The sequence below is a fragment of the Sphaerodactylus townsendi genome, linkage group LG17 (assembly GCF_021028975.2).
Source record: "Sphaerodactylus townsendi isolate TG3544 linkage group LG17, MPM_Stown_v2.3, whole genome shotgun sequence".
In the NCBI taxonomy this organism is placed as follows: Eukaryota; Metazoa; Chordata; class Lepidosauria; order Squamata; family Sphaerodactylidae; genus Sphaerodactylus; species Sphaerodactylus townsendi.
In genome coordinates, this window is record NC_059441.1 from 10,769,731 (window position 1) to 10,833,140 (window position 63,410).

At 51.8% G+C, this 63,410-nt stretch overlaps 1 protein-coding gene and 1 long non-coding RNA gene across 2 annotated transcripts; both read right to left on the reverse strand.

Annotated features, from left to right (window-relative positions):
- Positions 1-3,388: 3,388 nt before the first annotated feature.
- Positions 3,389-48,803, reverse strand: SIN3A (SIN3 transcription regulator family member A). Its single transcript, XM_048519697.1, is given in 23 exon segments — positions 3,389-6,468; positions 8,148-8,355; positions 9,837-9,931; positions 11,644-11,736; positions 12,528-12,725; positions 13,243-13,412; positions 14,905-15,241; positions 15,243-15,485; positions 17,658-17,841; positions 18,464-18,702; positions 21,014-21,130; positions 23,447-23,657; positions 24,764-24,882; positions 25,093-25,179; positions 27,234-27,392; positions 27,704-27,785; positions 27,787-27,848; positions 28,947-29,183; positions 30,208-30,490; positions 31,899-32,005; positions 37,146-37,322; positions 38,986-39,207; positions 48,527-48,803. Coding segments are annotated over 22 exon segments (3,825 nt in total). The 5' UTR covers positions 39,172-39,207; positions 48,527-48,803; the 3' UTR covers positions 3,389-6,237.
- On the reverse strand, positions 33,420-34,269 carry LOC125446148. Its single transcript, XR_007246374.1, has 2 exons — positions 34,176-34,269; positions 33,420-33,950 (listed from the first exon to the last, which is right to left on the reverse strand). It is a non-coding gene; the product is annotated as an uncharacterized LOC125446148 (long non-coding RNA).
- Positions 48,804-63,410: the final 14,607 nt, after the last annotated feature.

The following is a 63,410-nucleotide window of genomic DNA, read 5'->3' on the forward strand; positions in this document are numbered from 1 at the left end:
CTTTGAGAGCCCTCATTGCAGAGAGGCAGAAACCCAAACTCTACGGCGCTTCCTTCTCTAGTTTTCAGACGCCCTCTGCTGACAATCTGAAAGCTAGCAATATTTGCGTCGCTCAACTTTCCACTGTAGTTCTCTCTGTGCTAGTCTAGGCTCGTGGTGGCGAACCTTTGGCACTCCAGATGTTATGGACTACAAATCCCATCAGCCCCTGCCAGCATGGCAAATTGGCCATGCTGACAGGGGCTGATGGGAATTGTAGTCCATAACATCTGGAGTGCCAAAGGTTCGCCATTACTGGTCTAGGCCAGTGGTGGCGAACCTATGGCACTCCAGATGTTCATGGACTAGTTCATGGACTACATGTTCATGGACTACAGGTTGGGGTATCCAGCCCTCATTGCAGAGAGGCAGAAACCCAAACTCTACGGCGCTTCCTTCTCTAGTTTTCAGACGCCCTCTGCTGACAATCTGAAAGCTAGCAATATTTGCGTCGCTCAACTTTCCACTGTAGTTCTCTCTGTGCTAGTCTAGGCTCGTGGTGGCGAACCTTTGGCACTCCAGATGTTATGGACTACAAATCCCATCAGCCCTCAAGTTAAAGATATAATTATTGAGTAGTTGATAGGCTGATGGGAATTAGAAACCATAATAGCCGGAGTGCCAAAGGTTCGCCATTACTGGTCTAGGCCAGTGGTGGCGAACCTATGGCACTCCAGATGTTCATGGACTACAATCCCCATCAGCCCCTGCCAGCTTGGCCAATTGGACCCACCAAACCACACCCATCTTAGGGCAACCATGTAGGGGTCTCAAGGCAAGCGATGACTGGGGGTGGGTTTTCATTACCTGACACGGTGCAGCATCCCAGGACTTCATCCAAGAACTAACAAGGGCCTGCTTAGCTTCTGAGATTGGGCAGGTTGGGGTATCCAGGTCAGGGATACCCCAACCTGCATTGGTTCGACCTCACCTGGAATATTGTGTACAGTTCTGGGCACCGCAATTCAAGAAGGATATTGACAAGCTGGAACGGGTCCAGAGGAGGGCACCCAAAATGGTCCAAGGTCTGGAATCCATGCCCTACGACAGTGGTTCTCAACCTGGGGGTCGCGACCCCTTTGGGGGGTCGAATGACCCATTCACAGGGGTCACCGAAGACTCTCTGCATCAGTGTTCTCCATCTGTAAAATGGATAGAAGAAGAGGAGTTTGGATTTATATCCCCCCTTTCTCTCCTGCAGGAGACTCAAAGGGGCTGACAATCTCCTTGCCCTTCCCTCCCTCACAACAAACACCCTGTGAGGTAGGTGGGGCTGAGAGAGCTCCGAGAAGCTGTGACCAGCCCAAGGTCACCCAGCTGGCGTGTGTGGGAGTGCACAGGCTAATCTGAATTCCCCAGATAAGCCTCCACAGCTCAGGCGGCAGAGCTGGGAATCAAACCCGGTTCCTCCAGATTAGATACACGAGCTCTTAACTTCCTACGCCACTGCTGCTGATAAATGTTAGGGTTGCGGGTCACCACAACAGGAGGAGCTGTATTAAAGGGTTGCGGCATTAGGAAGGTTGAGAACCACTGCCCTACGAGGAGAGACTGAGGGAGCTGGGGATGATTAATTTGGGGAAGGGAAGGTTAAGAGGTGATCTTTGAAGGGATGCCATGTTGATGAGGGAGCAAGCTTGTTTTCTGCTGCTCCAGAGACTAGGACCAGGAGTGATGGGTTCAAGGTGAAGGAAAAGAGAGTCCACCTAAACATTAGGAGAAACTTCCTGACAGTAAGGGCTGTTGGACAGTGGAATGCACTGCCTCGGAGAGTGGCGGAGTCTCCTTCCTTGGCTGGATGGCCATCTGTCAGGAGTGCTTTGATTGCGTGTTCCTGCATTGGAAGGGTTTGGACTTGATGGCCCTTGGGGGTATCTTCCAACTCTATGATTCTATGGAACACCAGACCAGCCCAAAGTTGCTGGGTTGAAAAGCAGCAACCCTGATCTTCCTTGATAGTCTCCCATGCAAGTACAAGCCTTGGCCAACACTGCTTAGCTTCTGAGGTCAGACAAGATCAGGCTAGCCTGGGTCATCCAGGCCAGGCTTAAACCGGGTTAAAAAAAATCCAGGCAATCAGACCAATTTGAGGAAATAGTTAAGCTACCCCGAAGGAGCTGCTAACCCCAGACACCTTGGAGTGACCAGAAGCAACCATGTCCACAGCGTTCCATATTTACTTAGGCTACCTAGATGTCCTCCCTCCAGTCGGACAAACTGGCCAAGTTGGATGACGCTCTGCGCCACTCAGCACAACCTCTGGCCTCTCCGCTTCAAGACGATCGGGCACTGGGAAAAGCTGGTTCTCTGGAAAGTCATGGCCCGTCAGAGTAGGTGGTATTGCGCTAGAGGGAAAAAAATACGCTGCAAACGGCAACATCGTGCACCTTGGCACCGATGCAGCCCGCTAATTCTACAACAGCAACATCCATCAAAGCTAATTAACATTTCTCAGCCCACTTCAATGGCCGAGCAAAACTCCCTCTTTGATAACGTGTGTTCTGTCTTGGCGAGGCGACCCTGCAGGCTCGGGGAGATCAACCAAGAGAAAGAACGAGAGCAGCGGTTCTCAACCTGTCGGTCGCGACCCCTTTGGGGGTCGAACGACCTTTTCCCAAGGGTCGCCTAAGACCATTGGTACACGGTCTTTTTATATATACCAATTTTATGGTTGGGGGTCACCACAACATGAGGAACTGTATTAAAGGGTCGTGGCATTAGGAAGGTTGAGAACTACTGAACGAGAGGCTAGGAAAGAAGTAAGACCAAAAAGAAACAACGCCACACGTACTCTGCAGCGGGTAATGTTCTGAAAGCTCAACCGGACATAATTTTGTCGACTTTCCCCCCACCCAAACTTGGGACACTTCCAGCGACCTGGTTTCTAGAAACTGGTCCATCTATATACGCCTCTGTATATTTTTAGTTTGAAAAATACATGGGTTTCTTGTCCTAGAAGCTACGGGAGTTTCACACGCGCTCACACGGAGGTAAACCGGTGAAGATTTGAAGCTGGAAGCACAAACTGAAGGTTCAAGTGGCTAACACCCTTGCCGATACTTTTATTCCACTACAGTGCCCAAGTGGGTCATCTTCTCTTCCTCCTCCTGCTTGCTAAAAATACCCCAAATAGCAAAATAAACTACGGTCGTCTCAAGCAAGTGTGCAAATAAAAGCAAACAGAAATTCCGGGCCTAACGACGACAATACCTGATTGTTGGTTGCTGAGTTTAGTCGCGGCTTGCAACGGGCGTCTTAGAGCTCCCGGAAAAGATCCCCCTTTAACAAAACTCACCCCCCCCCTCCCGGAGAGTGTGCCGACCGAGCGTGATCAGGAAGGACAACCAGATGTGGACACGAGTCGCCCTGATATTTTAATGGAAATACTGCACTACAGTCAAGTTTACAACATCTGTATAGAAATCATCACATGAATAAGGTGGCAAACGGATCACAGTACAGAATACAAAAAAAAGAGAGCAGTTTAAAATAATAACGGGGAAGGGGGGGGGATCTTTTGCTATTGTATAGGCCGGGATTTGAGCTTGGAGCTCAGATGTCAGACATCAGGAATAGAGGGAGGAGGAAGGAAAGGAGAAAAATGTTGTTAGGAAACCCTGCTCCAAAGAGAGGAAAGGGTGTCCTCATTGGCTTAACCAGCTGTGCACGATTTCCCTTATTCTTGGATCATTTGGGTGCTGCAAACGCCACCCCAACCTTCCTGCCTGATGCTTCTCAGAAAGTGCTGGTTTTAAAGCGGACAGAGAGCCTGCACCAATATTTTAACGTGGGGCGGGGCGGGGAGAGGCGCATCCCAAAGGACGGGTACGGTGAGGAGTAGAGTCAGTGCATGAGAACCCTGCAAAGTGAAGAGGACAGTGTAACGTTTCCCTTCCCTTCCCAAGACAGATGAGGGAAGGAGGCGTGAAGGGAGAGTTAGGTTATTGCTGGCATAATGTTAAAACTCCCCCCCCCCCCCCGGTTGAGTTCTTTCTCGTTATTTTAACCACCACAGGTGAAACTCTCTCCTGCGTATCCCCGCCTCTGGATACCACCTTTCCCTCTATCGCTCAAGTCTTGGACCACGATAACGCTCTTCTACACTAGAGAGAGGCAAATTTACCTGCCCGGAAACCTTTTGGATAGATTTAAATGAGCAAGTCGGGGGGGGGGGGGAGGGGGTGGATACAGCAAAAAGGAACCCCAGAAAGGCGCCTCGTTTCTCCCGGCCTCTTTGCTTTGCCCGAGTCAACCACGCTTCCTTTCGGATGAGGAAGAGACCATGAGTCGATTGCCACGTTTACAAAAATCACAGAAAAAATTCCTTCGAAAGGATCGTCGTCTCCCCCGGTTATTTTCTTAGCTATTCGGTATCACCAAGCCTTTTTTATTTTTTAAATAAAAAAATAGATATTTGCGCTGGCATATTTCACTACTAATATCACCCCACCCCCCGCAAAAAAATCCAAAACAAAACCCTCCGTTGTCTTTATTCTTTTGCTCTGTGCTTCACCCGCTCCCTGGCACATACACACTCCAAATACATAAAAGCAGCTCTGTCAAAATACTGGTTTGGTACTTATTTTCTCTGATACCGAGAAGTCACACATGCCTGCGGGAGAGAAGCACAGCCAAACCCATCTACGAACCTCATCCACGCTTCTCAAAAGTGCAGATTTTTATTTTTCTGAGTTGGAAGATAAGGTGGGTCAGAAGACCTCCCAGCCCCGCCTACCCCAAAAGAAAACCAGGATGGCATAACATGTATTGAACTGGCTGCTTGAAACAGTCATGTTACACCACGGCACAGAGCGCTCCCTTGCGCACCCACCCGCTCGAGTCTTCTCGCTTTCCACCTGGAAGTCGACAATATGATCGGGCGCCCCTGCTGCCCAACTGTCTGCAAATTTCGACAACGCGCCTCTCCGAACGCAGCAAGGGAACTGGCGAGCCACGCGTTTTTGTCTAGTAAGAACCCAAGATGTATTATTATTATTATTATTTTTTACAAAAGGAGAGAAACCCCCCCACACGCACACAAACTTTCCACGCAAAGCACTACAATGGTATCTCCCTTTGGTAGAAAGTGTAATAAAATGCCCGAAGGTGCTAAAACCGGAAGCCGACTGGTACGAAGGTACACGCGAGAAGCTAGTCAGGGTGATACTAGCGCGTTGAGCAGACTTTCTTTAATTAAAAAAAAAACAAAAAAAATTGACAAATATGTACATTTATTTACAAAAGAAGGAGGGTGGAGGAGAACCATTTTTTTTTAAAATCGGAGGCGGCTGTCGTGAAAGCACGGGTGTGGTGTATATAACTTCGCTTGTTGGGTGGGCGGCCGGACAGGCGGTGCGTGGCACTAAAGAGGGACTAATAAAACTAGCAGGTACAAAAATAAAGAGAGTTAAAAAACAAAAAAACAAACAAACAACCCCAAATAAAAGAATAGCTCCACTGGCACTAGAAAGGACAGACCAATCTTAATTGGCGTATGTTAAGTCAAAGAGTCCAGGTCACGAGGAGGAGGGGGGGGTACAGCGAGAACGACGGAGGAGACATATCGAAAGGGGGGGGGGGCAGTGGTGGTCTATTTCGGAGCTGATGTTTCCAAGGGCTGGACTGTGCAGCCCAGAGACCCGGTGGGAGGGTTCCGGAAAAGTCTGTGGCAGCGCAGACTTGTCCCGTTGGGCAGTTCCTGGGATTTCGAGCGAGGATGTTTCGGCCACAAAAGTCTCAGTTGTTTCTTCTGAGGGGGTGGAAGGGGGGGGGGGGTTGGTTAAATGCACCAATATCCTTTCGAGCTTCTGCATAGCACCTACTGTTCTTGTCGGCCATACCGTTGAGAGGATCGCTGCTGGTGTAGACTGGAAAGGCGGGTCTCTTGTACGGAGATTCGGGAAACCCCCCCTCCCCAAGTTATTGTGTAAATGGAAGTTTCGTCTCCTTGGCAACAGTTCCAGCTTCTCAAGGTGAAGACGTTTGGAAAGCCGCTCCCCCGCTGGGGCGACAGGGTGCACCGGCTACGGACTTGTTGCGAAGTGACCGTTATGAAGATATACAAAAGGTCAGGGGGAGGGTAGAACGGGGGTAGGCATCGTCTTTGCTTTTTCCTTGAGGCACGGCTACGCTAAGTGAAATCTTCCGCCTCACCCTTCCACCGCTGCTAATATTCTTTCTCTTTTCCCTCCCCGGAGTTTAGGGCGTCTTGAATATTGTGCCGTACTTGACACGGTACTTGTTGATGCTGACAAAGTGCAGGTCTTCCACGTTGCAGGTGGTGGTGCATGGGACCAGGCCTTCCAGCCCTTCGCCCATCAGCCACTTGTTGGTTTCGGCGGCCATCTCGCGGGTCACGTGCTCCTTGGTCCACGCGTCCACCCAGGCTTGGAACCTCTGGTGCAGCCGCTTGCTCACTCTTTCGTGGGACTGTGGAGGCAAAGGGGGAGGGGGAGGAGAGAAGAAAGGGCAAAAGAAGGCTACGGTCAGCAGCGCTACGGGAAAAAAAACCAAGACCCAAGCGCGCGCGTGCGTGCACAGAGACACGTGCCACCCGGCTGAACTGCGGAACGTCACACTCGAGGCTGAGCGAAAGCCCAGTCTGCGTTGTGGCATACGGGTCGATCCATTCACATGTGGCACCGGACGGCATGGACCGAGACATGCAGATGGATGCGTTTTATGGACCAGGGCGGGCTGGGAATATATTGTGCATGCTTGGACCAATGGAGCGCCCCTCAAGTAACCCGGAAGTGGTTCCATGCTCTTCTAAGGTAGATGAAAACATGAAGGGAGGGAACAGGTGGATGGGGGGATGGGGAGAATACTATGAAACTGGAGAGGAAATCTTTGTGTGTGTGTTTGTTGTTGCTGGGATGTGTTGGTGTGTCTGCAGTGCTTTCAGTATCCCTGGGGGGGGGGGGGTTCAATTTTTCCAGTGGCGAGGGAAAAGGAATTTCAGGGAGCAGATGGCCGGGGGGACCTCTCACAAACCAAATTTGAGTCTATTAGCACCTTAGGGTCCAAGGTTTTTGCAGAACAAGCCTTCGAGAGTCAACGCTCCCTGCTCTCGAAAGCTTGTATCCTGAAAATCTTGTTGGCTTCTCAGATGCTACTGGACTCTAATCTAGTTCTTCTAGTGCAAATCAACACAGCTGTCTGAAATGATCTAAGAAGAATATCTAACAACAGCAGCTTCAATTCCCACATCCACGTCGGTCTCTAAGGTGCTACTGGACTCCAACCTAGCTCTTCTCCTACAGACTAACGCGGCTACCCTTTGAAACTATCTTACAAGCCAGTTTCTCTCACTCAAATGAATTTTTAAAAATGATAAAGTATTTTAAAATAGTGCTTTGGCCGCCCTTTAATTCCTAACAGCCATGCCAGCTGTGTAATAGCGATTAAGTAAAACGATTGACAAGATGTGACAATCTCTGCAAAACCGTCGACAGATACAGCTCTTGACTTGTCTCTCCCGCTCAGATTTTTCTCCGCCTTCTGCCACCTACGCTATCGACAGCGGGAAGTCTGAACAGCGCGCCCCCTTCCGCTGATGAACACAGGCACTGTTGAATGGGGTGTTCGCAATGACTGGGTGGCAGTCACAGCAACGACTGAACGGGAGTGTTCGCAATGACTGGGCGGCAGTCACAGCAACCAACTGAATGGGGTGTTCACAATGACTGGGCGGCAGTCACAGCAACCCACTGAATGGGGTGTTCGCAATGACTGGGCGGCAGTCACAGCAACCACTGAACGGAGCGTTCTCAATGACTGGGCGGAAGTCACAGCAACCACTGAATGGGACGTTCGCAATAACTGGGCGGCAGTCACAGCAACCACCGAATGGGACGTTCGCAATGACTGGGCGGCAGTCACAGCAACCAACTGAATGGGGTGTTTGCAATGACTGGGCGGCAGTCACAGCAACCACTGAATGGGACGTTCGCAATGACTGGGCGGCAGTCACAGCAAGGACGGAACTCGAGGGGAGCTAAGATTCTGTCCCGGTTCCCAACCCACACTAACACACTGGCTGTGCCCAGCTTATCCTTGGGGAGGAATGAGAGGCCGGCGGCTCTTCCCGTCCCATCGCTCGGTCCTACCTGATGAGCACGCAGCAGAGCTGTCCTCCGGTACATGTAATCCTCCGATTTGATCACATACACCATCTTATAGGAGTTGAGCTTAAATTTACACTCCAGCTTGTCTAAGCTCTCCACATTGTCCAAGGGCTTCTTACTGCTCCCTTCCTTTCCTTCCTTCTCCTGCTGCTCCCGACCGCGCTGGCACTTGCGGATCCGCCTCAGGTTTCTGGAAAGCAGAGAACCCCTGCTAAAATTAGTGCCGTCTCCTCCGCCCCTCTGCCCACACGCCACTCGCTGACTGACGGCCAAACGCAAACGGGTCCATCTGCACGTCAACTTAACCGGCTGCGCCCGCCTGCCTCCATCCTCTCCTCGGCTTGTTCCAGAGGTCCAACCCCAGAGTGGAGGATGGAGCGAAGGTTTGCAGGGACTCGCGACCTTCATGCCTGCCTCTGTGTAGCAACCAGGAGCTTCCTTGATTGTCTCCCATCCAAGTACTAACCAGAGCTGATACTGCTTAGCTTCCGAGATTTGGCTAGCCTGGCCAACAAGACAGACTCAAATGGACTGAAGAAGAAGAGTTGGATTTATATCCCCCCTTTCTCTCCTGCAAGGAGACTCAAAGGGGTTTACGAACTCCTTACCCTTCCCCCCCTCACAACAAACACCCTGTGAGGTGGGTGGGGCTGAGAGAGATCCGAAGAACCGGGACTAGCCCAAGGTGACCAGCCCAATGTGTTGGGAGTGCACAAGCTAATCTGGTTCACCAGATAAGCCTCCACAGCTCAAGCGGCAGAGCGAGGAATCAAACCCGGTTCTCCAGATTAGAGCACACCTGCTTTTAACCACTACACCATGCTGACTGACTAATCAAATGCTGGCCCCGAACAGAGGGTGTGTGTGATGAAGATGGCTGATGTTGACTTGATCCGTCATCCCTTCCTCCCTCCTGTTTCACACCTCAAATCACATGACAGCAGGAGACAGCTAGGAACACTTTAGGCTGCAACCTGGGGCGGAAGGGGTCTCTGTTCCTTCCACAAACAGAGATCCGTGCGGAAACACAGTGGTAGCCTTTAGGTGCAGTTCAGTTCGGGATCAAAGCCCTTCCCCCTTTTGGTTGCCAGTGGTTTAATAACAAGGCTGCGTGTGTTCAAAACGCTGGCAAGTCTCAACTGCCTTGCTGGGTTTTCAAGGCAAAAGACAAACAAGAGATGGTTTGCCCACTGCCTTCTCCTGAGTAGTGACCCCGGACTTCTCTGGTGGTCTTCCCAACCAAGCTGCAACCAAGCCCACCACTGATTGGTTTTCAAGATTTGATAGAAGTCGGGCTAGCCTGGGCCACGTGGGTCACGGCTAGATGGTGGGATTCACTCCACGGGGCGGTGGAAAGGGCTGTCAAGTCATAGCTGACTTCTGGCAACCTCGTAGGCTTCGACAAGGGAACAGATAAACAGAGGTGGTTTGCCAATCCCTGCCTCCGTGTGGCAACCCCCATCTTCCTCAATGGTCTCTCGTCCAAGTACTAACAAGGACCTGCTTAGCTGGATAATGTGGGAGTGCTGCCACGGGCGCCACCAGTTTCCACAACGGTGCTGCCGCAAGAACAAACTACGGTTGTCGCTTCCAGGAGGAAAGCGACGCCTCAATCCGACAAGCAGCGCTTTTGGCCAAGAGGAAAGGTGCCGTCTTAGCTTGCTCACTCACCTGGGCAGAAATACTGGTTTCTGGGCTAGCTGTTCCCGCAGTTCAGGAGAGGTGGAGTCAGAATTGACGTACCGATCGACGTAGTCGGTCCAACGCTGAAACGGTACACGTGATAAAGAGAGGAAGGGAGAGGGGTGTTAACTAGTTCCCTTAAAACAAAGCTCCTTATATTGGCGAAGGTTTGTCTTCTCACAAACCAGAATTTCCCTAAGCAATACAGAATCCTGTCTATGTAGGTGACAACTGCAGCGAGAACTCTATATGCACAGAAATGGAGAGACAATACGACACCAGCAAAACTGAACTGGATTCTACAAGTTACGGAAGATGCAGAAATGGTGAAGCGGATGGCATTATTAAAAGATAACTGCTTGGACAATTTTTCACAAGATTGGAAACCCTTTACAGAAAACCTTTTACGTAAAAACTATTCAAATAGAGAAGTCGTGTCAGGCTTTGGCCCCTTCCGCACACGCAAAATAATGCATTTTCAAACCACTTTCATAACTGTTTGCAAGTGGATTTTGCTATTCCGCACAGCTTCAAAGAGCACTGAAAGCAGTTTGAAAGTGCATTATTCTGCAAGTGTGGAATGAAGCTAAATAAAGTAGATCATAGTTACCAGGAGATATTTAAAGAGGAAGCAGAGTTTGGATTCATATCCCCCCTTTCTCTCCTATAAGGAGACTCAAAGGGGCTTACAATCTCCTTTCCCTTCCCCCCGCCCCCCACAACAAACACCCTGTGAGGTAGGTGGGCCTGAGAGAGCTCCAAAGAACTGTGACTACCCCAATGTCAATGCAATACAAAGCAAAGCCTGAGACGGTATAAATGTCAATCATAAACAGTAAATCCCGTCTGGCTCCAATACAAAATTAAAAACCCCATTTTAATATAAACATTTTAAAATACATCAATGAACATATAAACTATATATACAATAGACAACAACAATAATTCGACACCCCACATACACTCATGCACCTCACAACTGTGTACAATTCAATGAATATGATGTTCTCATGGTAGAGACTTGTTGTGTATACATTGGTTCAGAGAATCTCTCTCCCTTTTTGTGCATGAGTGTAATGTGGGGTCTCGAATTACTAACCCAATGTCACCCAGCTGGCATGTGTCGGAGTGCACAGGCTAATCTAGTTCACCAGATAAGCCTCCATAGCTCAAATGGCAGAGTGGGGAATCCTCCGGTCCTCAAGAAGAAGAAGAAGAAGAAGAGTTTGGATTTATATCCCCCCTTTCTCTCCTGCAGGAGACTCAAAGGGGCTTACAATCTCCTTGCCCTTCCCCCTTCACAACAAACACCCTGTGAGGTAGGTGGGGCTGAGAGAGCTCCGAGAAGCTGTGACTAGCCCAAGGTCACCCAGCTGGCGTGTGTGGGAGTGCACAGGCTAATCTGAATTCCCCAGATAAGCCTCCACAGCTCAGGCGGCAGAGCTGGGAATCAAAGCCGGTTCCTTCAGGTTAGATACACGAGCTCTTAACCTCCAACGCCACTGCTGCTCCTCCACTTAGAGTGCACCTGCTCTTAACCACTACACCGTGCTGGCTCTCAAGAATTACAGCACCAACATGTTAATTACATGCATTGAAGTTAAAGAGTTAACCTGCAGTCAAAAATGAGACAGCTGGAAATCACTATACAATGTGTAATGGGTTGTGTTTTGTTTCTTTTATGTATGCATACATACATGCATGTATGGAGATTGTCTTTTTATGTGAGAAAATTTTAAAAAGTTATTTTTTAAAAAAAACCTCAACCAAGTGGGCCGACAGAAGCGACCCTTACCTCGGCTTCGACGGGGTCGTCTGAGTTCTCTTCTTCTGTGTCCAGCAGCTCAAAGGTTAACTGAACCTGCCCTCTGCTCTGGATGAACATCAGCTGCACAACAGAAATACACAGTTGAAATAACCCCAGATGTTTAACCCCCCCCCCATCCCGGACAGTTATGTAGCCCAAACCTGGCCCAAGAACATAAAGCTTGAAAGCCTTTTGGCTCAAGGCTGGAATCTAGCTGTTCACTAACCCAGGTGTACTTGGGAAGCACAGGTGGTTTCCCCTTGGGCAGGACTTAGGACAGTGGTGGCGAACCTTTGGCACTCCAGATGTTATGGACTGCAATCAATTCCTTCATGCCAGCCCCTTTGCCAGCATTGGCCATGCTGGCACAAGGGTAGGCGGGATGGGAAATTGTAGTCCATAACATCTGAGTGCCAAAGGTTCGGCCACCATGGACTTAGGGACAACAACCCCTTCCCTTTTCTATGGGGATGAGTCCACGCCCGGAGGTGGGGAATTTATGGAACTCAGATGTTCATGGACTACATTTCCAATTGGCCATGCTGGCAGGGGGTGACATGGGAATTGTAGTCCATAACATCTGAGTGCCAAAGGTTCGCCACCACGTGACTTGGGGACAACAACCCTTTCCCTCTCATGGGATGTCCACGCTCCGGTGGTGAACCTCTCAGTGGCACTCCAGATGTTCATGGCGGACTACATTTCCCGCACTGGCCATGCTTGCAGGGGGGCTGATGGGAATTGTAGTCCGTTAACTTTTATCTCGGAGTGCCAATAGGGTTCGCCAACACTGTCCTATGCCTTTCCTTCCTCCCAAGCCCATGGGGAACGCGCTGTTTAGCTCCACCAGAACGCCACCCTGCCCCCGTTACCTTGAAACAGTTCTCATCCTGCATCAGGTGCTTTCAGGCTTTTCATGCGTTGATAGGCCGCTTTTCCACCAGGGGAAGCGGGATGACTGGCAGGGACAAAGGGCTCCTCCCCCCCCCCAGAAGCACCGTCAAGCATGCTTCTAGCAGGTACAGCTCCGTCACCTGCACGCAGATCTCGTCGCTCACTATATGCTGAAGCTGTTGGTAGAGGGGGAAGAGGTACAGAACATTTTTAAAAAAATAATCTTTATTTTGCTGACAAAATTTACAGAAATGGAAGAAAAGCTGAAGGAATTTTTAAAAAATAACCACAGACAAACATCCACATAGAAGTGGAGGAGAAGCAGAAGAAGAAGTAGAAGAGGAGTTTGGATTTATATCCCCCCTTTCTCTCCTGAAGGAGACTCAAAGGGGCTTACAATCTCCTTTCCCTTCCCCCTAACAAACACCCTGTCAGGTGGGTGGGGCTGAGTGAGCTCCAAAGAACTGTGACTAGCCCAAGGTCACCCAACTGGCATGTGTTGGAGTGCACAAGCTCATCTGGTAGCCCAGATAAGCCTTCACAGCTGAAGTGGCGGAGCGGGGAGTCAAACCTGGTTCTCCAGATTAAGAGTGCACCTGATCTTAACCACTACGCCGCTGCTGCTCTTAGAGGGGGGAAAATAAAGTTTTAAAAAACCCTCCCCCATCTCCAAATGCACAATGGTGTGCTTACCTGTCGAACAATACTTTGAATCAGCTTGTCCATGGTGAAGGCAATGTAGGCGTGGATGGTGAACATCTCCCGCAGAGAATCCTCGTACTGGGACGAGTCCATGTTCCCGTCCAGCAAGTTCCGCACCATCTCCAGGAAAGCGGGGTAGTAGTCTTCTACTTCGATATCCACTGGGAACGGGGAAAGCAGGTGTCGGCCATGCAAACGCTTACATCCAACTTCTAGTGGAACCTGTTCCGCCTTAGAGTGTAGTGGTGTCAAGCTTCAGCGTCTCTCCAGAGGTGGATTGTACTTCCATCATCCCCTGCCAGCATGAGCCATGCTGGCAGGGGATGATGGGAACTGTAGTCCATGACATCTGGAGGGCTGCGAGTTTGACATTTAGGGCCTAGAGGACTCTTTTCCTTCCTGCCCCACAGTGAGAATACACACATTTCAGTGCCAGCATCACCATTTCCAGACCTGTTATGCAAGATACTTTATTTTTTTTACTTCAGTTGTACACTGTCTTTCTTCCCTCCAGACACCCCACCAATGTTCCCTCTAAGTTGAATTTTGTATACTGGTACACAATAAGCGTTGTTCCTTATTAAGACAAAGAGCTGTACTGTGTGACGAGGACTGTAATTGTGCCTGAAGTTAATGTTATTTATCAATAGATTTTATTGGCTGGCCTGTGTGTGTGTGTGTGTGTGTGTGTGTGTGTGTGTGTGTGTGTGTGTGTGTGTGTGTGTGTGTGTGTGTGTGTGTGTGTGTGTGTGTGTGTGTGTGTGTGTGTGTCTCTCTCTCTCTCTCTCTCTCTCTCTCTCTCTCTCTCTCTCTCTCTCTCTCTCTCTGTCTGAGTGTCTCTGTCTCTCCCTGTAAGTTGCACAGCTGCCCAGCAGGGGGAGCTCTTGCTGCGCCTTGGTTCTGCACTGCCCCACGGAAACCTCAGAGGGACTTCTGGGCCCAATGTTCCCCTTTTTCCCCTTTTCACATCACAATAACCCCATGAGGTAGTTTTAGCTGAGCGGGTACGACTGGCCCACTAACACAGATTCCATGGCACAGCGTCGACTAAAAGCTGAGTTTCTGAGTTCCTAAGCCACTATACCACCACTGCCCAGTCACGAAGTCAGAGACTCTAACCACTATACCACCGCTGCCCCAGTCGCGAAGTCAGAGACTCTAACCACTATACCACCGCTGCCCAGTTGCGAAGTCAGAGACTCTAACCGCTATACCACCGCTGCCAGTTGCGAAGTCAGAGACTCTAACCGCTATACCACCACTGCCCAGCGGTGAAGTCAGAGACTCTAACCACTTTACCATCGCTGCCCAGTCACAAAATCAGAGACTCTAACCGCTATACCACCGCTGCCCAGTTGCTAAGTCAGAGACTAATCACTATACCACCACTGCCCAGTCGCAAAATCAGAGACTCTAACCGCTATACCACCACTGCCCAGTTGCTAAGTCAGAGACTCTAACCGCTATACTACCACTGCCCAGTGGTGAAGTCAGAGACTCTAACCGCTATACAACCGCTGCCTAGTCGTGAAGTCAGAGACTCTAACCACTATACCACCACTGCCCAGTCACGAAGTCGGAGACTCTAACCATTATACCACTGCTGCCCATCGTCCCTCATCCCTCCCCTCCCCCAGCAGAACGTGCACTTACTGGGTTCCTTCAACCGCAAATGGATGGCAGGACTGTCGCTCTTGTCTCGCTTGACGCCCAACACTTCCCGCTCCCACTCCCTTTCCCGGTTCTCCTCTTCTATCTGCCGCTCAGCCTGGTTGTATATCCGCAGCAGCCGCAGGCACAGGATCTGGTGCAGGCGCAGGAAGATGTACCAGTTGTTGTTGACGTAGAAGAGGTTGTAGACCTCGTCCATGCCGCGCAGCTTCTGGGCGGCCGTGTTGCTGAACAGCAGCTTGGCCTTGGGGGGGCTGCCCCCACCCTTCGCTGTGCTTTCTTTTCACGCCCCCCCTCGGTGCCCCTCGCCCACGCCCATTCTCCTCCTCTTCTCTCCTCCCTCCATCGCCGCTTGGAGAGAGCTCGCCCCGCTGGGCGAACAGCAGGTCCGGGATGAAGTGGGACATGACCTGCTTGATCTTGTACTTGTCTTCCTTCTGGATGCCCGTCTGCCGCTTGACGTGGTGGATGATCAGGGAGGCGGCATCGTCCAAGATCTGCTTGTCCTCGTAGGCCAGCGACAGGTGGGGGCCGGTGTTCTCTTCGGAAGTCTGCTCCTGCCTCTGCAACAACAAGAGGGACGGCGTGACGGTCGGCTTTTCCTGCATTTCCCCTTCCCACGCCGGGAGCGGGGGAGAATCCGGCAAGCAGCACGCTGCAAGCCCCGACACTCTGTTCACGAGAGGTGTGCAAATATTTGTGTAATTTTTTATTATAAGTTCTAGACTGGATCAAGCCTGGACTCTTCCTAGAAGCTAGAAGAAGATTCAAGATTCCTAGAAGAAGATTCAATTACCACCATATGCTACCCTCTTAGAGGGGAGTCCAGCCGTTCCCTTTCCTTAGGGAAGCCTCTAATTAAATTGGTTTTTGGGGCGCCTGATATCTTTGTACTGACCGCTGCTTTTAATAGATTTTAATAGATTTTATTGGTTTAATAACTTTACTGATTGTAATGAATATTGTTGTGCACCGCCCAGAGCCCCACGGGAATGGGGCGGTCTACAAATTCAATCAATCAATCAATGAATCAATGAATCAATCAATGAATCAATGAATCAATGAATCAATCAATCAATCAATCAATCAATCAATCAATCAATAAGAAAGAGTTTGGATTTATATCCCCCCTTTCTCTCCTGCAGGAGACTCAAAGGGGCTGACAATCTCCTTGCCTTTCCCCCCTCACAACAAACACCCTGTGAGGTAGGTGGGGCTGAGAGAGCTCTGAAGAACTGTGACTAGCCCAAGGTCACCCAGCTGGCGTGTGTGGGAGTGTACAGGCTAATCTGAATTCCCCAGATAAGCCTCCACAACTCAAGCGGCAGAGCTGGGAATCAAACCCGGTTCCTCCAGATCAAAGTGCACCTGCTCTTAGCCACTGCTCTTAGCAACTATGCCACTGGTGACTACCCTGAGACATGTTCTTTGGTCACATTATGAGAAGAGTCACTGGGAAAGGCAGAAGAAGAGTTTGGATTTATATCCCCCCTTTCTCTCCTGTAGGAGACTCAAAGGGGCTTACAATCTCCTTTCCCTTCCTCCCCCCACAACAAACACCCTGTGAGGTAGGTGGGGCTGAGAGAGCTCTGAAAAGCTGTGACTGGCCCAAGGTCACCCAGCTGCCGTGTGTTGGAGTGCACAAGCAAGTCTAGTTCACCAGATAAGCCTCCACAGCTCCGAGTGGCAGAGCGGGGAATCAAACCCGGTTCTCCAGATTAGAGTGCACCTGCTCTTAACCACTACGCCACTGCTGCTCCTATGCAAGCACCAGGCCGTTACTGACCCATGGGGTGATGTCACAGTAAATTTACTAGCTTTGCTCACAGGGCGGTTTGCCGTTGCCTTCCCAAGTCACCTACGCTTTACCCGCAGCAAGCTGGGCTCTCCTTTCATCAACCTCGGAAGGCTGGACAGGGGAGTCAACCTTCAGCCGGCTACCTGGAACCGACATTCACCAGAATCGAAACTCCGGTCGTGAGCAGAGATCGGGCTGCAGTGCTGCAGCTCAGCACTCTGTGCCACGGGGCTCTTCGAGGGTAAAAGGGGAGGCCCAACATGAGATGCACTGACTCGATCAAGAAAGCTGCAGCTCTCAGTTTGCAAGACCTCAGCGAGGCTGCAAGACCTCAGCGAGGTCACCATAAGAGACTTGACGCTACTTAAGAAGAAGAAGAGTTTGGATTTATATCCCACCTTTCTCTCCTGCAAGGAGACTCAAGGTGGCTGACAAGCTCCTTTCCCTTCCTCTCCCCACAACAGACACCTTGTGAGGTCGGTGGGGCTGAGAGAGTCCTGAGAGAACTGAGACTAGCCCAAGGTCACCCAGCAGGACCGTAGGAGTGCACAAACACATCTGGTTCACCAGATAAGCCTCTGTCACTTAGGTGGAGAAGTAGGGAATCAAACCGGTTCTCCAGATTAGAATCCACCTGCTCTTAACCACTACACCATACTCTTAACCACTACACCACAGATTGGAGTCCACCTGCTCTCCACCACTACGCAATGCTGGCTCTCACACAGATAATACGAAGCTACCCCAGTGCCCATTTTCTCTCAGATCCACATCTGAGCTGAACGAGAACTTTGCGCTATATAGGAGTTTGGATTTATATCCCACCTTTCTCTCCTGTAAGGAGACTCAAGGTGGCTTACAAGCTCCTTTCCCTTCCTCTCCCCACAACAGACACCTTGTGAGGTGTCTTCCTCACAGACTCCTCCCAAAAACCCACCTCATCGTAAATACTTTCGATCTCGCTCAGCAGGCTCTTCGATCTTAAGACCTTGGTGTCGTTCTGCTTGAAGTTGATCCCTTGGTGGTCGAGAGACTTCAGGTAATACTTCTCGTTCTGTTCCCGCCACACTTTGTTGAACCCTCTCTGGGCTTCTCGCCACTCCTCCTCTTTCATTTTTAACCTTGGAGAGAAAGAGAGAGCGACAGGGGCTTTGGAGGATTGTGCTAACGAAGAAGAGAAGAAGAAGAGTTTGGATTTATATCCCCCCTTTCTCTCCTGCAGGAGACTCAAACGGGCTGACAATCTCCTTGCCCTTCCCCCCTCACAACAAACACCCTGTGAGGTGGGTGGGGCTGAGAGAGCTCCAAGAAGCTGTGACTAGCCCAGGGGTAGGGAACCTGCGGCTCTCCAGATGTTCAGGAACTACAATTCCCATCAGCCCCTACCAGCATGGCCAATTGGCCATGCTGACAGAGGCTGATGGGAATTGTAGTTCCTGAACATCTGGAGAGCCGCAATTTCCCTACCCCTGGACTAGCCCAAGGTCACCCAGCTGGCGTGTGTGGGAGTGCACAGGCTAATCTGAATTCCCCAGATAAGCCTCCACAGCTCAGGCGGCAGAGCTGGGAATCAAACCCGGTTCCTCCAGATTAGATACACAAGCTCTTAACCTCCTACGCCACTGCTGCTCCACGAAGGCGTGACTTCGAAAGAAACAAACGGACAAACCGCCGTCTTAACACGGAGCCTCCGAAGAACTGGGGCGAGGGACGAAGGCCTCCTCCCAAATGTCTATAGGTTACCTTTTCAACACAATAGGGACTGCAACGGAAGGGTTCTTTCTGAGCCCGTCAATAATGTCGACTGCTTTATCGGCATATATCCTCTGCAACGCCTTGCGGTGGATAACCTCCGAAGAGCCCCCCAAGGTATTGTCCAGGCGGAATTTGGCTTGATCCTCTGCCGATAAGCGGGAGAGCTTCTTCTGTATCGTCTCAAGGACTCGGATGGTCGCCAGGTTGGTCTCCAAGACAACGTCCAGCTGAAGCAGAAAGAGGCTTGTAAGTTACAACGAAAAGCTCCATTTGGAAAACAGAAACGGTTTCTGCAACACGTGAAGAAGAGGAGTTGGGAAATCAGTGGTGACTCTGGGATATCTGCAAGTCTTGCTTGGAAGTTGGGAACTCTGTGGGAGGGGCATGTAGGGTGAGGGACACTTGGCAGAACCCAAGATAATGCCAAGAAGAAGAAGAGTTTGGATTTATACCCCATCTTTCTGTCCTGTAAGGAGACTCAAGGTGGCTGACAAGCTCCTTTCCCTTCCTCTCCCCACAACAGGCGCTTTGTGAGGTCGGTGGGGCTGAGAGAGTTCAGAGAGAACTGTGACTATTCCCAAGGTCACCCAGCAGGAATGTAGGAGTGTGGAAACACATCTGGTTCACCAGATAAGCCTCCGCCACTCAGGTGGAGGAGTGGGGAATCCAACCCGGTTCTCCAAATTAGAATCCACCTGCTCTTAACCACGACACCACGCTGATCGAGCCAAGACCAACTAAAAAGCAGAATGCTTGCTTCGGACTGGAAGCACGGAGTGCTCGAGATACCGGAAATTGCAAGTCGGGCAGGGGAGGGTGGAAATACAATCACTATAAGTCTATTTCCCCATCAGGAAAACAACGCATCAAGCTGCAGGCGAAGGCTTTCACTTTTAGGAAATAAAGGGTTTTTTTTCAAGAAGACCATGTGGAAGGGGAAAACTTAGGTCAGTGATGGCGAACCTTTTCGAGACCGAGTGCCCAAACTGCTACCCAAAACCCACTTATTTATCGCAAAGGGCCAACACGGCAATTTAACCTGAATACTGAGGTTTTAGTTTAGAAAAACCGGTTGGCTCCGAGGCGTGCGTTACTCGGGAGTAAGGTTGGTGGTAGTCGGTGGCTTTGCTTTGAAGCAACTGTGCAACTCTTCCAACGGGTGAATCATGACCCTAGGAGGGTTTACTCAGAAGCAAGCCCCATTGCCAGCAACCGAGCTTACTTCCAGGTAAAGAATCGTGCTTTAGTTCTTCACATGAAAATCAGTGAGGTTTAACAGCGCTTAACAGGGTTACCCACACTGCTTCCCCAAAACTAGGTCTTAGGTTTAATGCTAATAATCGAGGCCAGCGGCCCAGGCCAGCCTAGATGTGGGGGGGCACTCTGTTTGTGCGTGCCCACAGAGAGGGCTCTGAGTGCCACCTCTGGCACCCGTGCCATAGGTTCGCCACCACTGACCAAGGTTATGTTCAAATTTACTCAGCATAACCAGTGTTCCATATTGATATAGCACTTCTAAGCAACTGAAACGTTCCACGTGACTTACCTCTGATCCTTACAACCTCTGATCCTTATAACAAAGATGTAAGATATGCAAGCATTCTAATTAACCCCATATTGCCAAGCAGAAAGATGATGAAAGAGGCCAACCAGAAAGGCCACGGCAGAGGCTGCAGTTGAACTGGACAGAAACTCCTCTTCCCCAAGTTCTTGGCACCAGATTCCAGCCTGCCTCCCACAAGCTATCCGGCTGTCACTGCAGCTGCCCGGTCAATTGACCTAAAGCCGTGGTGGCGAACCTATGGCACTCCAGATGTTCGTGGACTACAATTCCCATCAGCCCCTTGCCAGCACGGCCAATTGGCCATACTGGCAGGGGCTGATGGGAATTGTAGTCCATGAACATCTGGAGTGCCGTGGGTTCGCCACCACTGACCTAGAGCAGAGGTGTCAAACTTGCGGCCCTCCAGATGTTGTGGACTACAGTTCCTATCACCCCCTGCCAACATGATGGGAACTGTAGTCCAGAACACCCCCAACAGAGATGGATTATCACAAGGGCCAGATCCAATACCTTTCCATCGGCCATTACAAGGGGTCGCTACTTATCCACCCCTCTCCAGGATCAGGTTTGTCCACACTGTAAAAATCAAGTGGAGACTCTTGCTCACATTATTCTTGACTGTCCGAGATATGTGAGCATTAGGGATTTCTCTCCCAGGCTGGCCCTAGACAAATCCGAAAGAGACTCTGACTGCTGTGTTGTGGAGCTTCTGTTAAACAGCACAGATGTCGTGCTCTTGGGAAAAGTAGCAACATTTCTTTTACAAGTGACAGAACTTTCTAAGTGATGTATACTGCTATATACAGTCTTCCTGTCTGCGCTTTGAATGTACTCTCGATTTGTATTTCAAAGATGTCTGGCAACGCTCTAGAACCTGTTTTGAATGCCAAATAAAGGTTGTTGTTAGTCCAGAACATCTGGAGGGGCGGGGGTTTGACACCGTGGACCCAGAGCACCCCACGTTCTTCGGTTACCTCAAAGCGCTCATCCTCACAACGATAGATGTGCTCTTCATACTGGGTCTTCTTGGAGCTCACAAAGGTGGAATCTTCGGACCATGACGGAAAGGAGACCCAGGTGTCATTCAAAACCTTAGGCGGAGAGGAGAGCAGAATTTGTCAGCAATGAAGTTTTGTTTCCACGGTTGTTTTTAATCTTCCGGAAAAAAATCTAAACGCATGATCATTTTTGCAGCTTTCCGTGTATGTAACCTTCTACATTCATTGAAAATGCTGGGGGGAAGAATTAGGACTAATAAAAGGAAACATTTCTTCATGCAACGTGTGATTGGTGTTTGGAATATGCTGCCACAGGAGGGGGTGATGGCCACTAACCTGGATAGCTTTAAAAGGGGCTTGGACAGATTTATGGAGGAGAAATCGATTTATGGCTACCAATCTTGATCCTCCTTGATCTCAGATTGCAAATGCCTTAGCAGACCAGGTGCTCGGGAGCAGCAGCAGCAGGCGGCCATTGCTTTCACATCCTGCCTGTGAGCTCCCAAAGGCACCTGGTGGGCCACTGCGAGTAGCAGAGTGCTGGACTAGATGGACTCTGGTCTGATCCAGCAGGCTTGTTCTTATGTTCTTACCCTTTCCCTTTAACACATTGTTTGGAAAGTGTTGAAGATGGAGGAGTTTGGGCAGAGATTGCACAGAGAATACACTCTGCCAATAGCTATACTGTAAGGAAATGATCCAGAAGGATCCCCTTGGTAAAGGTACTGTGCTCAGCTACTCTGTATAACACATACTGTCTGAAGCTGAAAGTGTGATCTTACTATGTAACTTCTGCACCGTTTCAATGTGTCATGCTAACACTTATGCTTTTGTTTCAGGTTTCCACAATCCAAGCCCTATTGCGTTGCTGACTGGACGCCCTATTGTGTTGACCGGACCGACTTGCACAGAATAATCCGTCTTGAGTCACGGCGAGAAAGGTGGACTAGAAATAAACGCACACTTCACGGACTCTGGCCTGACAGTTTCGCTGAAAGCCATTTGCCTCCATCCCCAATTTTCTCTCTTCCTTCTGTGGTCACGGAAAGGCTGCCAAGATGTTTTCAGAGACACACACACACACACACACACACACGATGCTATCTCTCTCCAAGTTGGCTCAGAAGCTGAATTTCCCATAGAAAGCTACGTTCTGTGCTCTAGAGAGCCGTGATGGCAGGCGTACAAGTTTGAGGCCATGGGTAACGACGATGGCTTTTACTGCTAAGCCTTAAAACTCATTTCTGCAGCATTCCTCTCTGCCGGCCACTCCTAGAGAAACAGCACTCTCTACCCGTCTTTCCAAATAAGGGACTAAATGCCCCAAATTGGGCTAAAAATAATGTTCACTTTTTTTGAGGAGAGAGTGGCTTATTGGACAAGTCCAACCCTTTATTTGAAGGCTCTAATCTCCCTCAAAACTATGTTGGGATGCTTCAGCACGGGATGTGAAATCATAGAATCACAGAGTTGGAAGAGACCCCCAGGGGCCATCAAGTCCAACCCTCTGCAATGCAGGAAAACACAATTAAAACACTCCTGACAATTGGCCATCCAGCCCCTCTTTTAAAACCTCCAAAGGAGGCTCCACCACGCTCAGAGGTAGCTATCGAATAGCCCTCATTGTCAGGAAGTTTTTCCAGATGTTTAGGTGGAATCTCTTTTCCTTCGCCTTGAACCCATCACTCCTGGTCCTGGTCTCTGGAGCAGCAGAAAACAAGCTTGCTCCCTCACCAACATGGCATCCCTTCCAATATGGCTATCATGTCACCTCTTGACTTTCTCTTCACCAAAAGAAACATCCCCAGCTCCCTAAGTCTCTCCTCGTAGGGCATGGACTCCAGACCTTTGACCGTTTTGGTCGCCCTCCTGTGGACCCGGTCCCATAATGCATAAGAACATAAGAACAAGCCAGCTGGATCAGACCAGAATCCATCTAGTCCAGCTCTCTGCTACTCACAGTGGCCCACCAGGTGCCATTGGGAGCTCACATGCAGGATGTGAAAGCAATGGCCTTCTGCAGCTGCTGCTCCTGAGCACCTGGACTGTTAAGGCATTTGCAATCTCAGATCAAAGAGGATCAAGATTGGTAGCCATAAATCGACTTCTCCTCCATAAATCTGTCCAAGCCCCTTTTAAAGCATTGCATTCCTTCTCCAAGGAGTTTCTTCTGCCATAACAGAGCTAATGTACCAGAGGCCCCTGGTCTACCCTGCTCAAACTCTATGTACTACAAATTAGGCTTCGCTGTTAGGCAGATACTTGGTCGCCGGCCAGGCAGATACCCAGAGCAGGGTTGTTAATTTTGTTCCAACTTTCCTCCTGCCTATTTGCGTTCTAAGAGGACTAGTTCTCCAGAGGTTCCCGTGAACCTCACTCAAATTGCTCTGACACTGAAGAAGGCCTTACCTCCTTACACAGCGGAGTCCGACCAGTGCACTTGGGCTGCTGGTAGCTCTTTGGCAAGGCTCGGTAGCTGGAGCCCAGCCTCTTGCAAGAGGCGTAGTCGATCTCCATAGCTATCCCCTCCGTCGCCCGTTCCTTTGGAAAGGTCTCCAGATGTGAAGATTCTTTGTAGCCGAGGAAGTTCTTAAACCAAGTGAACAGCTCTGGGAACTTCCTGAAAAGGGGAAAGAGTGCGACATTATTCCCACGTTACGGGCTGAGGAGAGGACCGCTTGCCTAATCAGGCAGCAACTTTGGGCTCCTGCTGTGTTGTCTAGCCTGCCAGTTAAAAAGAAGAAGAGTTTGGATTTATACCCCACCTTTCTCTCTTGTGAGGCGATTCAAGGTGACTTACAAGCTCCTTTCCCTTCTTCTCCCCACAACAGACACCTTGTGAGGTAGGTGGGGCTGAGAGAGTTCAGAGAGAACTGTGACTATTCCCAAGGTCACCCAGCAGAAATGCAGGAGTGCGGAAACACATCTGGTTTACGAGATAAGCCTCTGCCACTCAGGTGGAGGAGTGGGGAATCAAACCCGGTTCTCCAGATTAGAATCCACCACTACACCATGCTGGCTGTCTTAAGATGTGCCTCACAAGTCTTGCTCTTTATGCCTCTGCTGTCAGTTGTGAGGTGGGCAGCAGTAGGGTATTTCCGGTGGTGGCACCACACTTGTTTAAGTTTACATATCTGACATTCTTTTAATCTTTCTTCTATTCCTGTCATTTTTTCGTGGGTAAAATAAAAATAATTTTTAAAAAAATGAAATGCCAGCTTAATGTAGGCAAGATGACGGGCCCTGAATATGAAGACTGTTCTGATGTTTGTTTGTTTTTTTGGATTTATATCCCTCCCTTTCTCTCCTGCAGGAGACTCAAAGGGGCTGACAATCTCCTTGCCCTTCCCCCCTCACCACAAACACTCTGTGAGGTAGGTGGGGCTGAGAGAGCTCCGAGAAGCTGTGACTAGCCCAAGGTCACCCAGCTGGCGTGTGTGGGAGTGTACAGGCTAATCTGAATTTCCCAGATAAACCTCCACAGCTCAGGTGGCAGAGCGAAGAATCAAACCTGGTTCCTCCAGATTAGATACACGAGCTCTTAACCTCCTACGCCACTGCTGCTCACTTGATAAACATTTGCTGATGCGACAACAGTAACCGTCACCTGCGTATGAACAGCTCCTTCTTGCAAACAGCTGACGGACAGCCACGCAGCCCAAGTACAAAATAATGCTACCACCTGTGAAGCACATAAATGGATCTGTTTGTTCATCCCCTGCTTACCCCAAAAACGGAGAAACCAGCTGCACCAGCTCAGCTCGGGATATGACCTCCTGGTTAAAAATGACCAGACAGCGGAGGAAATTCTCGTACGCTTCTGTGCTGCGGAGAGCCTTGCGCACCTACGCAAAACCAGCCGGGGAAGAAAAGGCAATTAGCAAGGAATCGAAAGGCAAAAATTGAATTCTACCGCCTTTCCGATCGGCCCAGATCGGAAGCCTGTGTTTGGGAAGCTAAAACCAACCCATGACTCATCTGTGCAAACACCAACAGTTCCGTTTGTAAACTGACCGCTGCCACCAAGCACCCGTCTGTTAATCACGCTGCCTCACCTTGTCGAAGAACAAAGACTCGGTCCCGCCATGCTTGCTGGCGTCAGCCAAGGACTGGTCCTTCAAATTAAGTAGCTTTGGTTTTTTCTGAAGGAAGGGAGACAGCAAACGGCAAGAGAGGGATTCAAAATCAAGTGCCAAGGGACAGTGACTGCCAATATCTACCCTGATATCCACTTGGGTTATTAAGCCCTTCTGAAGAAGGGTTAAGAAGAAGTATATCCCCCCCTTTCTCTCCTGTAGGAGACTCAAAGGGGCTTACAAACTCCTTTCCCTTTCCCCCTCACAACAAACACCCTGTGAGGTAGGTGGGGCTGAGAGACCTCAGAAAAACTATGACTAGCCCAAGGTCACCCAGCTGGCGTGTGTGGGAGTGCACAGGCTAATCTGAATTCCCCAGATAAGCCTCTACAGCTCAGACGGCAGAGCGGGGAATCAAACCCAGTTCCTTCAGGTTAGAGTGCACCTGCTCTTAACCACTACGCCACTGCTGCTCCTTAGGTTAGGCTCCATCGTTAGACCACACTTAAAATAATCTGTTTAGTGGAGATTGGTTATGCTGTGCGTTCCTTCTAGAAACGCTACTCCACACAGATGGAAGTTTGAAATCATTTGATTTGAAACAGGTTATTTAGCATCCATGTTTCCGGCCACCAGCTCAGTTGATCTTCCTACAAAGTTCCAGACATTAACTTCCTACAAAGTTCCAGACACCACATCTCAAAAAGGATATTGAAGAGATAGAAAAAGTGCAGAGAAGGGCAACGAGGATGATTGAGGGATTGGAGCACCTTCCTTATGAGGAAAGGCTGCAGCGTTTGGGACTCTTTAGTTTGGAGAGGAGACGTCTGAGGGGGGATATGATTGAAGTCTATAAAATTATGCATGGGGTAGAAAATGTTGACAGAGAGAAATTTTTCTCTCTTTCTCACAATACTAGAACCAGGGGGCATTCATTGAAAATGCTGGGGGGAAGAATTAGAACCAATAAAAGGAAACACTTCTTCACGCAACGTGTGATTGGTGTTTGGAATATGCTGCCACAGGAGGTGGTGATGGCCACTAACCTGGATAGCTTTAAAAGGGGCTTGGACAGATTTATGGAGGAGAAGTCAATTTATGGCTACCAATCTTGATCCTCTTTGATCTGAGATTGCAAAATGCCCAACAGTCCAGGTGCTCGGGAGCAACAGCCGCAGAAGGCCATTGCTTTCACATCCTACATGTGAACTCCCAAAGGCACCTGGTGGGCCACTGCGAGTAGCAGAGAGCTGGACTAGATGGACTTTGGTCTGATCCAGCTGGCTTGTTCTTATGTTCTTATTTGTCTGTGTTCTACTCAAGCCTTCTTCACGCAACGTGTGACTGGTGTTTGGAATATGCTGTCACAGGAGGTGGTAATGGCCACTAACCTGGATAGCTTTAAAAGGGGCTTGGACAGATTTATGGAGGAGAAGTCGATCTCTGGCTACCAATCTTGATCCTCTTTGATCTGAGATTGCAAATGCCTTAACAGTCCAGGTGCTCGGGAGCAACAGCCGCAGAAGGACATTGCTTTCACATCCTGCACGTGAGCTCCCAAAGGCACCTGGTGGGCCACTGCGAGTAGCAGAGTGCTGGACTAGATGGACTCTGGTCTGATCCAGCTGGCTTGTTCTTATGTTCTTATGCCTCAGATAAAGAGCAGAGATGGGGATTTCTACCCCATCTTTCTCTCCTGTAAGGAGACTCAAGATGGCTTACAAACTTCTTTCCCTTCCTCTCTCCACAACAGACACCTTCTGAGGCAGGTGGGACTGAGAGAGTTCTGAGAGAACTGTGACAAGCCTAAGGTCATTCAGTAGGAAAGTAGGAGTGGAGAAACACATCTGGTTCACCAGATAAGAGTCTGTCACTCATGTAGAGGAGCGGGGAATCAAAACCGGTTCTTCAGATTAGAGTCCACCTGCTCTTAACCACTATACCACAATGGCTGGTGTTCTTTCTCTCCTGTTCTCAGCCTCGTGTGAGAGATTCCAGGTGCCCCTGGATATCTTCCTTGGCTGCACTCTTGGCAACTTCACGCTCCCATTGTGGTCACACCCCTCCTAAAGTCTTTTCCAGAGGAAGATGCCCCCTCCCTGAGGACGCTGGGTTCTCACCTTCACCGGCGGGGTCGTTCCAGCAGTGGCGTGCCGCCGGATCTGGCAGCCGTTCTGATTCGGCCTTTGCTGCTTACTGTTGAGCTGGGGCTTCTTGACGGTGCCCCCGTGGTCGTTCCTCACAGACTCCACTTTCTCCGCAGTGGTTTTGCTTAATAGCTTATTAAAAAAAAAAAAACAGCCCAGGCAAACATGTTACGGATTCCAGCATCTCAAACCAGACAACAGAAATCTGACATAAGTTGCAAAAGCAACCTAAAAAAGTAATGGATAAATGATCCGGAGATCACAACCCTTTCACTGCCAGCTAACTTGAGCAGGGAAGAGGTGGCACAGAAATATCGGAGATAAATAAATAACCCAGTATTGCAGCGCCATCTTACAAATTAACTTGTACCCCTAGGGATGATGCTGGGGTGAAGAGACAGCCTGCAAGAGGGCCCTTGTCAATCACGAGGAGCAACACTTACCACAGAGCTGTTGGCATCGGGCAAGAACTGCCCAAATTCTGAAAGCAGGTCCTCCTGGTTCTTGAACAGGGCCACCCATGCACACCTCCTGCTCGGCCGTGCTGGCGGTAATTCCTCCTGCTTCCTTGGCGTTCCGCTGCTCCTTCTGCCGTGAGAAAGTCCACACGGGGAGAAAACAAAAGCGGATCAGAGCACTTCGCTGGCATCCTAATTTTGGTTTCCGTTTTCCATTGCTCTTTCAAGGAAAGCCACAGAATCATTGAGTTGGAAGAGACCACCAAGGGCCATCAAGTCCAACCCTCTGCAATGCAGGAAGACATACTCAAAGCACTCCTGACAGGTGGCCTTCCAGCCTCTCTTTAAAAACCTCCAAAGGAGGAGACTCCACCATACTCCAAGTTAGTGAATTCCACTGATTGTCCTGGATTGTCAGGAAGTTTTTCTTGATGTTTAGGTGGAATCTTTTTTCCTTCACCTTGAACCCATCACTTCTGGTTCAAGTCTCTGGAGCAGCAGGAAACCAGCTTGCTCCCTCACCAACATGACATCCCTTCAAATATCCAAACATGGCTATCATGTCACCCCTTAACCTTCTCTTCACCAAATTAATAGAGTAGACAAGCCTTTATTGGCATTCTAAAATACAATAAAACAATTGTCCATAAAAGACAGATGGATACAGCAGCCATTCAGAGTCTTATCAATAGTTTAGTCCAAATGGACTCATCAAAAGTGCCATTCCTATACACCTCTCCACAAACCAGACTGAAAACCCACCAACAGAGCCCAGGCATCACAACAGCATACAGTATCGACACTCCACTATAAAACACAGAGTTTGTTAGAGTGACACCTAACACAGAACAAGGGATAGGGAGCGAGGAAATGGGCAAACAATTGATTTGACTCCCATAGGCTGCCACAGTCTTCAGTTGTCACTCCATCTGGCAATCAATAACAAAACTACGACATCTCTCAATGAATCACCCACAGGTTATTTGACTTTGGGTGACCGTGAACCCAAAGGTTGCTGGCAAAGGTAGGCACTGTATTCAAAGGTAGGCACTGTTTCACCAAATTAAACATCCCCAGCTCCCTAAGCCTCTCCTTGTAGGGCCTGGATTCCAGACCTTTGACCATCTTGCCTTTCAAGATACCCTTTCCACTCCATGTCAGGCCGGAGTCCAACAAAACACACAAGGGGAGCGAAAACGTTTTCAGAACTGCCCCGTTGCCCGCTAACCTGGTAAGTGTGGAGTATCTCCAAGAAAGCCTTGTAAATGTCCGGCTGCCCTTGGAACCGGTTCTTGATCTTGACGTAGTTGATGGCGTGATTGAACTCGACCGGCTGATTATTCTGGTACAGCCTTGATGGAGATTGTCACAGGCAGGCTGCAATCAAGCGGGGAGCGTAGCTAATGCTGCATGGAATCGGAGGAGCCTGCTGGCTGGTGGGTGTATGTGTTTGTAACTGGGATGGCTGAGGAAGGAAAAAGGGGGTCGCTAGGTGAGCTGGCTGTGTGCGGGCATCTCCCCACCCCGTGAGGTCTACTCACAGAGCCCGGCGACAGGTTAGCAGTTTCCAGCAGGCAGACTTTTAACGGCAAGCACGACTGCACACTTCTCAACCCTTTCCTTCTTTCCCTTCCCCCCAGCCTCCTCCCGTGTCACTTTTATCCATCTCAGAGATTCCTCCCCCACTTGGGCTCCCTATTTCAGACGACCGGTGAAACCCCCGCCAGCTTGGGACTGGCCCCTCAAGGCTCTGGGCCAGTGATTTTCAACCAGGATTCCGTGGTACCCTGGGGTACCGTGAGCATGTTCCAGGGGTACCATGGCAATGCTAACCCCCCCCCCTCACTTTTGTGGTGTCTCCTGCCGGCGCCAGCAAGGACATGGAGCTGGCTCAGGGCAGGGCCTGCCACAAGGTCAGCAGCCACTTCCTGCCCCCCCCCCCCCAGTTCTTCCCTTCACCCTGGGAGGGGTGCAAGCAGGGGCACTGGGAGGGGAAGGTGGGGAGGGGATGGCAGGGGTACTGTGAGATATGAAGAGTGAGGTTAAGGGTAACGTGACATCGAAAAGGTTGGTAAACACTGCTCTGGGCCCTCCTCCAACTGTAGCCTGGTTAGAGCTGTGCCAGCCCTGTCCCACTCTGGAAATGGTAAGGACTGTGATTGCAGCTGGGTTAGGGCTGTGCTGGCCCAGCCTTCTTTGCGGAAGAGGTGACATCTGTTCCTGTTGCCCAGGTAATCTAACCAGCCCCCTGCAGTTTCCCCTTGCTTCTGGCTGTGGCAAGTCCAGGGGCAGTGTTGCCAGTTGTGGGGCGTCTTGTGGTCCCTGGACACTGGGTACATCTTGTGGGGGGTCTTGTGGTCCCTGGCCTGGGTACGGAAAGGGGTTGGGGAAGACTGCAGAATGCTGGGAGGCGGCCCCTTCCCTGGACACAACACTGTGCAAGAGCCGCAAGCCAAATTTTAAAGTGGGTGCTGGGTCCACTCTTGAACTGACCTACTGATCTTGGCAGGGGCGCAAGCCAGAGCTGGCTGGCAGGGGAGTCGGGCCGACTGGCCACGGGCTGAGAGACGCGGCGGCTGAGGCTGCGGCTGGGGCTGGAGGCCGTGAGTGGGGATCTGGTGAACCTGCCCGGGTGTCGTTACATTCACCATGTCGTTGGTCTGCACCTCGATTTTGTAGCCGGGAGGCAAGAAAGTGTTGAAGCCCATGATCAAGTCCGGGTGGCCCTTGAACAGCTGAGATACGCGGCTGATCACGCCCGGCGTGTCGATGCTGTAAGGCGGGGAAAGAGGAAGGAGAAAAGATCAGGTCTCATTCGGGGCGTTTGCGGCTGTCGCTCCACATGTGAGTTACGACACAGCTTTCAAAGAGCATCATAAAGACGTATCACCCAATGAGAAACAGGGCCCAGCATCATCCTATAAGATGCCTCTGGGGCAAAATAAAAGCCCCAAATGCCAATGCTCAACCAGCCTGCAAACAGCTGGACGCAGCCAAATTGGTCTTGGTCTCATTATTATTTATTAACTGCCCACCCCCGAAGAACTCTGGGCAGTGTACAACAAGAAACAACAAAAACAATAAATATCAGAATCCTAAACAACATTAAAAACCTTAAAACCCAGCACAGCAGCAACGTCAGAAAACCCATACTAATTATTATTGCTGGCGTTAATAAAATTACATCACCATAAAGCAATGGCCTGGTAATCAGAGCTCCCAAAATAAGACAGTGTCTTATATTAATTTCTTGCTCCCAAAGATGCGCTTATGGTCTTATTTTCAGGGGATGTCTTATTTTTCTGTGTTCTGTTCGTCAAACATACTCAAAACAAACTTTGCTATGTCTTACTTTCGGGGGATGCCTTATATTTCGCACTTCAGCAAAACCTCTATTATGTCTTATTTTCTGGGGATGTCTTATATTCGGGCAAACAGGGTACTGGTGAGAAAACAGCAAATAGTATTTTAACATTGTATAGAACCGGAAGTGGCTCTTATGCATTGGCAGCCCGTAAACTATTTAAAGTCAAAATAATCCCGCAGCTTGTATATGGATCATTTCTGGACTCCTCTCCCTCTTCCTATGCCCCCCTGGAGAAAGTTCAAGCAAAATTTCTAAGTCACTCTTGCAATTGCCCAATTGTATCCAATGCTTGGATCAGATTCGAAGCTGGGATGGCCAAGGTCGACGCCATCATCAAAATAACGTCAATAAATAGATGTATTGTCGTCATTTTCACTGGCCGATAAGGGACAGAATGGTTTCGATTTCGCCTGCATCTGTGATCCTCTGAAGATGCCAGCCACAGATGCAGGCGAAACGTCAGGAGAGAATGCTGCTAGAACACGGCCATACAGCCCGGAAACCACACAGCACCCAAATAAATAGATGGCTCACAGATCTTCTCAACTTGCATGGTTTGTTCCCTGCAATACTAAAGCCGGGAGGGGAATGGCAAAGCATAGTGCAAGCATCAGGAGGGGCAGCCAATCCACAGCTGGCCTCCCCAAAAGCCCGGTGGAATAACACAGTTTTACAGCCCCTAAAGGTCTTGGCTGGAAGATGGCGACAAAACCGTCGGGAGCAACGGCAGATTGCGGGTGACGTCAACATAAGCCTTTCAAAGAACGCTACCGACAAACCCCACCCCTTCAAAGCCGACAACAGGTGGGTTACCTTTGAGATTTGAACTCCTTCATTATGTCCAAGAAGTCGTTGTAGACTTGAGGCTGGCTACCGAATTGCAGCTTCACCTGGTCCAGGTAGGAAAGGGCGTCCTCCACCTACAGCCGAGAGAACTCAGTTAAGACACGCCTCTCTTTCAGGGCCGTTCTTGCACTCAGACACGTGCTTGGGATGAGGCCGGCACAGTGAATGAACCAATCAAGTTGCACCGGTTGTTAAAAAAATGATCCGTCTGTAACCCCCTCACGGCAACCTTGCAGCCTATGTACAGATCCCCTTGCGGAGAAGACCAGTTAGGCAACCTAGTGGCTCACTTGGGTTACTGGAGCAGCTGCAGAGAAATATGAAGGGGAAGAGCAAGGAGCTTTTTTCATTTTCTCCCTTTAACTAGAGTGGCGTTTCGTAGGCATTGTGCCTCAATCCCTACTGAAGAGACCTTCTCTCACGTACCCCAGAGGCCAACAACAGAGCTGCTGGAGGGAACCCCACTGATGTGTCTGAATCAAATTTGGCTGAGAATCACCTCCCTGGGGCAATATTTTGCTTTGAAGCTTTATCAGCGTTACTAATATGATCTCTGAGAGCTGCGGGGGCAAGGGGGGGGGGTCTGAAAAGCAGGAAGAAAATGCAGTAAGCAGATATTACTTTCTAAAAATGGGCCGGGTGTTTTGCCTGAGTGAAGCATCCCTGGACTGATACAGCTCTCAGAGGGAGCAGCAGTGGCGTGGTGGTTCAGAGCAGGTGTACTCTAATCTGGAGGAACCGGGTTTGATTCCCCGCTCTGCCGCTTGAGCTGTGGAGGCTTATCTGGGGAATTCAGGTTAGCCTGTGCACTCTCACACACGCCAGCTGGGTGACCTTGGGCTAGTCACAGCTCTTCTGAGCTCTCTCAGCCCCACCCACCTCGCAGGGTGTTTGTTGTGGGGAGAGGAAGGGAAAGGAGATTGTGAGCCCCTTTGAGTCGCCTTACAGGAGAGAAAGGGGGGATATAAATCCAACTCTTCTTCTTCTCTCTCCAACAGGCCAGGGTGCCTGTCTCCACAACACAAAAACACCAGTGGCCAAAGAGCTAAAGAATTTACAAGATTTAACTTGCTCCCTCTTGACAGAAAGACACAACAATGTTCCTACCTCACAGGGTGTTTGTTGTGAGGGGGGAAGGGCAAGGAGATTGTAAGCCCCTTTGAGTCTCCTGTAGGAGAGAAAGGGGGGATATAAATCCAAACTCTTCTTCTTCAATTAATCACAGATTCTGTCCTGACCAAAACACCAGTTTACCCATTTTTCCTTGTAGATTTTATCTATGGGCATCGGTGGATTTATTGAAACTTGTGTAGGGTGAAAAGAAAACCTGTCCTCTGAGCAGAAGACTCTCAAATTCTTACTGTGCCTGCGGCTAACGCTCTGCTTTCTGGAATGAAAATATGGGGCCATGTTAATGTTCTCTATACAATCCACCCACATTCTACCCCTTTAAACCACTAGTTATTTTAAGATGAATGGTGTACGCTGAGATTTTACATAGGTCATTAATTTTATTTTTTTTAATTCTTTTTTTTGGCTTTTGAATGCCCTGTGGTCCATAATAAAAACCGAACTCGATTAAGTTCACAAATGCAAATCTTTAGCAAGTTGCTGTGCGCACGAGCAGCGTATCGCGCCCTTTGCCGCCGAGACAAAGTCATTTATTGTCTCTTGCAAAATAATGTCTTTTGGATTCTCCATTCTCAGTCACAGCTGGAGAGGTTGCTGACTGCCCGATCTGCGAGATTTTTTTTTCCTGCCTTCATGGATGGAAACTTTTGCTCATCTCCGAGTCTCAAAAGCAGGGAAAACATTCTAGGCGTGATCTTGTGCCAAAAGAACTCTGCACTGAGAAGGCCACTTCCAAGTTACCGTTTCGGGCTGTACAAGAGGGGCGGGGGGGGGGGAGGGGAAGCAACTGGAATGACATCACTGCATATCAAAATAGAAACAGAGGCAGCCACAAAAACTTCTTCCACTTCCGGAAGAACCAACCATGCAGGACTCATCACGCGAGTTCTGACGTATGTATTCTTTGTATCTATAAAGTCTTTCGTATGGTGGGTATGTGTCTCTTTCGAGAGCACCCAGAGGGGTTCACCGTCTGTCACCTTCTATATTCTGTTCGGTAAAACGTTCTGTTTGTTTCTGATGTCAGATGTCTGATGCTTTTTGGGGAGTTTGTTTCTAACCTATCTTTTCTCAAGACAGCTGGCGCAGGCCGGACGTGGGTTCTGGCCTCACACTAGATGCCCAAGAAGCGGGGATGCCCAATTTAGCCAGCCACAGGAATGACAGTTGTTGGCATCTGTACCAACGCAGACTCTACAACTTTATAAACTTTATAAAATATCACTTTTGTGAATATTGTGTTCTTGCCAGGATTTTATTAGTAGCTTTTCAGAGCACCGTAGTACAGAAAAGATGCACGTGTGACTTTTCAAAAACTGATGCTTCAGAGGACCTTCTTCAAGCAACTTCCCATTTCACACCACCAAAGCAGGAGAGCGTGAGATACGCCTCACCCTCTTCCCACAGCTGATCTCGATTCAACTGCTCCAGCACTTAGGAAGCTCGGATGTTTTCGTTGCTAGATAACCATCACAAAACATTCCGCTTGCAAGAGGATCTTAAGGGCTTCTCTGGATTCACACCCACTCAAGCCAGAACAGTTTCCCCTCCTCTCAAACAAACATTTCGGTGCCATGAACGTAGTTCTGCAAAGAGGTGCATGGCTTGGTTAAAGCTGTTAATGGAAACACAAGGAGCAGTTTGCTTTTTTTTTTTCTCCACCGCACGGAGAAAAGGTTTAAGAGGACGGAGGCACAGTCCTCTTTTTATGCAGTGTACAGATATCAACAAGGAACAAGCAAGGATTTCATGAGCCAAGAGGCTTTAAGATGCTCAGGGGTGGTGATTTTTCACATACACCCCCAGGCCATTCTTCAAGGCAACGCCCCATTCCAAGAGGTATAGCTATGGCACTTTCACTAAGAAACAAATGGACATTGTCGCAGAAAGAGGCTGCAGGTGAAAGAATGCAAGCCGAAAGATGCAGTACCCGTGTGGCATAAAAGCAATACCTGATAGGCTATTCAGAAAAGAAAGAAGAGTTGGATTTATATCCCCCCTTTCTCTCCTGTAAGGAGACTCATAAGAACATAAGAACAAGCCAGCTGGATCAGACCAGAGTCCATCTAGTCCAGCTCTCTGCTACTCGCAGTGGCCCACCAGGTGCCTTTGGGAGCTCACATGCAGGAGGTGAAAGCAATGGCCTTCTGCTGCTGCTGCTCCCGAACACCTGGTCTGCTAAGGCATTTGCAATCTCAGATCAAAGAGGATCAAGATTGGTAGCCATAAATTGACTTCTCCTCCATCAATCTGTCCAAGCCCTTTTACAGCTATCCAGGTGAGTGGCCATCACCACCTCCTGTGGCAGCATATTCCAAACACCAATCACACGTTGCGTGTGGAAGTGTTTCCTTTTATTAGTCCTAATTCTTCCCCCCAGCATTTTCAATGAATGCCCCCTGGTTCTAGTATTGTGAGAAAGAGAGAAAAAATTCTCTCTGTCAACATTTTCTACCCCGTGCATAATTTCATAGACTTCAATCATATCCCCCCCTCAGATGTCTCCTCTCCAAACTAAAGAGTCCCAAACGCTGCAGCCTCTCCTCATAGGGAAGGTGCTCCAATCCCTCAATCATCCTTGTTGCCCTTTTCTGCACTTTTTCTATCTCCTCAATATCCTTTTTGAGATGCGGCGACCAGAACTGGACACAGTAGTCCAAGTGCGGTCGCACCATGGCTTTATATAAGGGCATGACAATTCTTCAAGGCAATGCCCCATTCCAAAGGGGCTTACAAACTCCTTTCCCTTCCCCCCTCACGACAAACACCCTGTGAGGTGGGTGTGGCTGGGAGAGCTCCAAAGAACCGTGACTAGCCCAAGGTCACCCAGCTGGCATGTGCTGGAGTGCACAAGCCAATCTGGTTCACCAGATAAACCTCCACAGTTCAAGTGGCAGAGCGGGGAATCAAACCCGGTTCCTCCAGATTACAGTGCACTTGCTCTTAACCACTACGCCCCGCTGGCTCTCAGGAGATCACAGCCCTGTAAAAATTAAACTACATTGTAGCATTCACCCAGATGTGAACTTGCGACGAAGGAATACAATTACCAACATTGCTGGACGGACTGCCATCAAGGGCTGTGAAGAGAAATTCTCTTAAGTGCATCTCTGCCCAATTTCTCCCTGAAACCCAATCTTTCTCTTTCACTTCTCTTAGGAATCTGTTGGTTGTTTGCAAGAGATATTGTAGACAAACTGCAACCCCCCCCCCAACGTACTTCACATTTGTATAGCCTACCTGGGTGTGTGTGGATTCTAAACAGAATGTGGCTGATGCCTTAACATAACCTACTGCAAAAGAAAAATATGATCTACTGTGTGAACAGCTAAATGTGGTGTCTGTCAATGTTGTAAATATGTAAATACTGTCATACCAATTTTGGAAGGGGTGTCAGAACATGTGTTTAGATGAGCAAAATCTAAATGACAGCTGGACCCTCCTTCTACCAGGTGCCATGTGCAATTTAGGACTGAGTGCACAACATGTACCGTGTGCAAAACCTGATAAGGTGAGGGCACCTGATTGGTACCACATAAGTATATAGATAGCACAGACAACAGAGTGATGTGTGCCTGCAAACACCTGTGGTCTGGCGAAGCCAGTGGATAGCAATAAATAGAACTGCACAGGTGACTGCGTGTCTGTCAGTTCTTGTCTACATTGCATCCTGCAAGGTGGTCTACTCCGAGTAAATCCGCTGCTTCAACAAGAACGACACAATTGCCACCTTCTGAAATCTAAAGGAATGCCGCATGAGAGGACGTGAGACACGTGTTTCCCGTCATGATGAATGACAGGACTCAGATCAGCAGACATAAATGACAGCAAAGGAGATTTTGTCCAAACAGCAGACAGAACTTCTCGACAGTGGGTTGCGTTCGATTCTGGAACAGCCCCCCTTCAAGGGGTGGTGGACTCTTTTGTCATTGAGGGTTTTTAAGCATTGACTGGAGACGGATTTGCCAGGCGGCATGACAGTTGTAGATCCCGCACTGGCAGGGGGATTGGATGAGATGACTCCAGAAGCCCTTCTAATTCTGTAGTTCAATAAAACAAATAAGTAAAACTAATGGACCTTACCTTGAGTCTTTGGAACTGTTGTTGCCCCTGCCCCGGTGCTGCTGGGGGTGTCGGGTGAGCATGGCCCTGCACCACCTGACTCCCATGGGGCTGGACTGGGGTAGGGTGATGATGCCCGCTGTGGACAGTGGCTAGTGCGGGCCCATGGCTGCTCGAGCTCTGTGGCACCGTTGACACCTGGGAACAAGAGTAACGGGGAGGATGATGTTAGGTTGGCATTGGTTCCCCTCCCCTCTATGATAAGTATGATGAGTGTGGAAATTACCGTATATATGAGTATGGAGATTATAATGAGTGTGGAAATTACCGTATATACTCGTGTATAAGCTGACTTTTTCAGCACATTTTTAATGCTGAAAAAGCCCCCCCTTGGCTTATACTCGAGAATATACGGTAATTTCCTCAGCTCTAACAGTGAAACAGAAACTACTTTGCAGCAGACAGAAAACTTGGTATCGCTCAAACTACCGATATGTTTTTCTGAGTTCCCCTAACAATCGCAATTGGCTCCACTTGCAGAGCTAGTTTACTGTTTTTCTTTGAAATAAATATTCAAAAACATTTAACTTACTGATGCCTCAATTAATATAATTTTATTGGTATCTATTTTGATTTTTGAAATTTACCAGTAGCTGCTGCATTTCCCACCCTAGGCTTCTACTCGAGTCAATACGTTTTCCCAGTTTTTTGTGTGGCACAATTAGGTGCCTCGGCTTATATTCGGGTCAGTATACTCGAGTATATGCGGTAATATTTTTTAGGTAGTGAGTTATTGCACTGTCTTGAGATTTTTAGGGTTAGCGTTAGGCATAGATTGTTATGTGTTAGGCTTAGTTTAGTGATCTGATGTTGTATTTTTAGGTTAGTCACTGGGCTAGGTTTTATACTGATGCTGCTGTAAAGTGCTTAGAGGGTTTTGTATTGGGTCATTATGAGGAGAGGGATGTTGCCCTCTGTTACTTGTGGCAATTCTATGATTGTTGTGTTTATGCTGCTTTATACTGCTATTATTATATTGTGTGATATTGCTATTGTTATACTGCGATTCTATGATTGTTACGGCTTATGCTATTTTATACTGTTATTGTTCTGTTGCTGTTGTTCGGCACCCTGAGCCCTTCAGGGGAGGGCGGGATATATATTGAAAAATAATATTATAATAATGTAATAATAAAACTGCGCCATGATGTCTCTCTTCTGTGGCCAAAGGACGTTAGTTGGAGCAACTGCGGTAGCTTTGTGGCCAAGCGGAAAGCTGACGGCTTAACCAAGATAGTATCTACATCAGTGATGGCGAACCTTTTTGAGACCGAGTGCTCAAATTGCAACCCAAAACTCACTTATTTATCGCAAAGTGCCAACACGGCAATTTAACCTGAATACTGAGGTTTTAGTTTAGAAAAAATAGTTGGCTCCGAGGCACATGTTACTCGGGAGTAAGCTTGGTGAAGCAACTGTGCAATGGGTGAATCACGACCCTAGGAGGGTTTACTCAGAAGCAAGCCCCATTGCCAGCAACTGAGCTTACTACCAGGTAAAGGATCATGCCCAGGCTAGCCTAGATGTGTGTGTGTGTGTGGGGGTGTGTGTGATTTTCCGCCCCCCCCCCCCCCACATGATGAACTCTGTGCACGTGTGCCCACGGAAAGGGCTCTGAGTCCCACCTCTGGCACCCGTGCCATAGGTTCGCCATCACTGATCTACATCCAAGGGTGGGCAGGAGTGTGGTAAAAGCAAGCAGATTCTCACAGAAGAAAATGAAACGTGTTGTGTTTTATTGTTTCCGCAAAGCAAACGGGCCAACCGAACTTCTGGAAAAAGAGAAGACGACGACGACTACCTGGTAGCTGGGAGTTACAGAGTACTGGATTCCAGTAGCGGACTGCATGGTCTCTGAAACGGACTCATATACGGGAGGTGCCGGAGCGAGCACGCGGTGCTGGTGTTGGAAAGGCTCCGTGCTGCTGGCAATCCGTCTCTGCTGCGACGCGTAGGGTGACTCCTGTTCATCCAGTCGCCGCTTCATTCTGAACTCATGCTCGGGAAAACACTACAAAACCTGCTGGAAAGAGAAAAGAACAGACACAGGCGATCAATCACCACCCTCCTCCGATCTCAGCGGTCAGGAACAAATCAAGATTCTAGTTATCCATCTGAACCCCGGAGGAAACAGGTTAAAGGAGGCTCAAATGGAGATTTATAGGTATACCAACACACTGTGTTTCAGCCTGAGTGTAAATTTATCACAATCATCCGTTCCTGCAAAGTTTCTCTCTTTGCGGAAACTGTATCAAAGCGTGGTCCCAATGGAACACATTCAAGGTAACAGGTACCTACAGCCAGTGGTGGGATCCAAAAATTTTAGTAACAGGTTCCCATGGTGGTGGGATTCAAACTGTGGCGTAGCGCCAATGGGGCTAGACGGGGCACGACAGGGGAGTGGCCCAGGCATTCTGGGGGTGGGGCGTTCCTGGGCGGGCTGTGGCAAGGACGCAGCCGCTGCGCCGGCCCTTGGGCGGGAAACGAATGCACGCAGGCGCAGGCTGTCACACACGCCGGTGCACCTCCTGCTAGACTGCTTCAAATTCTGCGAGCTACTGTTGAGAGGAGGGGCGTAACTAAGGCCAAAATCACATGGCAAAATCACCCATTAGTAACCCCCTCTCGGCACACACAAATAATTAGTAACCTACTCTCGGGAACCTGTGAGAACCTGCTGGATCCCACCTCTGCCTACAGCCATCTCACATACACAAATGTCTGTAAACGTATTCTAGTACAGCATGTTTATAGTACTGAAGTACTTGATGTCAACTAAAACATCTCTCGTGATGCTAGTGAAGACAGAGGATATGTCTTTGGTTTGGTGAAGAAGAGTTTGGATTCATGCCCCACCTTTCTCTCCTGTAAGGAGACTCAACGTGGCCTACAAGCTCCTTTCCCTTCCTCTCCCCGCAACAGACACCTTGTGAGGCAGGTGGGGCTGAGAGAGTTCAGAGAGAACTGTGACTAGCCCACGGTAACCCAGCAGGAATGTAGGAGTGCGGAAACACATCTGGTTCAACAGATAAGCCTCTGCCACTCAGGTGGAGGAGTGAGGAGTCAAACCCGGTTCTCCAGATTAGAATCCACCTGCTCTTAACCACAACACCCCGCTGGCTCTCAAGATCAGTCCCGAAGCTCTGGAGTCTACCAGAATGTGACTGGTGGATAGTTTAGGCTTGTAAAGATATGGCTGATTGCGCTTCACACCCTACAGGTTCTTTGTCTATATTGTGATAAGTCCTCACAATATTAAAAACTGTAACAGTACGTTGCAAAATACAAATAAATGATCTGGATAATCCTGCAGTCGGCTGGACAGTGATAAAATCCGGGTACCACAGAAAGCATCTACTTGCTGGTTGATAACTCAGCAGTCAGATAAAGAGGATCTCGGTATTAAAAACAGTCACTTCGAGGAATAAAGTCACAAGTTTTAACTCCTAGCTGACTGCCTGGACAACCCTAAACAGAATTACCTTATTCAAAGTCTGTTGACTTTAATAAAAATGTGTAACTCTGCTTAGGCCTGCCAAATAACCCAGATGTTCCCCAAATATCCATCAGTGCTAGCTCCATGATTCTGTCCAAAAACAAGTGTCCTCAGGGCGGGTATTTTTAATACACCTCCATTCCACCACCTCTGATTTTTTTTCGGTGCCCCATGGAAAGTGTGAACGGTTACACCAGGGGTCTGCAACCTGCAGCTCTCCAGTTGTTCATGGACTACAAACCCCATCAGCCCCTGCCAGCATGGCCAATTGCTATGCTGGCAGGGGCTGATGGGATTTGTAGTCCATGAACATCTGGAGAGTCGCAGGTTGCAGACTCCTGGGTTATACCATCCAGCCAATCCATCCCTTGCCCTGCCTAGCTGTATCTGAAAAGGCGATTTAGGAAAGCTCGCATCCTGCCAGAAATCTTAAGTCTTTCGGGTGCCACAGAACTCTTCTTCTTTTCTACCCGTTCGCCAGTTACAAGGCCTTATCAAATTGCTGGCCTCACCGGCTCTAGAGACAGCCTTGCTCCTTCACGGGTCACACAGAATTCTGCCTTTCACCTCTCTCTTCCCCTCGCTCTTGACAGTGCCCGGCTTAGTTGGCCTAGACCAGGGGTCTGCAACCTGCGGCTCTCCATATGTTCATGGACTACAATTCCAATTGGCCATGCTGGCAGGGGCTGATGGGATTTGTAGTCCATTAACATCTGGAGAGCCGCAGGTTGCAGACCCCTGGCCTAGACAATTGCACCAGAGAAAAACTGCATTTCAGTCAAGAGGCGCAGCAAAGCGTGCAACGGATCTGCCGGGTGAGAATCCTCGTTCCCTGCACAGCCAACCAAAAAAAAAAAAAAAAAAAGAACGTTTCAAATGTGCTTCTATGGCCCTCTCTAAATAACAGGCTACCAGACCACAACGATGACCCGGCTTTCTATTCTAAAACCACGTCTAGCCTTCTCAGCACCACGGAATACCAAGACTGATTTCTCCCTCTTTAAATACAATCTCGGCACGCAGGGGCCAGGACAACAAACGCTCTGTGACCAAAATAACAATCCCAGAGCGGGTTTACGGTTAGGCTACAGCAGGTTGAGACCCCCACGTTTGAATCAAATCGTTTCACGGTCTTCCGTGAAGTTTACCGTTCAGTGTCAGCCATTTTTCTCGGCCCTTTGCCTCTGGAATACCCACTGAGGTTTGCTTGGAGTCTACTTTAGGGGTATGTTTTTTAGACAAGCCCTTCACTGAAGAGCTCCAACTTCTGAGGGCGTTTAAATGTTGTACTCTGCTGATCATAGTGATACTTCTGATACCTCGAGCACGTTTCTAGGGAGGCAGCGCGTATAAATTTTCTCAATCGTGAAAAATCAAGATTCCACCCGTATGGGTGGCAGGTTGCCAACGGCAACCAGGGATCTCTTCTCGGTGACTGAATCAGCAGACATGCAAAACGCAAGAAACGCACACGGTCTTTCGGCACAGTCACTCGTCGGGACGCCGGTAGGGAAGGGACGCCCGTTCGTTCCGACAGTCCAATTATGCAAGTTTGAGGCCGCTGACTCAGGCGTGCCTTTTTCTGCAAAAGGGCTTTGAGCACAGCGGCGATTGCGAGCCTCTGCATACGTTGGAGCAGGGGAAAAGAGAAGGACAAGGGGACTCGGGATTTTGCAGCTTTCGGGATTGTGTTGTACGTGAACAGCAGGGGCAGGAACAGAGTGGAAGGAGGATCTAAAGCCCAGACTTTATGCAGGAGCAACCATGGCTTTTCCTCCTCACTTCACTGGCAAAACACTTGCATACATAGAACCACAGAATTGGAAGAGACCCCCAAGGGCCATCAAGTCCAACCCCCTGCAATGCAGGAACACACAATCAAAGCACTCCTGACAGATGGCCATCCAACCTCTCTTTCAAAACCTCCAAAGAAGGAGACTCCACCACCCTCTGAGGCAGTGCATGCCACTCTCGAACAGCCCTGACAGTCAGGACGTTTTTCCTGATGTTTAGGTGGAATTTCTTTTCTTGCACCTTGAACACATGACTCCTGCTCCTAGTCTCCAGAGCAGCAGAAAACAACCTTGCTCCATCACCAACATGACACCCCTTCAAATATCAAAACAGGGCTATCAAGTCACCTCTTAACCTTCTCTTCACCAAACTAAACATCCCCAGCTCCCTAAGTCTCTCCTCGTAGGGCATGCACTCCAGAGCTTTTACCATTTTAGTTGCCCTCCTCTGGATCCATTCCAGCTTGCCAATATCCTTCCTGAATTGTGGTGCCCAGAACTGTACATAATATTCCAGGTGAGGTCTAACCAATGCAGGTGAGGTCTAACCAATGCAGAATAGAGAGGTACAGTGGCGTAGGAGGTTAAGTGCTCATGTATCTAATCTGGAGGAACCGGGTTTGATTCCCAGCTCTGCCGCCTGAGCTGTGGAGACTTATCTGGGGAATTCAGATTAGCCTGTACACTCCCACACACGCCAGCTGGGTGACCTTGGGCTAGTCACAGCTTCTCGGAGCTCTCTCAGCCCCACCTACCTCACAGGGTGTTTGTTGTGAGGGGGGAAGGGCAAGGAGATTGTAAGCCCCTTTGAGTCTCCTGCAGGAGAGAAAGGGGGGATATAAATCCAAACTCTTCTTCTTCTTCTTCTACAATTACATCCCTCAATCTTGACACTATACTGCTAGTGATACAGCTCAAAATCGCATTGGCTTTCTTGACCGCAGCATCACACTGCTGACTCCTGTTCAGTTTGTGGTCTACTAAGACTCCCAGATCCCGTTCACATGTAGTGTTGTCAAGCCAGGGGACACCCATCCTATATTTGTGCATTTCATTTTTTCCACCTAAGTGTAGTATCTTACATGTTTGCTCAGAAGCAAAACCTACTGAGTTCAGTTAGGCTTGCTCACGGGTTCTGAGTTTAGTTAGGTTGCAGCCCAAGCTATGGCCATGCGTACACTATGCGCCGATGCCACTCTATCCCCTGCTGCAAGTTACCTTACAAGCAACAAACCTCACCTTTATGATGCGGAATAATTGGAATTAGTGTGTGTGGAGGTGCTCCTTAAACGGGCAAATACTATGACTCCTGCCACCATTTCCTATCGGGGCTGACAGGACGTATTCCATACTAAACGGGGAAATCGAGAAAAACTAGGACTCTTACCAATGCTGCGAAGAAAGATGGAAATTGGAACTGAACAAATGATTCCGCCTGCCGTGCGTTTAATGAGGCACCTCCACTGATAATTACACTTCCACACTCCCACCCAAAGATAAGTTTTTCGTTGTGGTGGAAGGGGGAAGAGAAAACCAGTGGAGAGGGCAATAGACCAGCGTGGGGGGGGGGGGGGGGGGGGACCTGTTTCAAATCAGGTCTAAATGCCAGGACTTGAAAATAGGATAAGGCTCCTTGGATGAAGGATATCCTCTTGTTGAGCCCTTCCCCGCTCAAACAGAATCACCCCCAAAACATAATTTTTCTACAAGGAGCAGCAGTGGCGTAGGAGGTTAAGAGCTCGTGTATCTAATCTGGAGGAACCGGGTTTGATTCCCAGCTCTGCCGCCTGAGCTGTGGAGGCTTCTCTGGGGAATTCAGATTAGCCTGTACACTCCCACGCATGCCAGCTGGGTGACCTTGGGCTAGTCACAGCTTCTCGGAGCTCTCTCAGCCCCACCTACCTCACAGGGTGTTTGTTGTGAGGGGGGAAGGGCAAGGAGATTGTAAGCCCCTTTGAGTCTCCTGCAGGAGAGAAAGGGGGGATATAAATCCAAACTCTTCTTCTTCTTCTTCTACAAACTCTATAACTATACATTGGCTCAGAGGAGCAACAGGGCCTACAGGAAAACGTAACGGAAACATTTCCCCACGCCCCAGATGCTCCCCACACACATTTCCCTATCGAAAAGCCGAAAACGTCGGGACACATTATATGGGGCTGGTTGTTGTGGGCTTTCCCAGGCTGTGTGGCCATGGTCTGGTAGAACTTGGTCCTAATGTTTCGCCTGCATCTGTGGCTCGCATCTTCAGTTGAGTCCGGCCGTGAAAGCCGCCGACAATACATTATACAGGGCCTTCTTTGTTTATGAACTGTGCTGGCTTTTCGGTCTAGCCTGCTGGCTGCACTAGAAATCAATTCCCTGGGATCTAGGATCCTTCTGACCTAGCCCCCGAAAGTTAATCTTTTCCTCTTCCCTCTCTGACTCAGACACACAGGGACAGCGCTTTGCTTTGTGCGAGGACAGTTTCAAAAGATGGAGCAGAAACCATGAGGAACATGTTATTGTGGACAGTGAAGACTCAAATGGAAAAAACCCCGAAGATCTATGTCTCCCTCTCTAGCCCTCAGCACAGCTGCAATTTTGTGTGAAGTAAACTAAGGCATGTTTAAAATGCTACAACCACACCAAAGGCCACAATTTTGTGTGCCGTGTCACGAGTGAGCCATTTTGTGCTCCCTGACACAGCAAAGTTACGTTCAGGTTTAAACAAGGCAAACGTTTCAATATTTGCCATTCCGATCAATATTTCCAGTTTTTACAGTGGGAGAAAAAAATCCAGGGTCAAAATGATGGTGTTTGTTTTCTCTGGGACTTTAAAATTTATAGAAAACTTATCTAAGGATCAACCACGAAGCCACGTGAAGCAGATGCCACTTTATACTAATGCACTACGCCTAAAAAGACAAACCTGTTCAAAGCAAACAAACAGTTATTTCATACACCCACATCTGAAGGGCATGAAATCGACCATTCAGGAATGTATTGCTGTCAGAATTTAATCCCCCGTTTCCTTATGACTATAAGTTGTATTTGCTATTGACAGAATGAGAACGTGCTGTAACAACAGATCCCATAGCGGCTGATGGACATTTTAAAAAAGGCGACACCTTAATAAATTCAACGCGCAACGTTTTACAATTCATCCAAGTTTTACCACTACGGTGCTGCACCGATTCTGTGTAAGCTCCCTCAAAGTACAGAAAAGGGGGTAACGATAACGAACACGAACATCCCAAAATGTGCAAGATCAGTTGCACGAGGCATAATTTTTCTTCACAGTAGGCAGACACGTAAAATCTCTCTCAAGATGTAATCTGAGAACGTTTTGCCCAGCACTCGTCTCAAAGCTTCCAATCCTAAAGATGACCGCATGGAAATAAATCCCACTGACTTCAGGCACTTGTGTTTTACATAGAGAAGCGGCGCGAATGACGTTAAAATGTAAGCTTGTAGGACCTTCCATAATCTCCAGCTCAGTGTTTCCCAACCTTTTCGAGGTCAGGGTACCCTTGACCTCACTCTTCATATCTCACAGTACCCCTGCCGCCATCCTCCACCTTCTCCTCCCATTGCCCCTGCTTGCCACACACCCCACCTTCCCCTCCCAGGGTGAAGGGTAGCACTGGGGGTGGCTGCTGACCTTGTGGCAGGCCCTGCCCCATGGGCCAGCTCCATGTCCTTGCTGGCGCCGGTGGGAGACACCACAAAAATATGGGGGGGGGGTAGTGTTGCCGTGGTACCCCTGGGACATGCTCACGGCACCCCAGGGTACCAGGGAACCCTGGTTGAGAATGGCTGCTCTAGCTCCTTCTGCACATGCAGAATAATGCACTTTCAAACTGCTTTCAATGTTCTTTGAAGCTGTGTGGAATAGCAAAATCCACTTGCAAACAGTTGTGAAAGTGGTTTGAAAAACGCGTTATTCTGCGTGTGTGGAAGGGGCCTCTAAAATTTTCGCTTTGTGGGTTGTGGGATCGGTTTGTAGTAAAAACAGCAAACAACACCTAAATATTTCTTAGATGACCCACCAGTAAATGTTTTAAATAAATAAAGTCAGGAGCATTCACGATATTTGGAACCAGTTTTACAAGCAATGCAGGGAAAGGGGCAGGGTGGAGAAATCGGAAGCCGAGTTTGTACCTCACTCGGAATAAACTCGTCTGCCACGGTGATGAATTAAACTCCGCTTTCCGAAAATAGAAAGCTGAGGAGGACACCTGCCAACTTTCCAAATTTCATAATCACGTTTAACAGCCGATCTGGAAAATCGTTGCACCCGATTGCGGAACAGTGGCCAAGGGATGAGGAGAGGGTGGGATTTAGTCGGGGTATGGTGGAGTTCGTTTCAGCGCACCACACTGTCTGGTTGAACACCTCTCTTTTCTTTCCCCCTCTTTACTCAGAGCATCTGAGGATGGGCGGCATCAGCACGAGGGGAAGGTGATTAAAGAGGGTGAGAAGTAATTGGCTGACATGCAAGCAGGGGTTTTGCAAAAGGCGACCAAGGTCTCTCCCGTCCCCGCCGATCGCCCGATTTCAACCCCGTGCCCTCAAATGACCTCTCCAGGGTTTGGGTTTTGTTTTTTTTACTGTCGCCAGGCACAGTGCTGAGACGGCCGCGGCTTCCCCAGATGGCTGCTCATCCCAGACGCAGGCACGTGGCAAGGAAAGGAAAACATCCCCGGGATAGTAAAGCTTTCCAACCAACCAGGTGCTCCGTGCCCGCACCAGCACAGAGAGAGAGAGAGAGAGAGAAGTCTTGCAGCCACTCCAGCTTTCTCACCGCCTTCCGACTTTTCAAATGAAAGAGCAGCAGGTGTGCAAACGCTTGAACAAAAACAGGCGGTTGAAAGGCCAGGATGCAGCCAAAAGGAATCACTGCGAGGGATAATGAGGGATGGAAAATGAAGCGCCCTGGGGGGTGGGGGTGGGGAAGAGAGAGATGAAATTGTCCTTGGCAAACAATCAGGAGAACAGCCGTCCAGCTACTACTAGTGGGGCTAAGAGAGGCTGCGACCGCAACGAGAAAGCCGATGCCCGGCAGATGGAACGGATTGTCTCTTCTGCATGCACTCAAGCAGTGGCTGTGGTTCGGCCTCCTTGATCCAGCAATTTGTTCCCAAAATGGAGCCGGGAGGAACAAGCTCCGCATCTGTAGCACGCAGGGGGCTGCCAGAAGGCCCTTCTGCAGTTTTCCCCTTGAGTTTTGAATCCTTCCCCCAGCACTACAACACCGGCTTCAAGGCTTCCTTGGCAAGATCCAAGGAGAAAAAGGGGGGGGGGAGAGAAGGGCTTTCTCCTGTGTAAGCCATGTGCAGAGGATCAGGCTGCGAGAATGCACTGGAGATTGCAACTGGGGGTGGGGGGCTGGGATGCAATTGCAGGGGGGCTACGGAAGCGGAGGGGGAGGAGAGGAATAGACAAATAGGAATTGGGAGGGATATACAAACTGGGATGGAAATAAAAATGGGGGGGGGAATGAGAAATGGGAGGGATATAAAAACTGGGGAGGGGGCCTCTGCCTAGATATCCAGTAAAATGCATAGGGGGGAGAGCAAAGGAAAGCCCAGAAGCCCCTCCCCCAAAGGGGCGGAGCCTCCACATCCACGCAAGGCAAGCCGGAGGGGGCGGAGCCAGCCTGACCGTAGAGGAAAAATGGGTGGGGGGAGATAGCAACGAGTGAGGGCGGAGCCAGCATACGCCCCACCCACCGAGAGAGGGACTCCGCTCGCCCCGCCTCCTCCATCGGCAAAGGAAGGGGGCGGAGTCAGAACGCGCCGTAAGGCGGGAGGGGGGGCGAGGAGAGGCGAGCCGGCGGGAAAGGGGCGGGGCCTGCCGCGCGATTGGCAGCGCGGGAAGCAGCCGCCTTCTTTTTTTTTTTTAACCTCCTCACAGGCGCCCGAGCGGACCGATCAGCCCCCTCCCCTTTCACACGAGGGGCGGGAGGAGGGGGGAAGGGAGACCCCGCCCCCTTCTCTTTCTGCGCGCGCGCGCCCCCCCGTTCTGTCAGCGCCCGCGCGCGCTCCCTCAGACTCTTGCCTTTGCCTCACCTCGAGTCGCCGCCGCCTCAGATGGTGTCGGCCGTGCTGATCACCCCCCTTGGAGGCAGCTGACGGAAAGAGGGGACGGGCCCGGGGCTCCCCTCAGCCGCCGCCCTTTCGCCCCCTCAGCCGGCCCGACGTCACGTGACGGGGCCGCTGGCGTCCCCTCGCCCGAAGGCGGGCTGTGGGGGGAAAAAAAATCGACTTAAACCGCCTCAGGACGGCCGCCGCCGCCGCTGAGTACTGCCCGCTTCTCTGTTCCCTGGGAAATCCCGCCTCCCTCCCCTGCCCCGGGGAGGCCTCTCGCGCGGCGATTGGCCGCCCTGTCAGTCGGTCACAGCCCCGGCCAATCGCCGAGCGACGCTGGCTCCCTCCCGCCGCGCTGATTGGCCTGCGGTTCCCAGGAAGGAGATGCGAAGGAGGGTAGGAGGGAGGGGACGAGAAACCTCAAGGTAAAAAAAAAAAGCCCGTGTGGTCATTCCAGGCCCCGCCCCCGCCCTCCTCTCATTGGCTGGCAGAACGCAGGAACCGGACAGCCTTTGGAAGGCGACGGCTGCCGCTCACGAGCGAGCCACGCCCACGGCAGACACCTCTCCCGCCCACTTCCAGCGCCCAGAAGCCCCGCCCCCTCTCTGGGGAGCCCTTTTGTGCAATGTTTACATCGACGGTGCAAAAAAAAAAAAACACAACACGAAATAAAGGCGCTTCCGCAGAATGGGTGGCGGGCCCCGAGCGAGGCACGATCGCCGCGCTGCACAGGTGCAATGCGCCCAATGCAACGTGCAATGCACCGCGAGAGGCGGGCAGGGGGCTGAACCAGCCTCCTATAGTTGAACGCTGCAACTGCAGCTTGCGCTTCAAGGCACCCCCCCCCTCCCCGGAAGTTGGGTGCAAAGTGAACCAAGGCTACACGCGCCAACGTCGTTATGCAAAGGGAAGGTGGGAGGGAGGGGTGGGGGCAACAGGTTTCCTAACCACAAAGAGACGATGCAAAGCAAAAGTCACCCAATCGGTGACTTTGCAAGAGGGCATTCCCGCATAGCCTAAGACCGCCTTCCTTCCGCCGACAAGCCAAGTTTTCCAATTGCAGCCCTTCCTACTCAGCCACCTTACACACATCTCTGAAATCTACGTCAAAGCACGATCCCTGCTCAGATTCCAGCCCCTGACAAAGCAGCAGTAGAGTTTGGATTTATACCCCGCTTTTCTCTCCTGTAAGGAGACTCAAGGGGGGTTACAAACTCCTTTCCCTTCCTCTCCCCACCGCAGACATCTTGTGGGGCTGAGAGAGTTCGGAGAGAACTGTGATCAACCCAAGATCACCCAGCACAGAAACAGGAGTAAAGAAACAAATCTGGTTGACTAGAAAAGACTCCACCCCTCATGAGAAGTGGGGAATCAAACGGTTCTCCAGATTAGAGGCCACCTGCTCTTAACCACAATGCAGCCGCTCGCTTTTAATTATTGTCATCAATTTTTCCTGCATAGGAAGAAGACCCCTAATTCGAAGTATGAATCTCCTGCGGGTACGGGTTTTATGGGCACTAATGTGGTGTGAAATAAATCTTAACTGGGACAGGTAATCAAGGTCCTGTTCCCACACCAGTAGGGTCCCAAGCAAACTGGCACCTTTTGTCCAGTTAAACTTGACCAGGGAAAGTGAATACAGCGTGCCAAAATTTTACTGTGATAAAAAGTATGCTACTAGAAACAGATAGATCAATTATGGAATGACTTTTTATAGTAGGTCAAACTTGAGTGCAAATTCTTGCATAAGGTCAAGCGCAAATTTTGCTCACAAGTACTGAACTGTATTGTTGAAGGCTTTCACAGCCGAATAAACTGGTTGTTGTGGGTTTTCCGGGCTGGCTTCTTCAGGGGTATGTCGCGACAAAAATGTGTTTCTCTCCACTGCACCGTCTTCATACATGCCTTTAAAGATGCCAGCCATAGATGCGGACAAAACGTTGGGAGTAAAAACTAGCAACCATACAGACTGAAAAACCCACAACAACCAAATACTGGATTGTCTCATGATGTACTTACACAATCACACTTTCTCTTACAGGATGCTGGCTTTGCTTAACTTTTGCCTCTGGCCACTCTACGACATTTCCACCTCGACACAAAATTCTCACAACAACTTTGCCTTTTACTCAGGCAAAAATCCTTGATTTGCTCACAAGGATCCAAAAATTTCATATCAGCATGTTTAACTGCTAAAACCAGGGATGTTGGAAAGCTAAAAAATTACACCTGCGAATGCATTCTCAGGAAGCATGAGGGCTACAAATGTTATTCATGTTATTTAACAACATTTACGTCCTTTCTGCCCTCACAAAGGTGGATAGCAAATTACAGCCAACAGAATAAAACCCAAGCCTGGCCTGCAAATCAGGAGACTGCCAATTCAAATTTCCACTCTGCCCCAAGGTCAATAGATGTCCCCCCCCCCCAACATACACACACACACACAAGATGACAATGAGAACAATCACACAGGCACAGGTTACAGGTCTGGTGCTAAGATGGTGCCAAGATGCTGTATACTGAGATGATATATGCAAAACGCTTTGAACACAAATGCTAAGTAAGGTGTATTATTACTCCATTAAGGGGTAACGCCTGAGGGAAGGTCATGCCCCCCCCCCAAAAAAAGATGCTTCAATAAAGAAGCAGACCAACAAGATTGGGAGACCCACCTGGACAGAAACGGTGCCCTGGAGGTAGAAACCAAGAAACCCACTGCCTGGAATCAATTATTTCCCAATCACCAATTTTACAGCTGTGAGGATCGGTTTTCTGGGGTCGTGAGTGGCAGAAATATATCTTGGGAAGCAGATATCGTATTTGCACGCGAGAAAGACAGACACAAAGATTGGAAGATACACCACAGCTCACACGAAAGCACACGCAAACCAGCCTTATACTGAATCGGACCGTTGGTCCAGTGTTATCGGTACGGGTAGTGGCTCTCAAAGGCCTCTTTGGCGACACCTCTTCCGTTATGGGTCCGTACAAACACAAGACACAGCATGGACAGAAAAGTAACTGGTAGGCAGGCCCACCCTGATATAACACCCTCCCCCCCCCGCCCTTCTAAATGAATCTGACCCCTTTGCGGACACAAGAGAACGCTCAGCGGCGTCCCCACTCTTCTTGCAAACAGCTGTACCTCAGCAGAAGAGCATCTGCGCTACATGCAGAGTCCCAGATTGATTCCTGGGCATCTCCAGCGAAGAGGGGTGATGCGAAATACTCGCCTGAGTCCATCGAGAGCCAGTCAGTAGACAATATTGATCTCAACGGATGTGTAAGGTCTGATCAATATAAGACAGCATCACGTGTTCAGGGAGGTGAGACCCCTGTTTGTGGCTTTACAACAACCGTGCAGTGTAGGCTAGGCTGAGAGGGGGTCACTGGCTCAGGGGCGTCAGAGGGGATTCGAACCGGGGCTCTCTCACTTACACGTAGAACCCTCTTTAACAATTACACACCCTGAAATCGGAGAGCACAAAAGTGGAGCCGGACAGACCCGAGCCCACGTGCTTCCCGGGAAGCGGCCAGCTGCCCCCGCGCACGGGATCGTCAGATATACTATCTTTACACATGGAGGATCCACTGCACCAGCCCGATCTTTCCCCGCCTCCGACCGGGCGGGGAGGGGCTCTCCTTTTGTCCCCAGCAACCTCTCCCTGCTGCCAGCGGCCCCGATCCACTTCCGGGATGGTCCGCGACTACAACCTCCCCGCGGGGAGGGCCGATCCCTTTCCGCCGATGGAAGGACCGGAGAGGCATTTCCGGCCGCCTCTCCTCCCGCCCATCTCAGGGAGGCGGGGCCAGGCTGCTCCAATCAGCTGCAAGGAGAAGACGGCGCCCCCCCCCCATATGGAATCGAGAGCCACATTCTTGACCGACGGGCCGCCTTCGGAGGGGAGGGGCGCTCGGGAAGCCCGACCCTATAAGGAAGACGACGAGGAGGAAACGCGGGGGGGGGGGTTGCATTTTCCGTCGCCTCCACGCACTAGGGACCAAGCCACGTTTGGAGAGGCCGTCCAGCAAATAAATCAAATTAAACTGAATTTTGCAAGAAACTAATCCGGGGTGGGGGGCAGGGCCAGTCCCAGTCCCACCCCCTCCCTCCAAAAAGCCCCTTCCGGTTCTTCCTGACTCCGAACCACGTTCCCAGCCTCTCCCCCATTTAAAAAGCGACCCCCCCCCCCGCCCGCAATACAATCGATTGAATTCGAGGCGGGACAGAGGAATCCCTGCAGGGTGTCGATCGGAATGGGCAACTTATTATCATCCCCGGTTCTGAATGAAAGGGGGGGGGGCACACACACACGGAGAAGCCGACGGTGGGGAGGGGGGGGGGCACAGCAGAAGCGGGCAGCCGCGTCCTTGGCCCCTCCCTCCGCTTTCCTCCTCCCACCCGCCGCATAAGGAAGCGGGGTGGAGACTGGAAACGTAACTCCATGTTTGCAAAAAAAAAAAATTAAAAAGGGGGGGGGGGGGAGGAGAACGACGAATAAAAGGCGGCTCCGGCCGGGAAACGGCGCGAGGTGCAGCAGCCAGAGGCGGCCGGGCGGAGATCAAAGGCTCCGAACGTTCGGAAACGGAACGTCGGCGGGAAAGGAACGTTGCGGGACTGAACGCGGGTCGGCTCCGCGCTCGAGGCGGGGAGGAGGATGCGCCGCCGGGGTCGCTTTTGTATTCCCCCACCCTCCCTCAGTGAACGACGGACCCCGTCCCCCTCCGGCCACCCGATGTCCCCGGGAGGCCGGAGGACGGTCATCCCGCCTTTCTCCTCCGGCCACTGGACGACTGGCCACCCCCCCCCCCCCTTCACGCCCAACAAGTTGGAGGAAGAAGTACCGCCTCCGACGAGCCTTGCCTCTTCCCTCCCCCGCCCCCCGCCCGGGTGCAAACACGGCCACGCTTGGGACCCGTAACGGCGGTGACCCAACGGCATATCTCCACCCCCCCCTCCCCTTCCCTTGATCTTTGTTCAGCACGGGAAGAAGTGCCGCGGGGGGGGGGGATGTGGGGGGAGAGAAGGCAAAGAGGCGGGGGGTTGGCCCCTCCTACCGCCCGCCTCCTCCCCGGGCTGCTCCGGAGCCCAGCGTAATAAACAACAGCACATCCACACCGCGGCGGCGGCGGCCGGGAGCCCCTGCCTCCTTTGCCCCCCCCCCACACCGAAGCCCCTTCCTCCAATGGGGGAGGCTGCTCTCCCCCGCCACTGCCCAACGGGGGGGGGGTTCCTTCCTGGCCCCCTCCCCCGGGGCTCGAACCCCGGATCTTCCCCTCGACTCTTCCCTGGAGGGGGCACTTCGGTTCCTACTCCCTCCCTGCCCCAGTCCCCCCCCCCAAAAAAAAAGGGGGTCCCGCATTTCCGAGACTCGATTGAAAGCAGCTGTTACATACCCTCAAAGCTCAGACGAGGAATCCTGAATGGAAGGGAACGCCCCCTCGCCGCGATTGGCTGCCGGGGAGAAAGCGTTGGGGCCGGGGCGGGGCCCGGGCCTGCAAGCCAGGCCACGCCTCTTCCCCGCCCCCTCCCGCCCCACAGCCAGATTCTCTGGTTTTGTATTTAAAAAGTGGCAATTCTCTCTTCCGCCATTTGGGCTTTTTAATGCAAAAAACGGAAGGGGGGGGGGGAGGAAAGAGAAACTCCCCCCCCCCTTTTCTTCCCAGGTGAGTTTTGGAAACTTTGCAGATTCACCTGTGACGAAGGAGGGGGGGAGGGAGGAGGTCGGGGACCAGGGGGGGAGGTCACATCGGGTCTTTGATCGGAGGCTGGCCTTCAACGCGGGTTCCCGGAGCCTGTTGCAGTCACGTACGAATCGGTTGCACACGTGTTGCGCCGTTCACGTGGGAAAGGGGAGGAGCGCACCGATGCAATGAATGAACCTTCCTTTGCATTTGCAGGCGAATCCTCCGTTGCTTTGCAACGCGGGGAGGGGCGACTGCATGGAGACAAAGCCCCCCCCCCCTCCCCGAATAAACCTGAACAGTTAAGGACCTGAATTCATGCTTCCCTCCCGCCATTTACTCTAGTGGGGTATGCTTGAATGCCCTTGAAGGAACGTGTCTTCCTATAATGTCCAGTTTCAAAGGTCCTTTTCTCTGCCCCCCCCCCCCCAGTGAACTGGACAGCGCATATTTATTTTATTCTATTTCAACCCACCCATTGCAACCAAAGCCGGGCCCAGGCGGCTTACAAGGATTGAGACTCAGATATCAAAATTTAGCAGTAAATAATTCTGAAAACACATCTACGTCCCAAGATGGCTATTTCACGATCTCAGGCCTATTTGGTTTATCCCACCCCACATCTTGGTTTTAATTCCTTTTACTGTAAAAAAAAATATGTCCGGCTGGAGGAAAGAGATAGGCCCCTTTCACACATGCAGAATAATGCACTTTCACAATTGTTTGCGAGTGGACTGTGCTATTCCGCACAGCTGCAAAATGCATTGAAAGTGGATTGAAAGTGCATTATTCTGCATGTGCGGAAGGGGCCAGATAGAGGGTTGCGCAATAAAGCGCAGCTGGAATTAGAAACGTGGGGAGGTCAGGTTCAGTTGGATAATGTGGTCTCATTACGCAGATTAAAAACTTGTTGTGTCTGTAACAGTGTGTAACTTCCCTCTGTGACGCACCTCTGAAGATGCCAGCCACAGATGCAGGCGAAACGTTAGGAACAAGATCCACCAGACCACGTCCACACAGCCCGGAAAACCCACCTCAACCACTTGTTGGGGCTGCTTGCCTGCTTGTTATGAATTTTTTGAAGAAATGTTTAGGCTCATCTAGAATTCCAAACTTCCCATTTATTCTGGTTTTGATGCACAAAATAACTCGTTATTTTTCAAGTGGCAAAATCTACCCATAGGAGTTTTTGCTATTTCCTGGCTGGAAGGATTTCAGTCTGTATCTCTTAAGTATCCTACAATAGAGAAAATCACTCAAATTTTAACACTTAATGTTTTCTGTAACTTAAGTTTTTATGGGGTGGCTACAGGGTGTTACACAGACACATCACAAGATGTTGAAGTCAACCTAGGAGGACTAATTGAAGAGTTTGGATTTATACCCCGCTTTTATCTACCTTTAAGGAATCTCAAAGTGGCTTACCATCACCTTCCCTTCCGGTCCCCACAACAGACACCCAGGGGCGTAACGAGGCAGCCCTGGGCAAACTGTAGCCCTGGGCAAAACCTGAGTTGGATGCCCCCCCCCCCCCCCATGGGCGGCCACTCCACCAAGACAGTTTTGAGGGTCCATAACTTTGGCCCCCCTGAACCAAACTGCACCAAACTTGGCTGGTGCCATCATCTCCAGATGATACCCTGAAATTTTGGTGCTGATACATCCAAAAATGCACCCCCTGCAGGAACATCCTAGAAATTTGCCCAAGAATCTTTGTTCTGCATTGAGTTTTCTGCATTGCTGTCAGTTAGGGTTGCAGGCTGTGGGAGGCACATTTCTGAAGGCACAGTCTCAAAACTTTCAGGGTCTCATCAAGAGACCGCCCTAATGATACCCCCCAAGTTTGGTGCAGTTTGGTTCAGGGGGGGCCAAAGTTATGGACCCTCAAAACTGTAGCCCCCATCTCCTATTAGCTCCCATTGGAAACAATGGGGGATAGAGGCACCTCCTTTGGGAGTCCATAACTTTGGACTCCCTGAACCAAACCTCACCAAACCTGGGGGGTAGCATAAGGACAGTCTCCTGATGATACGCTGGAATTTTGGTGCCGCTAGCCTAAAAACTGCGCCCCCTGCAGGCCAAAAATGGAAAACCACTAAAATACCCAAAAACGAACCCAGCATTTTGATGCCCCCCACAAGGTGATGCCCTGGGCAGCTGCCCACCTTGCCCAATGGGCATTACGCCAGTGCAGACACCTTGTGAGGCAGGTGGAGCTGAGAGAGGTCCGAAGAACTGTGACTAGCCCAAGGTCGCCCAGCAGGCTTCATGTGGAGGAACAGGGAAACAAACCCACTGCTCTTAACCAGTATACTTCTGATACTTTAAGAAACTAGTCTGTTTTGTGTTGTTGTTGTTTTTGCAATGCATTGATCTTTAAACGTTGTGCAGAACCTGTCTGTGAAGTAAGGCTCAAGACAACCCCAAAATGCAAGGGGCAGGGATTTGTGTGAAGATGGCCACAGGGGCACAGGAAAATCCTAGAAGCCGAGCTGACGAAGTCTCGCCGAAAATCTCTGTGTTTTTTTTCCACTGTGGCATTTTGAGACTTTCCCCTCCTATGGAAGGATGAAGACCGGATGTCTCCCCTCTTTGCGAAAAGAAGCATGTCACAATGACTCCTGCATTTCCCAATGTCAGTTGCGTTGGTGTTCAACCCCCAATTGCAGAACGGAATAAAACATTTTTCTAAACATCGCCCCCTATAGATGCGTACGGCGATTAGAAGATTTGCCGTTGTGTGTTTCTATTTTTTGTGGCATTTGTCACTACAAGAGCGCTCTGATCGCTTTCCAAAAGGATGTAGAGAAAAGATATTGAAGAGAGAAACCAAATGACACTTCCGTAGACCCAAAAGGGGTAGGTAATTCCCCACAATTGGAAGCTAGCCGTGTCTATCATGTAGGGTTTTGTAAGCCGCCCTAGGGGGACCTCTTGGTTTGCAAAAATACCCAGACCTTATTCACTTTTGGGTTAAGAAGAAGAAGAAGAGTTTGGATTTATATCCCCCCTTTCTCTCCTGCAGGAGACTCAAAGGGGCTGACAATCTCCTTGCCCTTCCCCCCTCACAACAAACACCCTGTGAGGTAGGTGGGGCTGAGAGAGCTCCGAGAAGCTGTGACTCGCCCAAGGTCACCCAGCTGGCATGGGTGGGAGTGTACAGGCTAATCTGAATTCCCCAGAGAAGCCTCCACAGCTCAGGCGGCAGAGCTGGGAATCAAACCCGGTTCCTCCAGATTAGATACACGAGCTCTTAACCTCCTATGCCACTGCTGCTCCTTAAAAGAGATTGATGCCATGGAACATATATTCTTTGGGTGTTCCTTGCTGGATAAGCCCCGCAAAGATATTTTGGGCCCGATATTGGAAAGATTTGCTGGTAGCAATAACACGCATAAATTAAGATGGTTGCTAACGGGCATAGATCTTAATACGACATTATCAGTTGCCAGATATTGTTTACATCTTTGCAAATCGAAGAAATCTGAAAAAAGAACAGAAAGTTCTAGCGATTCTATCTAAATAGACTCTTGCCAACTGCCATCGTAACGTTTTCCTACCTTGGTGGCACTCTGCTGTTGCAATACAGAAAGGTTAATGTTTCAACTGTATTTTATATTAGTTGTTTAAGAAGGGTTTTAAAGTTGTTTAATAATTCAAATGGTACTGTAATTGTTTGGTCTGTCAATGAACTTGACTTGATTTGGGGGTGTTGCTTTTTTGAAGACACATTTCTATACAGACAGACATCAGGGCTAAACTTGTTAAAGCTCAGGTGGGTTCTCAAGGCACGAAACCCTGAGATTCCTTGGACGGCTCCCATCCAAATGCTAGCCAGGGTCAAGGGTGAGAACGTGACTGACCCAAGGTCTCCCAGGAAGTTTCCATGGCAGAGTGGGGATTCGAACTTGTTTCCCCCGTCCTAGTCCGACACCTTACGAAAACAGAAACCCCCTTAAAATACTCCCGGTGTTGTAGGTATATTTATGTGTAAATACATTTTTTAAAAAAAGAAAAAAGTCATCGCCATACAACAGCGAATAAGAACATTTACATTTATCCAGCTCCGACTCGGTCAAGTTAATGTTAAATACAAAAACCAAAAGAGATTGTAAAAATAAAGAATGTACACATTCAAAAAGAGCTTATTCCAGTATAAAGTTACTGCAGTCGGCCCGATCCGGACGCTCTCATCTCCCGCAAGCAGGAAGAGACCGGGGAGGGGGCCTACCTTAGGAATATCACGGGCTGGCAGTCCCAAAACTGGCAGGTCATACGGACAGGACGGGGAAATTCAGGACAGGCGATTTGTTTTGGCTTGTGAATATTTACGGCTAGCCGTTTGGGATGGGATAACCCCAGCCACGTTCCATCCACAGAAGAACAGGAGGGAAACAAAGCAATGGAAGAGTCCAGCTCCGGGTATGAAAAAGGGCTGGACTCTTTTCACCTCGGAAGTCTAATCGATATGGGGCAAAACTTGGGTCTTTTTGCCACCGGCCACAAATCGTACCAGCCAACTAGCGCTCCTGGCTAGTGGCAAAAGGACGAGCTATTTTCGTCACCAAGAGACGGAACGTCCCAAGTGTCAGCGAGGAGACGTCGACGGATCTTTTTCTGCGTAGGCGTAACAAGCCTTCCTTGTTGGGACAAACGTTTGAAAAAGCAAATTCAAGGGGACTGGGGAAAGGTCCTACCGAGACGTGGCACGCACAATCCATGCAAGACCCGCAACGCGCCCTCCCCCGGGACAACACCCCCCGCCCCACGTACACCAGCGATGCGGTATCCTCGTTCAAAGTGTTTGTGCAATCGAGACTCCGGCCTGCGCATCGATTTGTGCGTGGTTCTAGCGGGGGGCACATTCGAAAGCTGCGTCGAAGGGCTGACCGGGTAAACGCAGGGGGAGGCAGAGCCGTGAATACCCATTGTAACACTAGACCTCGCCATTGGCTCCAGAACTCCGACGGCATAATGCTACGGAACCGTGTGATCGGCTAGAAGCGACGGCATCTAACTATATAACGTGAATGCCAGTTACACCCTGGCCTAAAGAGCGTATATTATATACATACAGACAAACAGACACGTGGGCTTAGCGTGGTTAAGACTGAAGGCTGCGTGTTCCTCTGTCTTGGCGTCAGACAGAATCGGAAACGTTTCCTCCAACGTTCAACGAGAGCGGGGACGGCGCCCGCCCTGTTCCCAATGGTCCCCAAAAGATGCCTTCTTCCCAAGGCGAGGGATCAAATCTGTCTTCCCGTTTGCCTCTGGCAGCAAGTCGGGTACCGCAGTTTGGTTTCTGCTTTATGAATAAGGCACAGTTCAAGTCGAGGCTGTTCGGGGTGCTGAGTGCGAGTGGCGGCGGCCCACGGCTATCGGCTGCGGCTCGGCCTAGCCGGTTAGTCAACGGGAAGGTTCTTAGGAACCTCCGCAGCAGAGAAGCCGGCTTCCGTCGAGGTCGTTGGCGATGTGAATTGGAGGATGCTGATGAACCAGGTCTGGCAGACGGGAAAGAGGAGTGGATATTGACAGTGGATTGGTCTCTGCTTCTCAGCGTTGATTCCTGCCCCTCTGCCTTAGCAATTCTCTTTGCCGTCCCTGGCTGGAGAGGAGGGCAGCAAGTTCTCCCTCTGCGCGTGCTCGAGGATAGCCATGTAACAAAAATAGTACTGCTCGGGCGTCTGGATGCTGAAGGCCCGCTGAGTCCTCATCTGCACCACGGTCTGGTAGACGTTCAACGTGCCCACGTCCTGCAACTGCGACAGGCAGATATCCAGAGCGCAGAACGTGCCTGAAGGAGAAAAGCGTGGCCGCTGTAGTGAAGTCCCCAGCTTAAGATAGCTTTAAAGGAGGTTAAGTGCCACGGAACATAAGAACATAAGAACTAGCCTGCTGGATCAGACCAGAGTCCATCTAGTCCAGCTCTCTGCTTCTCGCAGTGGCCCACCAGGTGCCTTTGGGAGCTCACCTGCAGGATGGGAAAGCAATGGCCTTCTGCGGCTGTTGCTCCCGAGCACCTGGACTGTTAAGGCATTTGCAATCTCAGATCAAGGAGGATCAAGATTGGTAGCCACAGATAGACTTCTCCTCCATAAATCTGTCCAAGCCCCTTTTAAAGCTATCCAGGTGAGTGGCCATCACCCCCTCCTGTGGCAGCATATTCCAAACGCCAATCACACATTGCGTGAAGAAGTGTTTCCTTTGATTAGTCCTAATTCTTCCACCTCTCAGCATTTTCAATGGATGCCCCCTGGTTCTAGTATTGTGAGAAAGAGAGAAAAATGTCTCTCTGTCAACATTTTCTACCCCAGGCATAATTTTATGGACTTCAAACATTCGAAGCAGTAGTCCCTGCACACAAACCTTTCTCCAAACGGTTCTATGCCACTATTTCTGCCCCAAGGGAAAGACGGAGCGAGCTGCTTCCTTTTAAGGAGCCCAGGAAAACCAGAACAACCAATAAGGTTATGTTCAAGCAAGGACTAAAGATCTGGTTACCAACTGTAGCCCAAATCACACACGTGTACACTAGAGATAGAAAAAGTGCAGAGAAGGGCAACGAGGATGATTGAAGGATTGGAGCACCTTCCTTATGAGGAGAGGCTGCAGCGTTTGGGACTCTTTAGTTTGGAGAGGAGACGTGGGGGGGGGGGTGGGGGGGGGGGGGGGGGGGGGGGGGGGGGGCTTGGGAGGGGGGGGTGTGGTGGAAAGGGGGGGGGTGGGGGGGGGGGGGGGTGGTGGGGGGGGGTGGTGGGGGTTGGCGGCGGTGGGGGGGGGGGGGGGTGGTGGGGGGGGGGGGTGGGGGGGGGGGGGGGTGGGGGGGGGGGGGGGTGGGGGGGGGGGGGGGTGGGGGGGGGGGGGGGTGGGGGGGGGGGGGGGTGGGGGGGGGGGGGGGTGGGGGGGGGGGGGGGTGGGGGGGGGGGGGGGTGGGGGGGGGGGGGGGTGGGGGGGGGGGGGGGTGGGGGGGGGGGGGGGTGGGGGGGGGGGGGGGTGGGGGGGGGGGGGGGTGGGGGGGGGGGGGGGTGGGGGGGGGGGGGGGTGGGGGGGGGGGGGGGTGGGGGGGGGGGGGGGTGGGGGGGGGGGGGGGTGGGGGGGGGGGGGGGTGGGGGGGGGGGGGGGTGGGGGGGGGGGGGGGTGGGGGGGGGGGGGGGTGGGGGGGGGGGGGGGTGGGGGGGGGGGGGGGTGGGGGGGGGGGGGGGTGGGGGGGGGGGGGGGTGGGGGGGGGGGGGGGTGGGGGGGGGGGGGGGTGGGGGGGGGGGGGGGTGGGGGGGGGGGGGGGTGGGGGGGGGGGGGGGTGGGGGGGGGGGGGGGTGGGGGGGGGGGGGGGTGGGGGGGGGGGGGGGTGGGGGGGGGGGGGGGTGGGGGGGGGGGGGGGTGGGGGGGGGGGGGGGTGGGGGGGGGGGGGGGTGGGGGGGGGGGGGGGTGGGGGGGGGGGGGGGTGGGGGGGGGGGGGGGTGGGGGGGGGGGGGGGTGGGGGGGGGGGGGGGTGGGGGGGGGGGGGGGTGGGGGGGGGGGGGGGTGGGGGGGGGGGGGGGTGGGGGGGGGGGGGGGTGGGGGGGGGGGGGGGTGGGGGGGGGGGGGGGTGGGGGGGGGGGGGGGTGGGGGGGGGGGGGGGTGGGGGGGGGGGGGGGTGGGGGGGGGGGGGGGTGGGGGGGGGGGGGGGTGGGGGGGGGGGGGGGTGGGGGGGGGGGGGGGTGGGGGGGGGGGGGGGTGGGGGGGGGGGGGGGTGGGGGGGGGGGGGGGTGGGGGGGGGGGGGGGTGGGGGGGGGGGGGGGTGGGGGGGGGGGGGGGTGGGGGGGGGGGGGGGTGGGGGGGGGGGGGGGTGGGGGGGGGGGGGGGTGGGGGGGGGGGGGGGTGGGGGGGGGGGGGGGTGGGGGGGGGGGGGGGTGGGGGGGGGGGGGGGTGGGGGGGGGGGGGGGTGGGGGGGGGGGGGGGTGGGGGGGGGGGGGGGTGGGGGGGGGGGGGGGTGGGGGGGGGGGGGGGTGGGGGGGGGGGGGGGTGGGGGGGGGGGGGGGTGGGGGGGGGGGGGGGTGGGGGGGGGGGGGGGTGGGGGGGGGGGGGGGTGGGGGGGGGGGGGGGTGGGGGGGGGGGGGGGTGGGGGGGGGGGGGGGTGGGGGGGGGGGGGGGTGGGGGGGGGGGGGGGTGGGGGGGGGGGGGGGTGGGGGGGGGGGGGGGTGGGGGGGGGGGGGGGTGGGGGGGGGGGGGGGTGGGGGGGGGGGGGGGTGGGGGGGGGGGGGGGTGGGGGGGGGGGGGGGTGGGGGGGGGGGGGGGTGGGGGGGGGGGGGGGTGGGGGGGGGGGGGGGTGGGGGGGGGGGGGGGTGGGGGGGGGGGGGGGTGGGGGGGGGGGGGGGTGGGGGGGGGGGGGGGTGGGGGGGGGGGGGGGTGGGGGGGGGGGGGGGTGGGGGGGGGGGGGGGTGGGGGGGGGGGGGGGTGGGGGGGGGGGGGGGTGGGGGGGGGGGGGGGTGGGGGGGGGGGGGGGTGGGGGGGGGGGGGGGTGGGGGGGGGGGGGGGTGGGGGGGGGGGGGGGTGGGGGGGGGGGGGGGTGGGGGGGGGGGGGGGTGGGGGGGGGGGGGGGTGGGGGGGGGGGGGGGTGGGGGGGGGGGGGGGTGGGGGGGGGGGGGGGTGGGGGGGGGGGGGGGTGGGGGGGGGGGGGGGTGGGGGGGGGGGGGGGTGGGGGGGGGGGGGGGTGGGGGGGGGGGGGGGTGGGGGGGGGGGGGGGTGGGGGGGGGGGGGGGTGGGGGGGGGGGGGGGTGGGGGGGGGGGGGGGTGGGGGGGGGGGGGGGTGGGGGGGGGGGGGGGTGGGGGGGGGGGGGGGTGGGGGGGGGGGGGGGTGGGGGGGGGGGGGGGTGGGGGGGGGGGGGGGTGGGGGGGGGGGGGGGTGGGGGGGGGGGGGGGTGGGGGGGGGGGGGGGTGGGGGGGGGGGGGGGTGGGGGGGGGGGGGGGTGGGGGGGGGGGGGGGTGGGGGGGGGGGGGGGTGGGGGGGGGGGGGGGTGGGGGGGGGGGGGGGTGGGGGGGGGGGGGGGTGGGGGGGGGGGGGGGTGGGGGGGGGGGGGGGTGGGGGGGGGGGGGGGTGGGGGGGGGGGGGGGTGGGGGGGGGGGGGGGTGGGGGGGGGGGGGGGTGGGGGGGGGGGGGGGTGGGGGGGGGGGGGGGTGGGGGGGGGGGGGGGTGGGGGGG